At 39.0% G+C, this 72,089-nt stretch overlaps 3 non-coding genes across 3 annotated transcripts; all 3 read left to right on the top strand.

The window, feature by feature from the left end:
• The first annotated feature begins 57,121 nt into the window (after nt 1–57,121).
• Nucleotides 57,122–57,195, top strand: trnat-agu (transfer RNA threonine (anticodon AGU)). Its single transcript has one exon. It is a non-coding gene; the product is annotated as a tRNA-Thr (tRNA).
• A 236-nt stretch (nt 57,196–57,431) lies between these two features.
• Nucleotides 57,432–57,521, top strand: trnar-ucu (transfer RNA arginine (anticodon UCU)). Its single transcript is given in 2 exon segments — nt 57,432–57,468; nt 57,486–57,521. It is a non-coding gene; the product is annotated as a tRNA-Arg (tRNA).
• A 1,707-nt stretch (nt 57,522–59,228) lies between these two features.
• trnar-ucu (transfer RNA arginine (anticodon UCU)) lies at nt 59,229–59,318 on the top strand. The gene is given in 2 exon segments: nt 59,229–59,265; nt 59,283–59,318. It is a non-coding gene; the product is annotated as a tRNA-Arg (tRNA).
• The last annotated feature ends 12,771 nt before the right edge of the window (nt 59,319–72,089 follow it).

The following is a 72,089-nucleotide window of genomic DNA, read 5'->3' as shown; positions in this document are numbered from 1 at the left end:
CTGTAGCATATATACATACGGCGGTGCTGGGTGTATAGAGAGCTTCATTCTGCTAGGGTCTGTTGTGACTTCGGCGACGGTCATCAGACGGTAGGTTACTTCTAAAAGTGGTGCTACGTTGGGTTGCGGTTAAATATTAAGGTGTAATGTCCCTGTGCAGGTGTGTTGGCGTGCCGGTCTATGCAAGCTTCCCCCCCCCCCTTCTTCGGAGTCCGTGGTGCATTAGCACAGAGCTCTCGGAAACAGCTTAAACACTGTAGCCATTTGTTGTGGATTCACTGCGCTTTTAGCGCTCCTGTAAGCAGGTTGTGCTGAGACAGCGTTTAACAGTAGGTGTAATGTGGATTGGTGCAGCAGCTAACTGGGTGTGAGCTTGTGCATAGCAGCAGCTAAAGCGTCCTGTGTGAGCGTCGCCATTGACCAGTCCAGGGGGCGCCGGACTATTGGAACGTGCAGACCTGAAAGCAGCTACTCGTCATCTCTTGTTTTAATAATAAATTGAATTGATATATTGATATAAATATTTGAATTGATTTTGTTATTTTTGCATTTAATGATTTGGTTATCAATTGATGGCTTTATGCTGTGCATTTTTGGTTAATTGATTTACTGTTTCATTTCATTTGGCAGCAGTTCTTGGTTTATCGTGTGGAATATTTTAAAGAACTATTTTTTTTTGTTTATTATTATTATTATTATTATTATTATTATTGGCTATTTGTGGGAGATCATTCTGGCTGTGGGGAGTCCTCTGGTTCCAGTGATCAGAGCCATTGTGGATTCTAATTGTGTCTCTTCTTCTTATAGGACATCTGGATGCTCCTTTCCTGTCTGTTCACTCGTGGTTTGGCACCTTACTTGCGGTGGTGTGAGTTCACGTGCACTGCACTTTTGCTTGTGTGTGTGTGTGTGTGTGTGTGTATTGGAGACTCTAGAATGCAGACAGGGCTAGGCCACCTGTAATTGGACGCCCACAGCCGATATCCCAGTTCTTTGGAGCTCCTGTAATTTTGTTATTATATTCTTTGTTTATTTTTCTTATTGTGTTGGTTGTTAATTTTAAATAATATTAATAAATGAGTGGTTTTATACATGGTGGTGAATAAACCTTTCTAATTACCTCAATCCATGTCTCTGAATATTTTTCAGGCTTACCTGTGTGTCTAGGTGCTTTTTATTACTCAGATTTATAGAATATTTCCTGGGGTGAAATTCCCCAGGTGGCGTAGTCGGGTGTTGCTATACTACCACAGGTCACACAAACATCCCATTACCCTCTCCAGCACCATCTCCACTGTGTCCAGTTTAGCCCCCAGGACTGAGTCGGTCAGTCTAATGATCTTGTTCAGTCTATTTGGGTCTTTTGTTGTAGTACTGCTGCCCAGCACACAATGGCACAGAAAAATGATACTTGGCACCACAGATTTGTAGAAAGTTCATAGCAGCTAGGTTGTCACACCAAAGAACCTCAGTCTTCAAAAAGTAGCTCTGGCTTTGACCCTTCTTGTACAGCTTGTCCATGTTCACTTCCCATTCCAACTTATCCCATAGATGAACACCCAAATATAGTCCAAGACTAAGCTTAATCCCTGTGCAGGAAATCGGCCCCTGTAGTTTCATGGTTCTTTCATAAGAATCTGGAATTTCATCTTCATACTGGATTTATAATCACTGTATGCTTTTTATCATCACCTACATTTGTTTAAAACTAATTATAACTGAAAATGATTCTGATCTGCTATTTTGGGGGTATTTTCATTTCACTTAGGTTCTCACTCTGTGTGGCCAGGCCATCTGATAGCACACCAGCCTGGTCCCTCAAAGCCCTGCAGGTTCTTGTAAGATGGTTCCACTGTTGTCTCATTTCTTCCACAAGTAGAGCCTCTTCCTCGATAAGTCTCTCCAGCTGCATCACCTTGTCAAAAACGTTCTTCTTCATGTCTTCAAGTGTTTCAGAGGATATAGGTAGGGCTAGCTCGTATTGGGTTTCACAGTAAACAGGATGGTGCATCGGTAAGGACACAGGAATAAAGACGAGGCAACATCATTTCTTCTTATTAAACTGTATTGTAATCCAATAGTACTTAGCAGAACAACTTGACATTCAGCATTGCTCACAGTCTGAAATAACAAAAAAAAAAAAAAACATCAAATCATATTCGAACAAATATTCTAAACTGCTGAATCAGATAAGAAATGATCACTTAATAAATAATAAGTATTAACATTCAGTTCTAGCAGGAATAGTATTTAAGGGACATTACGTTCTAGAGAATATGCACACGGTTACATATAGAGCTTCCCTATATGTTTGGCGACGATTAGAAGTGCACTACTATGTCCTCAGGCGGAAGCCATTTTTCGCACAGAACAAGAACTTTACTGCAGCTTGAACGACTTTCTTTCTCTCTTTATTCTTTAACATGGAGTTAATTCTCACAAGGAACAAACTTGAACAGCCAACTAGCTGGCACTTACTTGTCGTCATCAACTCAATGCATGGATATCACCAGCTGAACGGAATTGGTTGTAATTGAACTGAAAGGTGATGCACACAGCATCAGAGCTCCTGCTTCTCTCTCCTACTTCACACGTCATTTCCAGTTCTCCTGCAGTGTGAGTGTTAATAATTTGACATCTGATGTTAGTGCTGCAGCTTTCTGTCCTGACTACACAGGCAACGCGTGACTGGTTTTACATTGTGGAGGAAGAAAAGGAGAAGCACTGTGACAGTTAATCAGAGGAGTCGGGCGTTCAGTCACTTCTCTGGAACATGGTCACTCTGTGAGGTTGAAAGCACAGTTTAGTGCAAGTGGTCAAAAAAGGGGGTAAAAATGTCAGGTCTAATGATCTTCATGGTCAAAATCTGCACATTTCTATGGTCTGAAACAAATGAAAAGCACATAGACCTCTTTCCTTTGAAAGTCTAAGTTTAATGAGTTCAAATGAAGAGTCACGAAAATGGTTCATGTCAAAATTAACATACCAGAATCCCAAGTCATAACGTCAGCGAATACAAAAGTAATCGTAGCATACATCAGAAACAGCAGTGCTGCTAGAGTTTTTAAACGTTGTGTCCACTCACTGTCCACTCGATTAGACACTCCTTCCAAGGTGGTAGGTGTGTACAATTACAAGCAAAAGTCTCCAAAGCAGAATGACAAACTCGGTTTGTCTACAGAGTGAAAGGTGAAAACTCCAACAGCCCTTCTGTGTCTGATTCAGTCACACCAGTGCAATAAACTGGTACTATCTGGGTGGTGGATTATTCTCAGCACTGCAGTAACACTGACAGGGTGGTGGCGTTAGTGTGTGTTGCACCAGTGCGAGTGAGTCAGACACACAGCAGTGCTGCTGGAGTTTTTAAACAGCTCAATGTCACTGAGAATAGTCCACCAATCACAAAGATCCAGCCAACAGCGTCCTGTGACCAACTATCACTCTTGGCTGACATTACAAATCGGACTTGCTCATGCTAGTTTCTTCACTACAACATCTGGAAATGACAGTCTTGTGGAGGTCCTGAATACTAAAGAAAAAGGTAAAGGTGTGCTGGCAAAGTACACAGGGAAAAAGATGGATTACATGTAACTATACAACAAGACCTATATGGTCAGTGGAACTGATCAAATGGAAAACGTGCAGAAACAATGAGGTGGATTTATTGAACATGCTCACTAGAGTATAAACACAGTATAAAGATTATGTAAGGGTTTAAGTGTACGATGTGGAAGGGGCACTTTGCTCCATGTAAAAATGTATTTGAACTGGAAATTACCTAAATTACCTACAACTTAATGTTATTGTTACAGATTTCACATCTAACATATTGAGATGAGGACAAAACAGTAAATGACTAAACAACGTGGGATATAAAATGAAAAGACGACACCCATAAATGTTTTGCCAAGAAAATCTGAGAATCTATCTACAGTTTGCTCTTTCTTAGTTTTATGGTGACTAATAAGTATTCCAACATTTTGATAGAGAAAGTCACATCACTTATGCAATGAGAAAGCAATTATACAAATAATTTTAAGTTTAGTATAAGTATAAGTTTGTTTGCCATGGTCACTCTATCAGTTAAAAGGGCAGGTGTTAAAATATACTTGTAAAAAACAGCAAGATGATCCCCCCTCCTGACATGCAATGTGATCCCTGTAATGATGAAGGAACTGATAAATGTGCTGTTTCACCAGGGTGTAGTCAACAAATATGAATCAATGAAAAGTAGGGTAAAAAAGCACAATACATGAGCACTGTAAGTAAAGGTTCACTTCCCAGCCTTACTCATGTATTTTGTAGTTAGAGCCATTTGTGACAAAAAGCTGTTAAATATGGTAGTGCCTACCCCTGTTTGGTTTCTGCCACCCTGCTGCACCTACAGCATTTATATCAGATGTCAAGAATACAAATTTGAAGTTTAAAAACACCACCAATATGGTAAAATACTTAACTGTGTGTTCGACCACACACAATTACCTCACATTTTGTAGAATGCCCCTTTGCATGCAGAAAAGTGTAAGTCAAGTTTTGTATTTCTGGGAATGTCTGAGCCGGCTTCTGCAGATAGGGCCAATATCCACACATTATATCAGTGCAGAAGAACTTTCCATTTGTTTTTGTGGCCAGTTCTTCTTGCAAAAATGGAGGATTGGCAAATATCTCCCCCAATATATGTTCAGACCTTTAAGCAAACTGCCACCTCCAGGACCTCTTCATTACATATGATGTGTGTCTTTTTAGAGGTCTCTCTGGCTGCAGCCCATGTTGATGTCCCACAGATTCCTTTTCCATGTACCTGTAACACAATGTCACTGTCAAATATATACAAAAAGTAAATCCTGCTTCACTATGTACAGTCTAAAGTGTTTTGATCTTACTGGCTTGGCCTTCTTACGAATGCACTCAACAAATGTTGCTATATCTTTATCACTGGCCAAAAAAATGGCATCAAAAAATGTCTGTTCCTCTAAAGAAAACATTAAAGATAATAGAGATACTCCGTAGAGATTCTGACAGTTTACAGTTATCAAGAATAACATAACTCTTTGTTTTGCTGAAACGATGTAGTTTTCGGTTTCCATCGACAGACACAGCAACTGTATCTAGGATGCAAACTGGGCAAAAGAAGTGGTCAATGCTACAGAATTTTTCTTTTTCATGATGACAATATGTTCATTCAAGGAAAGCTTTTTGGAAGATACACAAATCGCCACAAATGTTCCCATTCTGGAATTAGGAAAATACTGAATAACAGTGGCATGCTAATTACAGACCTGCACAAATAAGGACAAGTGGCTTTTCAACAGCCTCACTCTTCCAAATTGTTGTGAACAACATTTTAGGTGTGAAAAATACATACCAATAACTTGGTGTGCATTACATCCGCAAAGCATTGTTAATTCGCTGAAGCTTCAGATGTTCTTGCTGGAATTTCTGTAATTATTTTTTTTAAATACATTTTCATACATACACAGAACATGCAAATCAACATGACGCATGTTTCCTCATAGAGGATTGGAAGCTGGTCTGCACTGTGTTGTCTGTCCGCACTTGTTGTTTGTGTTGCACTTGTGTCTTGTATGCACTGTCTATGTTGCACCATGGTCCTGGAGGAACGTTGTTTCGTTTCACTGTGTACTCTGTATGTAGTTGAAATGACAATAAAACCCACTTGACTTGACTTGAACCATTTTTTGTTATTGTTCAGCAACTCATGAAAATGTATTTTACAAAATGACCTGTAAAGGAGGGACAAGGCACTGGTGACCCCTGTGTCCATCAGGGGGGTCAATGTGGACACTGTGGAGAACTACAAATATCTAGGAGTTTACATTGACAACTAACTAGACTGGGCTAAGAACACTGACGCCCTCTACAGGAAGGACCAAAGTCGTCTCTATTCTAACTGATCCAAAAGGCCAGTGATGATGTGGGTGTGGAGGTAGACTCACTGAGGCAGTGTCAGAGGGGAGGATTCTGTATAAGCTGCATGCCATTACGGATAATGGCTCCCACCCACAGGAGCACATTCAGTGCAAGGCTCATCACCAAAATGCACCAAAGAGCACCACAGGTCATTCCTACCTCTGACCATCAAACTCTAACTCCTCCCTCAATGTGTGACACTGTGGTTCATCAGAAAAATACTCAAATTATACTGTTCATATGTGCAATAATACTGGTAATGCAATTCATTGAAATATGTGCAATAAATCAGTGGTACAATAATTTCAACACATTACACATTATTTCACACATGGTGATTTAGATCAGAAAGGGCTGATTACCCAGACATGGATTGATCATAATCCCAGACACTAACTAGCTTTTATCCAGTGGTGATCTTCACTGAAAATCTCTTTTAGTCAAGGACCAGATTTAATGCAAGACTTTAAGATTTAAAGTCTTGGAAACCAGCTCAGATAGTTCTAACATTCAGATGATTAACCTCAAATAATCAAATTAGCCCATTTTCACAAAACCCATCATGTAAAATCCTGTAATTCTAAGGTCATATGGTGTGTGTTTCTGTACTGTGCTTACATTTGTTAACTAAGGGAGTATAAAAACTAACCAGAAAACCAGCTAACATAAACTCTACCATTAACTCACCTGTCCCCGTGTCTACCTGGTCCCTGCAAGAGGCAGAGAAAGATAATGAGAATCAATGATGAATAAATGTTCAAAGCTGTAAAAAAGAGAAAGATCATAATTACACACAATTAGATCCAGTATGAAATCAGTTAGTACAGCATACGAGATCTCTAGCCAGCACATCGTGACAACCACAGTGAAAACACCAGCTGCTTTATCTAGCAAGCGCTCCTCATTAGCCACCTAGCGCTAGCTAGCTAATGTACGAGCTCAGCTGACACCTCACTCTACGCTAATGAATGAGCAGACAGTGTCTCCCGTTCCCTTATCTTCATATAAGCTTTTGGTAAAAGATATGTTAGAAGAACCTCTGATTTAACCACCAAACTATATGAGAATGGCCACAACTACAGCTCGCTGTGTACCTGATGCTATGTTAGAGGCTGCATTAGCCTAGCCACCTAGCTAGCTGTTACCTACTAGCTAGATAAATCACCCTTAATCAGCAGAAAGGACCCAGTTCCCCTATATCTTAAACCTAAAAAGTGGTCAGAGGTACGTATATCCCATGAGACCAGGCTGATTATTTCACTAATCAATTAAAAACAATAAAGATAGATATATACAGGCAGACAGATATATAGATCTATAGATAGATATATTGGCATAACATAAAATCATGAAATGTAATATATAGCAACAGTAAATTACTATTAGGCCCATATTTGAAGACAGATTTTGGATTACTGAAAGAACCCTGTTGATGACAGGAGTGATTTTAATGTGTTCAGGTGTTGGTGCAGGTGTGTATACATGAGTAAACTCAGGTGAGCACCAGTTCACAAATGCATCTTTCAAAAGTCAGAGAAACAGCTGCTGCTGGAACTTTAGAACTGTGTCTTTATGATGTAAGAATGTTCTATTATCAATCATTCCATTAAACTCCCAGTCGCTCCTCTGATCCTCCAGCTGCAGACATGTAACCAGCACCCTCTCCACACATCAGGACAGCAAATGTAGGACAAACAGTCTTTTCATTATTCCTGCCCACCGTGGCAGTGTGCTTTAGCCTTGAGGTTGCTGAACTGACTGGGTTTTTAAAGTCTGCTGCTGATGTGTGTTTTAATTTTAACTGGGTAAAAGTTGTAATGTTGAGAAGCTGATGATGTTTTTGGGATGGTGGACAGACTATTAAGGTTTGCAAGTGGTGAAGAATTTAATCTATTGATCTATGTAGGATTAGACAGGTAGAAAAATGGATAAGTAAGAAACAGTTACAAATAAAGATAAGACAGACAGAAGAAGTAAACATAAAGATTAAAATGTACATAGATAGATAAAGAGAGAGAGAGAGAGAGAGAGACAGCTGAACTACAGATGGACTAAAGATGCTTGAAATAAAAAAAGAGAAACATCCTGACTGTTCTACAATTCATTTAATACAGTAATTTATCTAACTGTCCTAAAAATTCTCCAAATGGATAAAAAAAAATGACGGGTTAACAGATACATAGCTAGCTAGAGAGATAAATAGACAGATAAATAGTTAGAAAGATGAGTTTTCTACTCTCAGTATAAGAGGTAAGGGCTAATTTAATTTTAAAAGTTCTTGATATTTTTTTATTTACATGATAAACAGCATTATCTGATTATCTGATCTGACTTTTTTTCATTACAGGAACCTGTGTTTGAAATGAAACAAAGACAAACACCCTGAATGTCCTAGTATTTCACCAACTGGATAAAAAAACTGAAAGGTTAAAATACACATAGCTCTCTATCTAGATAAATTAACAGATACATAGTTAGATAAATGAATTTCTCCGAATTTTGTGCTCTCAGTATAAGAGGTAAGGGGTCATTTAATTAAAGTTATTCTTTATATTTTTCTATTTACATGATAAACAGCATTGTGATTTTTTTTTTCATTACAGGAACCTGTGTTTGAAATGAAACAAAGACAAACACCCTGACTGTCCTACAAATTCTCCAAATGAATAAAAAAAAATGATGGGTTATAGACACATAGCTAGCTGGCTAAACAGACAGATAAATAGTTAGACAGATGAATTTCTCTGAATTTTGTGCTCTCAGTATAAGAGGTAAGAGATCATTCAATTTAAATAATCCTTAATATTTTTCTATTTACATGATAAACAGCATTAACCGATTCCCTCTTTTTTATTACAGGAACCTGTGTTTGAAATGAAACAAAGACAAACACCCTAATTGTCCTACAAAATCTCCAACTGGATAAAAAAACTGACGGGTTAAAAGACACATAGCTAGCTAGCTAGATAAGTTGACAGATAAACAGTTAGATAGATGAATTTCTCCGAGTGTTCTGCTCTCAGTATAAGAGGTAAGAGGTAATTCAATTTAAATAATTCTTAATATTTTTCTATTTACATGATAAACAGCATTATCTGATTTCTGTTTGTCATTGTGTTTGAAATGAAACAAAGACAAACACCCTGACTGTCCAATACTTTCACCAACTAGATAAAAACAATGACGGGTTAATTGAAACATAGCTAGCTAGCTAGATAAGTTGACAGATAAACAGTCAGATAGATGAATTTCTCCGAGTTTTGTGCTCTCAGTATAAGAGGTAAGGGGTCATTTAATTATATTCATTCTTTATATTTTTCAATTTGCATAATAAACAGCATTATCTGATTTCTTTTTTTCATTACAGGAACCTGTGTTTGAAATGAAACAAAGACAAACACCCTGACTATCCGACTATTTCATCAATTGGATTAAAACACTGACGGGTTAAATGAGACCTTGCTAGCAAGCTAGAAAACTAGACAGATAAATAGTTAGTTTTGTGCCCTCAATATTTTTTATTTTGCATAATAAAAAGCATTATCAGATTTTTTTCATTACAGGAACCTGTGTTTGAAATGAAAGAAAGACAAACAACCTGACTGTTCTACAAATTCTCCAAATGGATAAAAAAAATAATAAAATGACAGGTTTATAGACACATAGCTAGCTAGCTAGATAAATTGACAGATAAATAGTTAGATAGATGAATTTCGCCAGATTTTGTGCTCTCAGTATAAGAGGTAAGGGGTCATTTAATTCAAGTTATTCTTTATATTTTTCTATTTACATGATAAACAGCATTGTGATTTTTTTTTTCATTACAGGAACCTGTGTTTGAAATGAAACAAAGACAAACACCCTGACTGTCCTACAAATTCTCCAAATGAATAAAAAAAAATGATGGGTTATAGACACATAGCTAGCTGGCTAAACAGACAGATAAATAGTTAGACAGATGAATTTCTCTGAATTTTGTGCTCTCAGTATAAGAGGTAAGAGATCATTCAATTTAAATAATCCTTAATATTTTTCTATTTACATGATAAACAGCATTAACCGATTCCCTCTTTTTTATTACAGGAACCTGTGTTTGAAATGAAACAAAGACAAACACCCTAACTGTCCTACAATTTTACCAACTAGATAAAAAAATTGACAGGTTAAAAGACACATAGCTAGCTATCTAGATAAATAGACAGATAAATAGTTGGATAGATGAATTTCTCCGAGTGTTCTGCTCTCAGTGTAAGAGGTAAGAGGTAATTCAATTAAAATCATTCTTAATATTTTTCTATTTACATGATTAACAGCATTAACCGATTCCCTCTTTTTTATTACAGGAACCTGTGTTTGAAATAAAACAAAGACAAACACCCTGACTGTCCTACAATTTTACCAACTGGATAAAAAAATTGAGAGGGTTAAAAGACACATAGCTAGCTATCTAGACAAATTGACAGATAAATAGTTAGATAGATGAATTTCTCTGAGTTTTCTACTCTCAGTATAAGAGGTAAGGGCTAATTTAATTTAAAAAATTCGTAATATTTTTCCATTTACATGATAAACAGCATTATCTGATTCCCTCTTTTTTATTACAGGAACCTGTGTTTGAAATGAAACAAACACCCTAACTGTCCTACAAATTCACCAACTGGATAAAAACAATGACGGGTTATTTGACACATAGCTAGCTACCTAGATAAATAGACAGATAAATAGTTAGATAGATGAATTTCTCCGAATATAGTGCTCTCAGTATAAGAGGTAAGGGGTCATTTAATTATATTCATTCTTTATATTTTTCTATTTCCATGATAAACAGCATTATCTGAATTCTGTTTTTCATTACAGGAACCTGTGTTTGAAATGAAACAAAGAAAAACACCCTGACTATCCGACTATTTCATCAATTGGATTAAAACACTGACGGGTTAAATGAGACCTTGCTAGCAAGCTAGAAAAATAGACAGATAAATAGTTAGATAGATGAATCTCAGAATTTTGTGCCCTCAATACAAGAGGTAAGAGGTAATTCAATTAAGATAATTCTTAATATTTTTCTATTTACATGATAAACAGCATTACCTGATTCCCTCTTTTTTATTACAGGAACCTGTGTTTGAAATGAAACAAAGACAAACACCCTAATTGTCCTACAAATTCTCCAACTGGATAAAAAAACTGACGGGTTAAAAGACACATAGCTAGCTAGCTAGATAAATTGACAGATAAATAGTTAGATAGATGAATTTCTCCAGATTTTGTGCTCTCAGTATAAGAGGTAAGGGGTCATTTAATTCAAGTTATTCTTTATATTTTTCAATTTGCATAATAAACAACATTATCTCATCTCCTTTTTTCATTACAGGAACCTGTGTTTGAAATGAAACAAAGACAAACACCCTAATTGTCCTACAAATTCTCCAACTGGATAAAAAAACTGACGGGTTAAAAGACACATAGCTAGCTAGCTAGATAAATTGACAGATAAATAGTTAGATAGATGAATTTCTCCGAATGTAGTGCTCTCAGTATAAGAGGTAAGGGGTCATTTAATTATATTCATTCTTTATATTTTTCTATTTCCATGATAAACAGCATTATCGGAATTCTGTTTTTCATTACAGGAACCTGTGTTTGAAATGAAACAAAGAAAAACACCCTGACTATCCGACTATTTCATCAATTGGATTAAAACACTGACGGGTTAAATGAGACCTTGCTAGCAAGCTAGAAAAATAGACAGATAAATAGTTAGATAGATGAATCTCAGAATTTTGTGCCCTCAATACAAGAGGTAAGAGGTAATTCAATTAAGATAATTCTTAATATTTTTCTATTTACATGATAAACAGCATTACCTGATTCCCTCTTTTTTATTACAGGAACCTGTGTTTGAAATGAAACAAAGACAAACACCCTAATTGTCCTACAAATTCTCCAACTGGATAAAAAAACTGACGGGTTAAAAGACACATAGCTAGCTAGCTAGATAAATTGACAGATAAATAGTTAGATAGATGAATTTCTCTGAATTTTGTGCTCTCAGTATAAGAGGTAAGGGGTCATTTAATTCAAGTTATTCTTTATATTTTTCAATTTGCATAATAAACAACATTATCTCATCTCCTTTTTTCATTACAGGAACCTGTGTTTGAAATGAAACAAAGACAAACACCCTAATTGTCCTACAAAATCTCCAACTGGATAAAAAAACTGACGGGTTAAAAGACACATAGCTAGCTAGCTAGATAAGTTGACAGATAAACAGTTAGATAGATGAATTTCTCCGAGTGTTCTGCTCTCAGTATAAGAGGTAAGAGGTAATTCAATTTAAATAATTCTTAATATTTTTCTATTTACATGATAAACAGCATTATCTGATTTCTGTTTGTCATTGTGTTTGAAATGAAACAAAGACAAACACCCTGACTGTCCAATACTTTCACCAACTAGATAAAAACAATGACGGGTTAATTGAAACATAGCTAGCTAGCTAGATAAGTTGACAGATAAACAGTCAGATAGATGAATTTCTCCGAGTTTTGTGCTCTCAGTATAAGAGGTAAGGGGTCATTTAATTATATTCATTCTTTATATTTTTCAATTTGCATAATAAACAGCATTATCTGATTTCTTTTTTTCATTACAGGAACCTGTGTTTGAAATGAAACAAAGACAAACACCCTGACTATCCGACTATTTCATCAATTGGATTAAAACACTGACGGGTTAAATGAGACCTTGCTAGCAAGCTAGAAAATTAGACAGATAAATAGTTAGTTTTGTGCCCTCAATATTTTTTATTTTGCATAATAAAAAGCATTATCAGATTTTTTTCATTACAGGAACCTGTGTTTGAAATGAAAGAAAGACAAACAACCTGACTGTTCTACAAATTCTCCAAATGGATAAAAAAAATAATAAAATGACAGGTTTATAGACACATAGCTAGCTAGCTAGATAAATTGACAGATAAATAGTTAGATAGATGAATTTCGCCAGATTTTGTGCTCTCAGTATAAGAGGTAAGGGGTCATTTAATTCAAGTTATTCTTTATATTTTTCTATTTACATGATAAACAGCATTGTGATTTTTTTTTTCATTACAGGAACCTGTGTTTGAAATGAAACAAAGACAAACACCCTGACTGTCCTACAAATTCTCCAAATGAATAAAAAAAAATGATGGGTTATAGACACATAGCTAGCTGGCTAAACAGACAGATAAATAGTTAGACAGATGAATTTCTCTGAATTTTGTGCTCTCAGTATAAGAGGTAAGAGATCATTCAATTTAAATAATCCTTAATATTTTTCTATTTACATGATAAACAGCATTAACCGATTCCCTCTTTTTTATTACAGGAACCTGTGTTTGAAATGAAACAAAGACAAACACCCTAACTGTCCTACAATTTTACCAACTAGATAAAAAAATTGACAGGTTAAAAGACACATAGCTAGCTATCTAGATAAATAGACAGATAAATAGTTGGATAGATGAATTTCTCCGAGTGTTCTGCTCTCAGTGTAAGAGGTAAGAGGTAATTCAATTAAAATCATTCTTAATATTTTTCTATTTACATGATTAACAGCATTAACCGATTCCCTCTTTTTTATTACAGGAACCTGTGTTTGAAATAAAACAAAGACAAACACCCTGACTGTCCTACAATTTTACCAACTGGATAAAAAAATTGAGAGGGTTAAAAGACACATAGCTAGCTATCTAGACAAATTGACAGATAAATAGTTAGATAGATGAATTTCTCTGAGTTTTCTACTCTCAGTATAAGAGGTAAGGGCTAATTTAATTTAAAAAATTCGTAATATTTTTCCATTTACATGATAAACAGCATTATCTGATTCCCTCTTTTTTATTACAGGAACCTGTGTTTGAAATGAAACAAACACCCTAACTGTCCTACAAATTCACCAACTGGATAAAAACAATGACGGGTTATTTGACACATAGCTAGCTACCTAGATAAATAGACAGATAAATAGTTAGATAGATGAATTTCTCCGAATATAGTGCTCTCAGTATAAGAGGTAAGGGGTCATTTAATTATATTCATTCTTTATATTTTTCTATTTCCATGATAAACAGCATTATCTGAATTCTGTTTTTCATTACAGGAACCTGTGTTTGAAATGAAACAAAGAAAAACACCCTGACTATCCGACTATTTCATCAATTGGATTAAAACACTGACGGGTTAAATGAGACCTTGCTAGCAAGCTAGAAAAATAGACAGATAAATAGTTAGATAGATGAATCTCAGAATTTTGTGCCCTCAATACAAGAGGTAAGAGGTAATTCAATTAAGATAATTCTTAATATTTTTCTATTTACATGATAAACAGCATTACCTGATTCCCTCTTTTTTATTACAGGAACCTGTGTTTGAAATGAAACAAAGACAAACACCCTAATTGTCCTACAAATTCTCCAACTGGATAAAAAAACTGACGGGTTAAAAGACACATAGCTAGCTAGCTAGATAAATTGACAGATAAATAGTTAGATAGATGAATTTCTCCAGATTTTGTGCTCTCAGTATAAGAGGTAAGGGGTCATTTAATTCAAGTTATTCTTTATATTTTTCAATTTGCATAATAAACAACATTATCTCATCTCCTTTTTTCATTACAGGAACCTGTGTTTGAAATGAAACAAAGACAAACACCCTAATTGTCCTACAAAATCTCCAACTGGATAAAAAAACTGACGGGTTAAAAGACACATAGCTAGCTAGCTAGATAAGTTGACAGATAAACAGTTAGATAGATGAATTTCTCCGAGTGTTCTGCTCTCAGTATAAGAGGTAAGAGGTAATTCAATTTAAATAATTCTTAATATTTTTCTATTTACATGATAAACAGCATTATCTGATTTCTGTTTGTCATTGTGTTTGAAATGAAACAAAGACAAACACCCTGACTGTCCAATACTTTCACCAACTAGATAAAAACAATGACGGGTTAATTGAAACATAGCTAGCTAGCTAGATAAGTTGACAGATAAACAGTCAGATAGATGAATTTCTCCGAGTTTTGTGCTCTCAGTATAAGAGGTAAGGGGTCATTTAATTATATTCATTCTTTATATTTTTCAATTTGCATAATAAACAGCATTATCTGATTTCTTTTTTTCATTACAGGAACCTGTGTTTGAAATGAAACAAAGACAAACACCCTGACTATCCGACTATTTCATCAATTGGATTAAAACACTGACGGGTTAAATGAGACCTTGCTAGCAAGCTAGAAAATTAGACAGATAAATAGTTAGTTTTGTGCCCTCAATATTTTTTATTTTGCATAATAAAAAGCATTATCAGATTTTTTTCATTACAGGAACCTGTGTTTGAAATGAAAGAAAGACAAACAACCTGACTGTTCTACAAATTCTCCAAATGGATAAAAAAAATAATAAAATGACAGGTTTATAGACACATAGCTAGCTAGCTAGATAAATTGACAGATAAATAGTTAGATAGATGAATTTCGCCAGATTTTGTGCTCTCAGTATAAGAGGTAAGGGGTCATTTAATTCAAGTTATTCTTTATATTTTTCAATTTGCATAATAAACAACATTATCTCATCTCCTTTTTTCATTACAGGAACCTGTGTTTGAAATGAAACAAAGACAAACATCCTAATTGTCCTACAAATTCTCCAACTGGATAAAAAAACTGACGGGTTAAAAGACAAATAGCTAGCTAGCTAGACAAATTATCAGATAAATAGTTCGATAGATTAATTTCTCAGAGTTTTGTGCCCTCAGTATAAGAGGTAAGAGGTAATTCAATTAAGATAATTCTTAATATTTTTCTATTTACATGATAAACAGCATTATCTGATTTTTTTTCATTACAGGAACCTTTTGAAATGAAACAAAGACAAACAACCTGACTGTTCTACAAATTCTCCAAATGGATAAAAAAAATAATAAATGATGGGTTAATAGACACATAGCTAGCTAGCTAGATAAATACACAGACAAATAGTTAGATAGATGAAATTCTCTAAATTCTGATTCCTGTATTCTGAATTCCCGAATTCTGATTCTGATCCCTGAATTTCTCTGAATTCTGATTGTCCAATATCTGATTCCTTTATTTTTCATTACAGGAACCGGTGTTTGAAATTAAACAAAGATAAACACCCTGACTGCCCAATAATTTCACCAACTAGATAAAAACAATGACAGGTTAATTGAAATATAGCTAGCTAGCTTGATAAATACACAGATAAATAGTTAAAATAGATGAGTTTTCTGCTCTCAGTATAAGAGGTAAGGGGTAACTGAATTAAATAAATTCTCAATTTTTTTCTATTTACATGATAAACAGCATTATCCGATTTCTTTTTTTCATTATAGGAACCTGTGTTTGAAATGAAACAAAGACAAACACCCTAATTGTCCTACAAATTCTCCAAATGGATAAACATTGACGTGTTAAAAGACACACAGCTAGCTAGCTTGATAAATACACAGATAAATAGTTAAAATAGATGAAATTCTCTGAGTTTTCTGCTCTCAGTATAAGAGGTAAGGGGTAATTTAATTAAAATAATTCTTAATATCTTTCTATTTACATGACAAACAGCATTACCTGATTTCTTTTTTTCATTACAGGAACCTGTGTTTGAAATGAAACAAAGACAAACATAAATAGACAGATAAATAGTTAGATAGATAAAAAATTTTCGTGCTTTGTGCCCTTAGTAAAAGAGGCAAGAGGTAATTGAAATAAATACATTCTTAATATTTTTCTATTTACATGATCAACAGCACTATCTGATTTCTTTTTCATTACAGGAACCTGTGTTTGAAATTAAACAAAGACAAACACCCTGACTGTCCTACAAATTCTCCAACTGGATAAAAACAATGACCGGTTAACAGACACATAGCTAGCTACCCAGATAAATAGAAAGATAGAAAGAAAGATAGCTAGATAGATGGATTCCTTCGTGTTTTCCGCTCTCAGTATAAGAGGTAAGAGGTACTCTTTTTTTCATTACAGAAACCTGTGTTTGAAATGAAATAAAAAGAAACACCCTGACTGACCTACAATTTTACCAACATAAGCAGCAATATGGCCTACAAGCGATAATACAGTAATACATGTAGTCCCGCTGCTAGAGGGAAAAGCTAGAGCTGCGTATGTTGCCATGGATAACTATCGTGAACTGTATAACAGATTGAAAACACTGTCTGAAAAGTGGATGACTCCCAGAGAAAAAAAAGAAAGAGGACATCGAGAACACCATAATTTTCAAACAGTACCTTAGAATTGTAAGTCCAGACCTCAGACGTTGGATAACTGAACACAGCCCGGCGTCCATAACACAAGCAGTGGAAGCAGCTGAAGCTTTCGTGGCAGCAAGGCAAGCTGAGAAGGAGTTCCTGCTCTGTGATTCCAGCATCAGAGTGTACCAATACGCGCAGACAAGTAAGTCTGGGGCCGGGGTCAGTTGTGGTCCTAAGCCGCTAGTGAATTTATCACCAAACAGGGGCGCTGGAGTACTAGCAAAAGAAGCAAAGATAGTCAGGCAACAGATAATCGCCAAACTGTTTAAACACAGCTAGCTAAAATCAGGTTGGCCAAAAGATTTAAGATTGTCCTAAGCTTGTTACCAGCACAAATCATCTTTGATATGTTCCAAGACCCGAAATAAGCTTTCAGGAACAGGACAGTAGTGAGATAACCATACCTGTAAAAATAGGACACAAAACATTTAAAGCCCTTATTGACACTGGAGCTAGTCACATCCTGATAACACCACAGTGTCTTCCAGAATCCCAGTTTGAGAGTACAGGTAAACTTGGGGTCAGGTGTATACATAGAGATGAACAGGTATACCCCACAACTAAACTCACGGTTAACATCAATAACCAAAGCTACATATTAAAGCTAGACATAATGCAAAAATCTGCTCATGCTGTCGTTTTAGGTAGAAATATCCCGATTCTGGTAGATCTTTTAAACACTGAGCAGAGAACTGCAGAGGTTATGGCTGTAACAAGGTTGTAGGCTAGAAAGGTTTAAACTGCAAACAAAACAGTGGAGTTTTAAAAGAATTACCATATGCTGTCAAACCAAAATGCAAGAAAACAAAAAGGACAGGAAAAAATTAGAGGCACAACAATAGTGGAACAATTGGATGCACCCATAAGTGAAACATTTGCCTTACCTGGTGACATAGCAACGTTGCAAAGGCAGGATGAAACACTCAAAGCCTTGTTTTTAGACTGTGCTAAGGAAAGAGAATAAGCTCAGAGAAGTCAACTCATTCTGAAAGACAACAAGCTCTAGGTCAAAAATGGTGTTGAGCGATTAGTGGTTCCCAAATGTCTCAGAGATGTTTTAAAGCTGGGTCATTCGGACCCGTGGCCAGGTCAATTGGGTCAGACTAAAACACAGCAGATTTGCAAGTCGATTTTACTGGCCAAGTCAGCTGCTAGATATAGCTGAATTTTGTAATGTCTGTCCAGAGTGTCAGTTAACAGCATCTGAGAAAAAGTCAGACAGGGTGCCATTAATAAGTCTGACAGTTATTGACATGCCATTTTCACGGATTGCCATGGATATAATATGCCCTTTACCAAGAGGCCGGGGAGGAAATTGCCATATTTTAGTAATCTGGGTCTATGCTACCCGGAAGCATTTGCTCTGAGAAAAACTGAAAAGCTAAACATCCTGTCCTACGTTCTCAAGATGAGGGACAAGCTGAGGGAGCTGAAGGAAAGGATACCAGCTGGGCTGTTTAAAGAACAACCAGGACAGACAAGCCTCATGCAGCACATTATCTGGTACTGGTATCTGGTATCTGTTACTGGTAGCTGACTCATCACCAGCCCATCCACAGTAGAGACTTGTGACTATGTGACATGTTAACTACCTGATGATTCTGGGGGAATGAGGGCGCTGCAATTTCACCAACTGGATAAAAACAATGACGGGTGGATAGACACATAGCTAGCTAGCTAGATAAATAGATAGATAGTTGGATAGATGAATTCCTCTGAATTTTCTGCTCTTAGTATAAGAGGCAAGGGGTCATTTAATTCAAATAATTCTTTACATTTTTCTATTTAAACAATAAACAGCATTTTCTGCTTTTCTCTTTCATTACAGAAACCTGTTTCTGAAATAAAACAAAGAGAAATGTCCTGACTGTCCTACAATTTCTTCAATTGGATCAAATCTGTCTAGTTAGGTAGATAGACAGATACGTAGCACGCGTAAATGTAACACAGGAGCTACGTTAGCTAACTCAGTGTCTACACCAACCGTTACACCACAACAGGCATTTCTATTGAGGGACAGATCCACCATAGGTTGGGATTCTTCTTGGGATTTTTAACAACAAAATCCAATACACATAAGACCCTCAACAAAAGTTTAAATGGTAGTAAAATAATAAACTTCAGAGGCAAGAATTCGTGAGATATTTTACTCAACTTTAACAATATAACAGTCCTTTAAGTCTGAAATGTGAACCAACAGTTTTTTCCTTTTGTTATAATCAAAGTTCCTTTCTGGAGTAATATCGTCTCAAAGTGTCAGAAAAGTGTGTTTAAATCTTCACTACCCGGATAGACTAAGATTGTGTGTGTGTGTGTGTGTGTGTGTGTGTGTGTGTGCTCCCGCTTCTGACGTCACTCGCGCAGTACTCTGGGAAGTGTAGTCTCGGGTTGGCTCGCCATCTTGGACAAATTCGCTCGCTTTTCCCGTCAACAAAACAACCTGTACGATACAGCACTAAGTTCAGCAAGACTGTACGACAAGCATATTCATCTCAGCATGTCTCTGAGTCCGTAAACAGCAGGATTTAACACTTAACATCGTAGATTTACACTTAAACAAGATGCTAATCCCGCTAGCCTCTGCCTGTTAGCCTACAGCTTAGCAGCTGAAACGAACTAGCCGAGGTCTGTCTCCCACATTTATACTCCGGCTGTTTAATAATCTTTTAACTCCCTTATCAACACTTTCAACATTTTATCACTTGGAAATCTACACTTACTAACTCATAATCCCTCCTTAAACAGCCCTGTCTGAACTCACCGGTGTTTCTCTTCACAACTGAACACAAACTGATGAGAGTTTATCAAACTCAGGACTAAAGAACACTGAAAAAACGAGGAATGGGGGATTTTATATCCCCTCTGGACCCTTAATCAGCTTTTAACTTCAATAACTGCTCACAAAAAATAGCACCACAGCATCAGCTCTGGACACAACACACACTCACACTTGAAGAGAGCAAGAAGTGAAGAGGGGGAGAGAAGGTGGGGGGCAAATGAACAGCCTCTGTAGAAGAGCTCAGAAAGAGGCTCCTAATTTTAACAGGGTTACAGACAGACAGACAGACAGACAGAGAGACAGACAGACAGAGAGACAGACAGATAGATAGACAGATAAACAGACAGACAGATAGACAGACAGACAGAGAGACAGACAGACAGATAGACAGATAAACAGACAGACAGACAGAGAGATAGATTCATTTTTATCAGAGGTTTCTGCTCTCAGTATAAGAAGTTAGAGGTAATTTACTTATTTATATTTTTATATTTACATGATAAACAGTAGTGTTGTCACGATACCAAACTTATGACTTTAGATACGATACCTGCCTAAATATCTCAATACCGATACTGAAACGATACCACAGCAAAAACTAAAACATTAGGAAAAGTAATGAAATAATAGATGATCAAAAATAGTTTTATTAATAAACAGAAAGGTCTGTGTGTGTGTGTGTGTGTGTGTGTGTGTGTGTGTGTGTGTGTGTCTGGTAGAGGGGAGAACAGAAAAGCTCGCCTGGTTAAAGGTCTTAAAAACACACAAATAAACAAAACTTCATTATCGATTCCTCCAAAATGATGGAGGTCATAATCATTGATCATACGATCAGTTTCTAACGTAATTACTGCGACAGGTCTGTTTATAACTGCTGCTGATCTACTTGTGAACGCCTGATATTTAGCAGCATGGAGGTTCAGGTAAACATAACGCTACCAGTTCTCCACATTGGTAGTTATCAATAAAGAAAAGCCAGTTCACTTCAACAGCTCTCACTGCCCTAAACTCCTCCTGAAAAACTCCCCCTCCTCTGACTGGAGCTCGGTGTGACTGTTAGAGCTGTATCACTCTTCACTGATCTGACCTTCTCTGACCTCTTTAAACTCTGCAGGTCTGTCAGAAAGAGGCTGTGCTCAGTTGGAGGTGTTGGCTCCTTTGGTCTGTACAGGTTTAAAGCATCTAAACAGCATGATCTGATTTACCCTTTCATTACAGGAACCTCTGTGTGAAATACGAGTGTAAATGCAAGCTATATTAATGTGACGTATCTCTTATAGCAATCTGGCAGCTGGAGTGCGGGAATCCATGTAAAAATGTTTGAATGTTTTTTCTGGTCTTTCAGGCAGGAATCATCTTTAATCTTTAATAACTAAAGCAGAAGAAATCCTTACATAAATTAATAAGAAAAAAATGTAACAGCACACACGTCCTGCCCTACAGGAAACAGATGTAGAGCAGAAACCGCTCCCATTCTGGCTGCTGAGTGCTGATTGACTGGTGAACTGAACTGCTTATTGGCTGGTCAGACTCACTGATGTCTTAAATGATGTCTTATAATTGATTAAAATGTGTGTTGAGTTGTTTTATGATGTATTGTGTGGAGAATGTGAGCAGTTATCTATATCAAAATCATTATTACTTTTGCACAAAAGCTCTGTATGGACCCATTCATTTTGGACTTGTGGTTGAGCGCCCTCTAGGGTCCGAACAAAACGGAAGGCATAATCAAGTGGTTCATCCATTTAGAATAATGTCTAATAGTATAGGTCATATAATGTCCTCAGTAGGGGGGTCTCTGATATTTCTCGTCACTACAAGTTCTCTTGGATTGTATTAGCTAGCATGCTACTGCTTAGCCAGCCGAGTTGCCCCCCTTCACAGTGTGTTTTATCTAGTGGTAGTTGTTTTTTATTGCTTTATTATTTTATTTAGATCCCAATTATCTGATGATCTTGCAAAAGGTTAGCTCGATAGCGGATAGCAAGTGCACGATAACTAGTGTAAAATTATTGCACATAAAAATGAGTAAAAATAAGACAGTGTCGTATTACAACCTCAAGTACCAATTATCCATTTAACTGGATATATAGGAAGTCAGGAGCACAACCATGAAACAAACACAATGAGATACAAGAACTTAAAGAGCACAACAAAAATAAAATAAAATAAATTAATTCAATAAATAAGTGAACACTACAAACTTCACTACAAAACCACCAAATTATAAATACATGTGAATTATACATTCCACAATGACCCAAAGCTTGTTACTCACTTCGATGTACGATGTTACAGTAAAGAAAAAAAGGAGTTACTACTTTTCATTTACTAATTGTTGTACATTGAAACAACTAATCTAAAGAGAACACTGGTCTAAAATATTGTCTCAATAAAACAATGAGATTAAGACTCTTATTTATAAAAGCATGTAAAGGGGAAGGAAAGAGCAGTGATTCATTTAAACTAGCAGGGGATTCGACTCCTGTAAGGGGAAACACACTACATTAATGCTCTGCAGCTTCCACCAAAACCCCCAGTCAATTACATACATTTACACACCTGTAACCAAAGCTTTAGTGCATCTGACTTAGAGCTCTGCTCTCTGCTCACTAACCCAGACTCAGTCCCAAACCCCAGGCACTGCTACACGCTGCAGTCAGTAAGAGTTTGCTTTAAAGACAAGTGCATTAGCGAGCAGACTCTACATTTGCTACATGCTAACTTGGACACAAACAGTAGGGACCTGTATCTAGGCCTCACTGTTGCAGACCGGGTTCAATGCCACAAACCACATCCATTTTAAATGAAGCCCTCAAAGCCTCACTAAAACTGCAGTCCAAGCTGCTGCACACTAGAACCAACAGACACCTGCTTTCACACAAGCTGAACAGCAGCAGATACTGTGACTCCGTTACAGCATCAACTACTAAAACCAACACACAGCAAATACCTGCATCTGGCTTCAATGCTGCATACCGGACTCCCTGACCTGTACAGCAGTTCACTCCTCCACATCCTCCAAACCGTCCGAATGAAGAATTCCAAGCTGTGCTAAACTTTAAGGAGAGCTCTCCTCCTGCTACCTGCACATGTCTCTGGCAATGAACCAAATGATAATTGGAGCAAACAATTAGAAAGGTGTACTTGCTCTTCTCTTACTGTAATACCCTTAGTATGGGTCACACTAGCTTTACCTGTTAGTATCAGTTTTAAATGCCAGAGTAGCAACAGTATTAAATCAGTTTAACATGCTAGTGTTTAACATTTGATTAATAAAGATAAATTTATATTAAGATAAAAGCAAAACTTTATTCAGAGAAAAACATCTCAGTAATGATCAATAAATATCTTTCCATAAATTTTAATCTGGCATATAAGTATGACAGCTGTGTGAAGATGGGCAATTAATCATGTGTGTGTGTGGGGGGGGGGGGTAGGTAAAGGTGTCACGGCACCGGCCCGTCTGACCTACTTACACCTAGAGTCTTTATACAAGGAAACTGTTACTGACATAATAATCACTACATGGCGCTTCTTCCACCTGTCATTCAGTTGGGTGTAGAGACTCTCGATATGTCAGGTAAGTATAGACTGTGCTTATAAAAATAATATTATAATTATGTTATATTACATAATGAAAATATATATTAGAATAATCCATTTATAATATAATACCAAAATAATATTTAAATAATTGTTTACTGTTGACTACAGAATATTGGTTCCTCAAAATACCACTTCCCTTCTACTACCATAAAGGTAACACTAACAAGTGATTGTCATTGTGGTTCATTTAGACTTTCATTTATTGTATTTATTAATTATTATTGTATTTGGTGTATTAGAATGTACTTCTTGTTTTCTACAAAGAATTCATAATCCTGTGTGAATAATTCATAAGAGTATTTTATGGACAATCAATTCTTTAATAGGCTTATTTACTATTTAAGTGGTGAAAAATGCACACAGACACATCAGTGGAATGCACCTTGCACCAGCAGGTGTTACAGTATAAGAGCATCACAAAGACTATAAACCTTTGAGAAACTGCCCTTCTAGAAAAACACCAGCAAACCAGACCAGCATAAACCAGTTTAAACCATTTTAGATGAAGATGTAATCCTCAGTTTGGAAAAGTAGAGATTTTTTAACAGGTTTTGGGAGGCATCGTTGGCTGCTGATGATTAATAGCCTTTTATAAAAAGATGAATGAAGTTGACCTAGGCCCAAATATGTGATGTCCTCATACTTTATTAAAACTACTGTAATAAAAGAAGTGGGAATGTTACTTTTTACCTCTGGAAATAGATGAAAACAGACCACTTTACACAGTAAACCCCAAATCTCAGAATCTCTTTATTCTGCCAACTATTTTACAATTTTACTTGGTGAGAGCAACACAACTATGACATGTAACACAAAAACAGACTGTTAACAAGTTTTATACTAAAAGAGAAAAATACACGAAACAATAAGTAGAATAAATAATAAGTTAAAAAGTAACAAAGAGCTGTAAAAAAATCTGTAATCAGAAATCTGTACTTGTACAGGTATGAATACTGTACATCAATATGTAGCCCGAGTAGACATCTATATACAAACTATTATGTACAGATATGATATAAATATCTACAGAAACTTAACATCTGTACTGCTGTGCAAATAATCATAGTGCAAATGGTAAGCATGTTATGTATCCATACTTTGTTGAAGTTAAATCCAGTTTGGTTCAGTGAAATTTAGAAGCTCAGTTCTAAAGAACTTTTCTTTAGAATAGGTTTATAGATTAGGGTGTGAACCCTAATGTAAAATTTACAGTTCTATTATTAAGCTTATATTTCACAATTGCACATTTCTGTGCCAAAGTTCATGACGGTACATCAGTTATGAGAGAAAAAAAAGTACATTTTAATAACAATAATAAGAAGAAAAAGAAGGAAAAGAAGAAGAAAAGTAGTTAAAATAGTAAAAAGGAGTTAAAAGTCATGTTTGCTGCTTTTCCTAATCTCAGTGTCTTCGCCTCCTCCTCTTGGGTTGCTTAGGCAGTGGCTCTCTGCTTGTGTCCAGTTCAAAGTGAGGGGCGAAGCTTGTCCCAGTTGGTGAGCTGAAGACCTCTGCGATCTGGACCTCCATACTCCGAGCGGGACAGCGGCACTCCTCCCACAGGCGCTGCTTAATTTCATGGCCTAGCTGCAGCCTGTAGGGATAGAGATGTCCTGATGGAGTTCTGAGCAGAGGGTCCACCACAGAACCAAAAGTGAGGTCTCTCTACCAGTGGAGCTCATCACTGGGACTGAGTCAGGAGCAGTGGGTGGACTGACAACAGTCTGAATCAAGAAGCACAAAAAGAAGATTCAGATGGACAGAACCTTGTTGCCCGGATCCACCATTTCGGGGGGGACAATACATATATAGAAACTTTATGATCACCTATGTGTTACACAGAATCAGACCGATATAAAGCAAAAAACACACAGTTGCAGAAGGACAGACCCTTGTTGGCCACATCTACCATCACGATGGGGTCCTGAAAACCTATAAGACAAAAAAAGGAAAGCCGACAAGTTTTGAAATGGAATGGTCACTAACCTTTCACACTTGCAGAAAGATAGATAGCGAGTCACACACACAGTTGCACATGGACAGACCCTTGTCCACCAGATCCACCATCAGAACCTGTAGGACAAAAAAAGAAAGTCAATACATGTATAGAAACTGAATGATCACCTACCTGTTAGACAGTTGCAGACAGATAGACAGTGAGCCATACACAGATGCAGATGGACAGACTGTGGTGACTGGATGCATGGTCAGGGAGGGAGGGGCTCATGGGGTCATGAACCGGTAAGACAAAAAAAGAAAATACATGTATAGAAACTGAATGATCATCTACCTCTTACACACTTGCAGACAGATAGATAGCGAGCCACACACAGGTGACTTGAAGGAAAGATCCACCATCAAGAATGGGGGGAGCATTGGGTCCTGAAAGCATGTAAGACAACAAAAAGGCATTACATGTGAAGAAACTGAACAATCACTTACCTGTCACAGAGTTGCAGAATGATGGACAGCGAATCACACAGTTGCAGATGAAAATATATTTGTTAGAAGGATACACCTTCAGGGAGAAGAAGAGGTTGATTGACTTGTTGAGAACCTGTAACACAAAAAAAGAAAGTCAATACATGTATAGAAACTGAATGATCATCCACCTGTTACACACTTCCACACGGATAGTCGCGAGTCACACACAGTTGCCGATGCACAGACCCTTGAAGGACAGATCCACCATCAGGAAGGGGGGAGCCATTGATCTTGAAAGCCTGTAAGACAACAAAAAGTCAATACATGTATAGAAACTGAATGATCACCTACCTGTTACACACTTGCAGACAGATAGATAGCGAGCCACACACACAGTTGCAATGGACAGACCCTTGTTGGCTGTATGCACCATCAGAATGAAGGGAGTCATTGGTCCTGAAAGCCTGTAAGACAACAAAAAGGCAATACATTTAATGGGGCCTTTGAGGGCTATGATTAAAGATACTGGAAATGCCAAACTCCACTGTAATCTTTCCTGGACACAAGAGGGTCTTTTAGCATTTGAGACAGTGAAAGAGGTTACAAGAAGCTCCAGCATTGGCGTTTCCAGATTACTCCAAGAATTTCTTACTGTATGTGTCTACTTCTACTGGAGGTGAATATGCATGTGCAGTCCTCTGTCAAGCGACAGGTACAGGAACAAGTCCACAGCCTGTTTCTTATTATTCCACAGCTTATTCAGAAGTTGAGTTGGGACTGCCATTGTGTTATAGAGCTATGGTAGGATTTTATCTAGTAACAATTCTTACCCATCATAGCCTTAGAAACCTCCTGAACCATGGCAAATATACACTGACTATGCCAATGCTTAGAGATTATTATAGGCTTTTAGAGCAGAAAGATGTCACCATAGTAAGGTGTGCCATAGTGAATCCAGCTGAAACTTTGCCAACTCCAGAAGATGGTGAGCCACATGATTGTGTGCAAGAAGCTGAGAAATACTCAAGGCTTAGGTCAGATTTAAAAGCCCTCCCACTGGAGAAGGCAGACCTGGAATATTGGACTGATGGGTCCTGCTATAGGAGAGGAGACAAATTGTGTGCGGGTTATGCAGTAGTAAAAGCCCAAGGAGAAAACTTTGTGGTTGAGAAGGCTGCAGTCATACCACAGCCGGCTTCAGCACAACTTGCTGAACTTGTAGGGTTGACAGAAGCATGTTTATTGGCAGAAGGTAAGCGAGTGACTATCTACACTGATTCTGCCTATGCACATAGTGTGTGTCACCTGTTTGGGGCAGTATGGAAGAACCGAGGGTTTAAGAAAACAGATGGTTCCCCTATACAGCATCATGACCAAATAATGAAATTGTTACATGCCATGATGAAACCCAAAGAAATTGCTATTGCTAAATGTGCAGCACATAAAAGGGATATGTCAAGGGTCACACAGGGGAATAAAGCGGCTGATGAAGCTGCAAAGGCAGTTACAGGAGCAGACAAATGGGGTGAAGTCTTTTTGGTTACACATGAGGTAGACATGGAAGACAGAATAACAATTAAGGATGTGACCTTAATGCAGGAAGCAGTTCCTGAGGTAGATAAACAGTTGTGGCGAGATCGAGGAGCCACTCAAGACTCTACTGGCCTTTGGAGGAATCATGAGGGGCTGGTAGTAGCACCTCCTGACCTGTTGGGTCTGATGATTCAAGAAGCGCATGGTTTAGCCCATGTGGCAAGGGGCGAGGTAAGGAGGAAGATTATTAAGGAGTATGGGTTTTGGGCACCATATTTGCTTGAGCAGATAGACTATGTCATTGGTAGATGCACAATTTGCTTGAAAAACAATGTTCGAAGGGGTGTAATGGTTCCACCTGGTCACATTCCAACTCCAAGGGGTCCTATGCGTGAGTTAGTAGTGGACTTTGTTGACATGATAAAACCAATAGGAGGGAAGAGATACATGTTAGTTGTAGTGGACCGCTTTTCAAGGTGGCCAGAGGCCTGTCCAACCAAACGGAAAGATGCACAGTTTGTTGCCAAGTTTCTGTGCAGAGAGGTCATAAGCAGGTGGGGACTTCCAGATCGGATATCCTCAGATAATAGGAAGGAGTTCGTGGATAAGACAGTGAAATTAATTTGGCAAAAATTGGGGATAAAACAGTGTCTTGGGGCAGTATATCATCCTCAAAGTCAGGGAATTTGTGAGAAAATGAATGGTGTTTTGAAAAAAGGCATTGTGAAAATCTGTCAGCACACAGGTTTGAATTGGGTTGATGCACTTCCATTGGCATTAATGGTGTGTCGCTCAAGTGAGCTGCGAGATTTGCATATGACGCCACATGAGTTGGCGACAGGCATATAAATGGTATATATTATACAATGGTATAACGAACGCTGTGAAGGTCCTTTTGAGGTTGTGCGTAGTACTGGAACTGCAGTCCAGGTTAAAGGGTCTCCAACGTGGTATCATTTGTCACATTGTGTTAAAGCACCTAGGGAAGAGGCAGCCCATTTGCTTGGAAGAGATGTGGAAGGCTCAAGGGAACCAGGACATACAGAAGGAGGAAGGCAGGAAGATCTCCAGGGTCAAATTCCAGAAGAGGAGATTGTCCATGATGTGGACAATGGTGATGACTCTGTGGGCATTGCTGATGATGCCGGAAATGACTCTGCAATTAATCAACAGGAAAGAAGGTTTGAGAACATTGAGGTTAGGGATGTCCCAGAAACAGCAGGAATCATTTCAGGGGAGTGTGAAGCACCAAAGGCTGCTGAGGGCACTGATTCCTCTATAGGGGAAGTCAGAGAGTCAAATAGACATCCAAGACCAGTTCGAAAAAGGGTCAAACCTAAACGTTACGAAGATTGAGGTAAATGTATCAGTGGGAAATTCCACTATTAACATTAAATATTACTAAAAGCATAAATGTGTCACATCCACCAGAATCAGCTGTTCAGGTGATTCCAGTAACAGTAACACCTGTGCAGTTGGTAATTACAGTCAGAGTTCAGCTTTGTACCAGTGCAAAAAGTGTGGAAACAGGAGTATGTAACTCGTAAGATGATAGTTAACAATAAAAACTCAAGCTTAACTGAGAGCTCCACAGGAGATAAAAGGGGACCAGGAACAATTTCCTGTAATAACTATCTCAGGGGTAAAAACTGTGCCAAGGCAGGTTACAACTGTAGCTCCAGAAACAACTAAAAGTGTTAATGTTACAGGTCAGGTTACTACTGTAATCATAAATAATACAGAACCTGTAAAAATCACAATGATGACAAGAACGCCTGTAGGTGTCACTTTAGGGAATATAACTAGTGAAAATACAACAAGCTTAACTGCAGTGAATGGTACAGGGATAACAACACCAGTAATGAAAGTAGCAAAAGTGACCCATCCATCTAATATGACATTAGTAACACTGCAAGATGAAGTAAATACAACTGAGAAATTGTTAGTAACCATAGAACGGGGTGAGAGCAATAATGATGAGAGTGTTGGAGATAGAGTGGGAGAGAGTGAAGTAAGTAGAGATGTAATGATGCATGAGCCTTCTATCAAGGTGACAAATGTATTACAGGATTTAGACTGGATTCCAGGAGATGCGATAGATCAGAATCGAGCACTGAAAAAGAGAGAGGCTAAGTGGAAGGCATATGGATTTGATTCATCTGTGTTGCAAATATCAGACCCTTGGGCAGCCAGGAACTTATGGTTTTAGCAGATAACACATTCTGTAAGAACAAGCAAACAAATTAGTGGTCCATGTGTGGTGAAAGTCCCGACACCAGGCACTTGGCCTTCTATTTTGGAAACAGTTCCTGAACCTTTAAGTACAGAATGTCAGTATTATGCATTATCATGGCTGTTCTACAAATAGCAAGCAGCATATGATATGTGGATGGCTACATCAGTGGGTTTGTTTAGACCTGGAGAGAAGTGTAGTTGGATGAGGCAATTACCATATGTAAACATAATTGATCAGCATGAACATGTACAGACAGCAGTCCCAGATTCAATGGAAGTAAAGGCAGTAAAGGCTAAAGGTTGTTTTTGTTCTAATAATACTCATGGTGGGTCTGGAACGTTTATGGGAATTTCAGATTGTGACAGCTATATGATACATTTGGATGATAAACATAAAAATAGGGATGGTTTGTTTGAAGTGATTTTCCGGCTACCACGTGGCCAGAATAAAATAGTGATGGTGCATCATGAAACATTGCCAGGTAATGTGACCCTAGAAAAAAGATCTTTGGTGGGTTTGTGATAAGACATATATATTGTTGCCATATGGGTGGACAGGATGTTGTTACTTGGCAACATTAAAATTGCCATATGAGGTGTACACCATTGAGAAAGGTGAAGCACCTGATGACACCCATACCAAGGTAATTCCTGGATATAGACAGAAAAGTGAAATGGCACAATTTCAAATTTAGAGGCCTATCACTGGAGGATAAGTATAGGAGAAAAATGGGGAATATGCTTATTTCCATGGTATGGTGTGACCTTCCTAGCAGACCATATTGATAACATCACTTACACCTTACAGGGATTTGCTAATGAGACTATTAGAGGGTTTGAATATTTATCAAATACTCACAGATTGACATTGTTGAAACATGATATGGCTCTTGATTACATTCTGGCTAAGCAAGGGGGGTTATGTGTAGCTCTGAATTTAACACGAGATGCTTGTTATACTTTAATTCCTGATAATTCTGATAATATGACTGATGTAATAGGGGCACTAAAAAAAGATAAGAGAGGCATTTGGCCCATCCCAAAGAGCAGGATGGTCTGTGAATGCATGGTTGCTGGAGAGATTAGGACCAATGGGAACATTGTTGGCTCAGTTGTTCGGTGCTGTGCTTTTGTCGCTATGTGTGATGTTCTTTTGTTGCACATTTATATTGACTTTTGCTAAGGCGATGATTTTAAGATGGGTTGGAGTTGTAATGCTGGGGGAACAAGTTCAACTGCCATTATTACCTAGGACAGATTCGGAAGAAGATGAGGGATTAGTGTTAGAAGGTGATTTGGTGGATAAATATCCATTCTGAGTATCTACTCTGATTATTACTTCCATTTAAAGTATCAGGTCTTTTTATCATAAGTTATAACACCTATGTTACATTATCATATGTTATGTAAAGGGGATTGTAGTATTTTGTAATATGGCTGAAAAGGGTGGCTTAAAACATGATTTAATGAGCAGTAATAGTTTGACAGTATAATACTGTTGTTGTGTAATGTGCATTTCATGTTTTGAAGAAAAGATATTGGCTGTTGTGTGGTGGGGAGTACCACTGTGGGGTGACTGGTATTCTGAGATCCCGAGAGGCAGAAAAGGGGTCAGACGTTGATAGACATTACTAATTGGGAGATCTGAAGACCTTTTGAACAAGGACATTGTAAAGGCATCTATCCAGGAACACCAAGGAACACCAATGTTGATGAATTGCAATGTGCCACATTTAAACTTGTCATTTATTATTATCTGTATTCTAAATACACTACATGTACAAATAGTAGTTCTGATATGTATAACCTATTGTTATTATATTGTAAACAAGTTGTAAGATGATGTATTTTGTTGTGAGTAACAGTGTGTTGTGAGCACAGGGGTTTTGATCTTTTCTCGATACTAGGGATAGTAATGGTAGGCAGGGACAGGTGTATTGGAAGGTTCGATGGGTCGACCAGCCTGAAAGTACACATTATTTTTGGTTTAATGGGGTTCCACATGTATTTACTCACACTTGCAGGATTCCATATTCAATATCTATATTGGCAAGACATTCCTTCATTTTTACATTGGCCTGGAGTACAGTATGTGGTCGCCTGGGGCAGAGGGACCGTGAGAGAGTTTTTCCTGTCTTGGGTGACTGAGAGATATTAAAGGTGAGATAGCTGCCTGGCAGGTTTTCGCTCTCACACTCTGTGAAATTAGTGCTAAAGAAGGCACTCATAGAAGGAATAGCTCTTTAGAAGCACATGTAACCATGTGTGCCATGCTCTTTTATTTTATTGAGCTGTTGATTAGGCTCAAAGGGGGGCAAATGTAGTGTATTTATTGGCTATACAGATGTCCTTAGGCCTGAAGGAATGGTATGGAGTTGAGGAATGATATGGTAAGCCACACGGGGTAGATGTGGAAAAGAAAGGGAGTCCTGTTTCCTGACCAAATGTGAAACCTATACATGAATCAACGAACAAAAGATGCTGTTTAGATTTGGACATCCCTTTGGGTGTACATGACATAGATTTAAACGTGGTCCAGATGTGTCTGTGGACCACGTATGTAATGGTGGGGGCTGATGAGTGTTCCTTATGGATGAAATGCAAACATTCTGCATATGGGAACAATCCAACAGAATATGACATGTAGTAGGGTATAAAAACTCAAGATATTCCTATGTCGAGGAGAGAGATTGAGGGGCACTCAAAATAGGCAGACTCTCTTCACACAGTACTTTTGATTGGAATAAAATATTTCATTGTTAAAACTAAAGATGGTGGTTACAGACTCTCCTTTTTAAATAATCTCCAGAGGAAGACGAACAGAGACGAAAAAGGCAATACACGTATAGAAACTGAATGATCACCTACCTGTTACAGAGTTGCAGAATGATGGACAGCGAACCACACACAGTTGCAGATGAAAATATATTTGTTAGAAGGATACACCTTCAGGGAGAAGAAAAGGTTGATGGACTTCTTGAGAACCTGTAACACAAAAAAGAAAGACAATACATGTATAGAAACTGAATGATCACCTACCTGTTACACACTGGCAGACAGATTGATAGCGAGCCACACACACAGTGACAATGGAAAGACCCTTGGTTCATGCAGTCCGAAAAACCTGTAAGACAAAAAAAGGTCAAAACATGTATATAAATTGAATGATCACTTACCTGTTACACACTTGCAGACAGATAGTAGCGAGTCACACACAGTTGCAGATGCACAGACCCTTGGTTCATGTGGTCCGAAAAACCTGTAAGACAAAAAAAGAGGGTCAATACATGTATAGAAACTAAATGATCACCTACCTGTTACACACTTGCAGACAGATTGATAGCGAGCCACACACACAGTGGCAATGGAAAGATCCTTGTTGGCTGTATACACTATCAGGAAGGGGGAGCATTTGGTCCTGAAAGCCTGTAAGACAACAAAAAGTCAATACATGTATACAAACTGAATGATCACCTACCTGTTACACACTTGCAAACAGATAGTAGCGAGACACACACAGTTGCAGATGCACAGACCCTTGGTTCATGAGGTCCGAAAAACCTGTGAGACAAAAAAAGAAAGTCAATACATGTATAGAAACTGAATGATCACCAACCTGTTACCCACTTGTAGAGAGATAGTAGCGAGTCACAAACAGTTGCAGATGCACAGACCCTTGGTTCATGTGGTCCGAAAAACCTGTAAGACAAAAAAAAAAAGTCAATACATGTATAGAAACTGAATGATCACCTACCTGTTACACACTTGCAGACAGATTGATAGCGAGCCACACACACAGTGGCAATGGAAAGACCCATGTTGGCTGTATGCACTATCAATAAGGGGGGAGCCCTTGGTCCTGAAAGCGTGTAAGACAACAAAAAGGCAATACATGTATAGAAACTGAATGATCACCTACCTGTTACACACTTGCAAACAGATGGTAGCGAGTCACGAACAGTTGCACTTGCACAGACCCTTGGTTCATGCGGTCCGAAAAACCTTGAAGACAAAAAAAGAAAGTCAATACATGTGTAGAAACTGAATGATCACCTACCTGTTACACACTTGCAGAAAGATTGATAGCGAGCCACACACACAATGGCAATGGAAAGACCGTTGGTTCATGCGGTCCGAAAAACCTGTAAGACAAAAAAAAAAAAGAAAGTCGATACACGTATAGAAACTGAATGACCACCTACCTGTTACACACTTGCAGACAGATAGTATGCGAGTCACACACAGTTGCAGATGCACAGACCCTTGGTTTATGTGGTCCGAAAAACCTGTAAGACAAAAAAAAGAAAGTCAATACAAGTATAGAAACTGAATGATGACCTACCTGTTACACACTTGCAGACAGATAGTAGCGAGTCACACACAGTTGCAGATGCACAGACCCTTGGTTCATGAGGTCCGAAAGACCTTTAAGACAAAAAAGGAAAGTCAATACAAGTATAGAAACTGAATGATCACCTACCTGTTACACACTTGCAGACAGATAGTATGCGAGTCACACACAGTTGCAGATGCACAGACCCTTGGTTTATGTGGTCCGAAAAACCTGTAAGACAAAAAAAAGAAAGTCAATACATGTATAGAAACTGAATGATCACCTACCTCTTACACACTTGCAGAAAGATTGATAGAGAGCCAGACACACAGTGGCAATGGAAAGACCCTTGGTTCATGTGGTCCGAAAGACCTTTAAGACAAAAAAAGAAAGTCAATACATGTATCGAAACTGAATGATCACCTACCTGTTACACACTTGCAGACAGATAGTAGCGAGTCACACACACAGTGGCAATGGAAAGACCCTTGGTTCATGCGGTCCGAAAAACCTGCAAGACAAAAAAAATGAGGTCAATACATGTATAGAAACTGAATGATCACTTACCTGTTACACACTTGCAGACAGATAGTAGCAACTCACTCACAGTGGCAATGGAAAGACCCTTGGTTCATGCGGTCCGAAAAACCTGTAAGACAAAAAAAGAAAGTCAATACATGTATAGAAACTGAATGATCACTTACCTGTTACACACTTGTAGACAGATAGCAGCGAGTCACACACAGTTGCAGATGCACAGACCCTTGGTTCATGCGGTCCGAAAAACCTGTAAGACAAAAAAAGAAAGTCAATACATGTATAGAAACTGAATGATCACCTACCTGTTACACACTTGCAGACAGATAGCGAGTCACACACAGTTGCAGACGCACAGACCCTTGGTTCATGTGGTCCGAAAAACCTGTAAGACAAAAAAAGAAAGTCAATACATGTATAGAAACTGAATGATCACCAACCTGTTACCCACTTGTAGAGAGATAGTAGCGAGTCACACACAGTTGCAGATGCACAGACCCTTGGTTCATGAGGTGCGAAAAACCTGTTAGATCTAAAAAGAAAGTCAATACATGTATAGAAACTGAATGATCACCATCCTGTTACACACTTGCAGACAGATTGATAGCGAGCCACACACACAGTGGCAATGGAAAGACCCATGTTGGCTGTATGCACTATCAGTAAGGGGGGAGCCCTTGGTCCTGAAAGCGTGTAAGACAACAAAAAGGCAATACATGTATAGAAACTGAAGGATCACCTACCTGTTACACACTTGCAGACAGATAGTAGCGAGTCACACACAGTTGCAGATGCACAGACCCTTGGTTCATGTGGTCCGAAAGACCTTTAAGGCAAAAAAAGAAAGTCAATACATGTATAAAAACTGAATGACCACCTACCTGTTACACACTTGCAGACAGAGATTAGCGAGTCACACACAGTTGCAGATGCACAGAACCTTGGTTCATGTGGTTCGAAAGACCGTTAAGACAAAAAAAGAAAGTCGATACACGTATAGAAACTGAATGACCACCTACCTGTTACACACTTGCAGACAGATTGATAGCGAGCCACACACACAGTGGCAATGGAAAGACCCTTGGTTCATGTGGTCCGAAAGACCTTTAAGGCAAAAAAAGAAAGTCAATACATGTATAAAAACTGAATGACCACCTACCTGTTACACACTTGCAGACAGAGATTAGCGAGTCACACACAGTTGCAGATGCACAGAACCTTGGTTCATGTGGTTCGAAAGACCGTTAAGACAAAAAAAGAAAGTCAATACATGTATAGAAACTGAATGATCACTTACCTGTCACACACTTGCAGACAGATAGTAGCAAGTCACACAGTTGCAGATATACAGACCCTTGGTTCATGTGGTCCGAAAAACCTGTAAGACGAAAAAAGAAAGTCAAAACATGCATAGAAACTGAATGATCACCTACCTGTTACACACTTGCAGACAGATAGCGAGTCACACACAGTTGCAGATATACAGACCCTTGGTTCATGCGGTCCGAAAAACCTGCAAGACAAAAAAAGAAAGTCAATACATGCATAGAAACTGAATGATCACCTACCTGTTACACACTTGCAGACAGATAGTAGCAACTCACACACAGTGGCAATGGAAAGACCCTTGGTTCATGCAGTCCGAAAAACCTGTAAGACAAAAAAAGAAGGTCAATACATGTATAGAAACTGATTGATCACCTATCTGTTACACACTTGCAGACAGATTGATAGCGAGCAACACACACAGTGGCAATGGAAAGACCCTTAGTTCATGCGGTCCGAAAGACCATTAAGACAAAAAAAGAAAGTCAATACATGTATAGAAAAGGAATGATCACTTACCTGTTACACACTTGCAGGCAGATAGTAACGAGATGCAGATGCACAGACCCTTGGTTCATGAGGTCCGAAAGACCTTTAAGACAAAAAAAGAAAGTCAATACATGTATAGAAACTAAATGATCACCTACCTATTACACACTTGACGACAGATAGTAGCGAGGCACACACACCGTGGCAATGGACAGACCCTTGGTTCATGTGGTCCAAAAAACCTGTAAGACAAAAAAAGAAAGTCAATACATGTATAGAAACTAATTGATCACCTACCTGTTACACAATTGCAGAAAGATTGATAGCGAGCCACACACACAATGGCAATGGAAAGACTCTTGGTTCATGCGGTCCGAAAAACCTGTAAGACAAAAAAGGTCAATACATGTATAGAAACTGAATGATCACCTACCTGTAACACACTTGCAAACAGATAGTAGCGAGTCACAAACAGTTGCAGATGCACAGACCCTTGGTTTATGTGGTCCGAAAGACCTTTAAGACGAAAAAAGAAAGTCGATACACGTATAGAAACTGAATGACCACCTACCTGTTACACACTTGCAGACAGAGAGTAGCGAGTCACACACAGTTGCAGATGCACAGAACTGTGGTTTATGCGGTCCGAAAAACCTGTAAGACCAAAAAAGAAAGTGAATACATGTATAGAAACTGAATGATCACCGACCTGTTACACACTTGCATACAGATTGATAGCGAGCCACACACACAGTGGCAATGGAAGGACCCTTGGTTCATGTGGTCCGAAAAACCTGTAAGACAAAAAAAGAAAGTCAATAGATGTATAGAAACTGAATGATCACCAACCTGTTACACACTTGCAGACACAGAGTAGCGAGTCACACACAGTTTCAGATGCACAGACCCTTGGTTCATGTGGCCCGAAAGACCTTTAAGACAAAAAAATGAAAGTCAATAGATGTATAGAAACTGAATGATCACCAACCTGTTATACACTTGCAGACAGATAGTAGCGAGTCACACACAGTTGCAGATGCACAGACCCTTGGTTCATGCGGTCCGAAAAAACCTGTAAGACAAAAAACGAAAGTCAATACATGTATAGAAACTGAATGATCACCTACCTGTTACACACTTGCAGAGAAATTGATAGCGAGCCACACACACCGTGGCAATGGACAGACCCTTGGTTCATGTGGTCCGAAAAACCTGTAAGACAAAAAAAGAAAGTCAATACATGTATAGAAACTGAATGATCACCTACCTGTTACACACTTGACGACAGATAGTAGCGAGTCACACACACAGTGGCAATGGAAAGACCCTTGGTTCATGTGGTCCGAAAAACCTGTAAGACAAAAAATGAAAGTCAATAGATGTATAGAAACTGAATGATCACCAACCTGTTACACACTTGCAGACAAAGAGTAGCGAGTCACACACAGTTGCAGATTCACAGACCCTTGGTTCATGCGGTCCGAAAAACCTGCAAGACAAAAAAATGAGGTCAATACATGTATAGAAACTGAATGATCACTTATCTGTTACACACTTGCAGACAGATAGTAGCGAGACACACACAGTTGCAGATGCACAGACCCTTGGTTCATGCTGTCCGAAAAACCAGTAAGACAAAAAAAAGGTCAATACATGTATAGAAACTGAATGATCACCTACCTGTAACACACATGCAAACAGATAGTAGCGAGTCACAAACAGTTGCAGATGCACAGACCCTTGGTTTATGTGGTCCGAAAAACCAGTAAGACAAAAAAAGAAAGTCAATACATGTATAGAAACTAATTGATCACCTACCTGTTACACACTTGCAGAAAGATTGATAGCGAGCCACACACACAATGGCAATGGAAAGACCCTTGGTTCATGCGGTCCGAAAAACCTGTAAGACAAAAAAGGTCAATACATGTATAGAAACTGAATGATCACCTACCTGTTACACACTTGCAGACAGATAGTAGCAACTCACTCACAGTGGCAATGGAAAGACCCTTGGTTCATGCGGTCCGAAAAACCTGTAAGACAAAAAAAGAAAGTCAATACATGTATAGAAACTGAATGATCACCTACCTGTTACACACTTGCAGACAGATAGTAGCGAGTCAGACACAGTTGCAGATGCACAGACCCTTGGTTCATGCAGTCCGAAAAACCTGTAAGACAAAAAAAGAAAGTCAATACATGTATAGAAAGTGAATGATCACTTACCTGTTACACACTTGCAGACAGACAGTAGCGAGACACAAACAGTTGCAGATGCACAGACCCTTGGTTCATGCGGTCCGAAAAACCTGTAAGACAAAAAAAGAAAGTCAATACATGTATAGAAACTGAATGATCCCTTACCTTTCACACACTTACCTTACCTGTTACCACACTTACCTGAGCCACACACAGTTGCAATGGATAGACTATTGTTGGCTGTATACACCATCAGAAAGGGGGGAGCCATTGGTCCAGAAAGCGTGTAAGACAAAAAAAAAGGCAATACATGTATAGAAACTGAATGATCACCTACCTGTTACACACTTGCAGACAGATAGCGAGTCACACACAGTTGCAGATGCACAGACCCTTGGTTCATGCGGTTCGAAAAACCTGTAAGACAAAAAAAGAAAGTCAATACATGTATAGAAACTGAATAATCACCTACCTGTTACACACTTGCAGACAGATAGTAGCAACTCACTAACACTGGCAATGGAAAGACCCTTGGTTCATACGGTCCGAAAAACCTGTAAGAAAAAAAAAAGAAGGTCAACACATGTATAGAAACTGAATGATCACCTACCTGTTACACACTTGCAGACAGATAGCGAGTCACACACAGTTGCAGATGCACAGACCCTTGGTTCATGTGGTCCGAAAGACCATTAAAACAAAAAAAGAAATTCAATACATGTATAGAAACGGAATGATCACTTACCTGTTACACACTTGCAGACAGATAGTAGCAACTCACTCACAGTGGCAATGGAAAGACCCTTGGTTCATGCGGTCCGAAAAACCTGCAAGACAAAAAAAGAAAGTCAATACATGTATAGAAACTGAATGATCACCTACCTGTTACACACTTGCAGACAGATAGTAGCAACTCACTCACAGTGGCAATGGAAAGACCCTTGGTTCATGCGGTCCGAAAAACCTGCAAGACAAAAAAAGAAAGTCAATACATGTATAGAAACTGAATGATCACTTACCTGTTACACACTTGCAGACAGATAGTAGCGAGTCAGACACAGTTGCAGATGCACAGACCCTTGGTTCATGTGGTCCAAAAGACCTTTAAGACAAAAAAAGAAAGTCAATACATGTATAGAAACGGAATGATCACCTACCTGTTACACACTTGCAGACAGATAGCGAGTCACACATAGATGCAGATGCACAGACCCTTGGTTAATGCGGTCCGAAAAACCTGTAAGACAAAAAAAGAAAGTCAATACATGTATAGAAACTGAATGATCACCTACCTGTTACACACTTGCAGACAGATTGATAGCGAGCCACACACACAGTGGCAATGGAAAGACCCTTGGTTCATGTGGTCCAAAAAACCTGTAAGACAAAAAAAGAAAGTCAATACATGTATAGAATCTGAATGATCACCTACCTGTTACACACTTGCAGACAGAAAGCGAGTCACACACAGTTGGAGGTGCACAGACCCTTAGTTCATGCGGTCCGAAAAACCTGTAAGACAAAAAAAGAAAGTCAATACATGTATAGAAAATGAATGATCACTTACCTGTTACACACTTGCAGACAGATAGTAGCGAGTCAGACACAGTTGCAGATGCACAGACCCTTGGTTCATGCGGTCCGAAAAACTTGTAAGACAAAAAAAGAAAGTCAATACATGTATAGAAACTGAATGATCACTTACCTGTTACACACTTACAGACAGATAGCAGCGAGTTGCAGATGCACAGACCCTTGGTTCATGAGGTCCGAAAGACCTTTAAGACAAAAAAAGAAAGTCAATACATGTATAGAAACTGAATGATCACCAACCTGTTACACACTTGCAGACAGATAGTAGCGAGACACAAATAGTTGCAGATGCACAGACCCTTGGTACATGCAGTCCGAAAAACCTGTAAGACAAAAAAAATACATGTATAGAAACTGAATGATCCCTTACCTGTTACCACACTTACCTGAGCCACACACAGTTGCAATGGACAGACTATTGTTGGCTGTATACACCATCAGGAAGGGGGGAGCCATTGGTCCAGAAAGCCTGTAAGACAATAAAGAAAGTCAATACATGTATGGAAATGACTGATCACTCATATGTTACAGAGTTGCAGAACACACAGTTCAGACAGTGAGCCACACAGTTGCCGATGAAAATACATTTGTTGGGTTGATGGGGTACCTGAGAACCTGTAACACAAAAAAGAAAGTCAATACATGTATAGAAACTGAATATAGTGAGGCCCATGTGGTAGTCTTGGAAAGGAGAGTGGAATCTGTTCCCAGACCTAATGTGAGAAACTGTACATGAACTGAACAAACATAACGTAAAAGAGATGTTAAGGGGTCCAGCTGTGTCTGCATTTCATCCATAAGGAATCATCATTAGCCCCCACCATTACTTACATGGTCTACGTGCTGCAGACATCCTGCATATGAGAACAGTCTAACAACATATGACGTATAGTAGGGTATAAAACATAAGGTATTCCTTTGTCTGGGAAAGAGAGAAGAAGGGCACCCAGAATTGGCAGACTCTCTCCACATTGTACTTTTGATTGGAATAAAATGTTTCATTGTTACAATTGAAAGACGGTGGTCACGAGTCTCCTTTCAAAAGAAGTCCTCTGAAGAAGAAGTAGAAGAACCCCGACAAAGTTTATTGAGGTACCTGCTCGAACAGCCTGACAAAAGTGTGTTGCAATAATCTAACCGTGAGGTTAAGTGTGTACTAGCTTTTCTGCATCCTGTAGAAAAGGAATTTCTTAGTTTGGCAATGTAGGCTGTCCTAGTTATTTAGCTATATGTTGCTGAAATGATAGATCCTAATCAAATAAGACACCAAGATTTTTAGCTGCTGGACCCAGAATAATGCAAAACAACAGCCAAGTCTAACATTTAGTCTGAGTTTACTTCTAGTGTTTTTCAGACCTAAAAAGAGAACCTATGTTTTGTTACTGTTAAGGAGAACGAAGTCATGTGGCATCCAGAGTACATCCTTCACACAGTAACTCAGTAATTAAAGAAAATTGAGGACTATCAGGTTTGGCTGATATATAGAGCAGTGTCATCTGCATCTGTAAGTTAACATCCTGTCTGCTTATAACTGCCCTGTGGTAACATCTATAATGTAAATAACAGATGCCCTTAAATAGAGCATTGTGGAACTCCATATCGGACATCTGTGTAATTTAGAAATACGGACTGATAGGGTTCGTTTAGATATGATTTGAACCACAATAGGGCTGTTTCTCTGATTTCAACCATGTTCTCTAATCTTTCAAAGAGAATAGTGTTATCTATAGTGTCAAAGGCTAAACTGAGGGCGAGTAGGGCTACGTAGCCTTGATCAGAGGCAAGAAGAGATCGTTTGTAATCTTTACTTGGGCTGTCTGAATCCAGATTGGAATTTCTCATACATTTCATTTTTACTCTGGTATAAGCAGAGTTGTTGAGCCACAGCATTTTCTAATATCTTGGACAGAAATGTCAGGCTTAAGATGGGTCTGTAATTGACAGTACACCAGGACCAAGATGTAGTTTCTTAATTAAAGGTTTTAAAACTGCAAATTAAAGGGATTTGGGTACATGGCCTTAGGTAAGGGATGAATTTACTATTGTTAAAAGAGGTCTGATTATAATTGGGAGTAATTCTGTCAGTATTTTAAAGGGAATCGGGTCGAGTGTACAGGTTGTAAAATTTACTGAGGAAATAGTTTTTTGTTAGTTCTGGCTGTGGAAGTGAGTAGAAGACTTCCAGTCTTTGTTCTACAACTAACATTTTAACTCATGTTCTAAATCAGCTACACCAGGTGACAACAAATCCAACACTCCTTAATAGCAAATACGTAGGTTTCCTTTTTTTCCCCCTAAGATTGTTAAAACCAATTTTCTGTTCTCAATATATGCTCGATACTGCAGGGTTTGTTTAAATGTGAGCAAATGATACTAATATTACTTTTTTAATACAAGCAGAGAAAGGGAAGAACAAATGGTTTGAATATAGTAAATCATCACTTACCTGACAGATCTCAGGCAGCACAGGTGTAGCCTTTCTCGGTGGTAGAGGACAGAACGTCAAACCTGCAGTCAGCAGTGGAGCGCGAAGAGTCAGCTGAATGGCTTGCTTCCTCGATCCTGCCGTCTGTTTTCTTCCAAACGGTGTCTGGAATTTAGTGTACTAGAGGTCTTCCAGGCCACAGGTACCGCAGCATTACTCTTTGGGCACAATATTTAATAGGGTCTTACAATAAAATCTCCAACAATGAGAACACCATCTGGAGTAGTTGCCCTCTCTGCTGGAGCATGCAGAGCCATAGACAAAGTTGATAAAGACCCAGTCGCTTCAGCGTTGAACAATATCTCTCTCAGCAAATCGCTCAAAGAAAAAAATAAATATACATCAGCTCCCACCTTAGGCCTTCCACTTTTTTTTTGTTTTTCTTTTTTCTGGCCCAGAGAGAAAAAGGAAATTGCGCAATATGCAGAGTTAGGGGACCTGTCAATAATAGGTGCCTTTCTCACACTTTTCTACATCTGTTGAAGAAAAAATTAAGAAAATTAACTCATTAACTTGTTTACTGTAAATGCAGTGTCTTGTCTGCTAATGATACTGAACATGTATACATCACTCTGTATTTAAAAGTGAAAATTAATTAGAACATTTTTGTGTTTGATGTAAGCTAATTACAAATAATGCTAATGGGTACGATACTCACACAGTGCAGCATACGGAATGATGAAGCATCTGGTGCTTGTCAGCCCTGCGGCGCTGCGCCCCCCCCAGGGGCGGCTTCGGGCCGCGGTCCACAGGCTCCTCGGAACTTTTCAGTCAACGTTGGGTTAATTTCTATGTTCACATACTTTCTGTTCCTCCCGTGGGTTTTCTCACTAAGGACTTTTATGTTGACAGCGGTCGCAGTAAGACGCCATGTTTTCTGTTTATGTCTGATTTGTTTCACCTGAGTGCTGGGGTACAAAGGGAGCAAACGCAGATGCCTCGGCGCCGAGAATTACTCTTGCGATGCCAAGCTGTAAGGTTGGCTTCATGGTCTGGAGACTTCTAGGGAATTCTACGAGTTCAAGTAGTATATGCTCTATCGGAGCGGTTTCACGTTCAGGAGTTCACTGTCTGGTTCACCGGTTGGTCGCCAGGGTGATTTGGCGTCGGTTCCCTTGCACCTGAGTCGAGTAAGTTCATCAGCGCCTGACGAGCGCGGGGTTTGATTTGTCCCCTCTCGCTTTGCTCCCGGGCTGCTTTCCAGCCTCAGGTGGTTTTCCAGGTTTATCCCCTTTCAGTTGTCACCTGTTTGTTTTCTGTTTCTGTTTATTGGACCCTGTACTTTGCTGCCTCGTTTTGTTTGTGTTTGTTCATTTTGGTTTGGTCATTAAAGACTTTCTCTGCATTGCTCTGTCCCTGCGAGTGTTCCCTTGTCTCGCCTAGCCAGCATGACGGTGCTAAGGTAGTGGTATGGGGGCCCCATAAAGTCTTGGGCTGGCCCTGGTCAGGCTAATGCTCCCAGTGCCTCTCCATGGCCACCATATTCCTCGAAAGTAAACACAGAAGTTAGTTAGTAAAGCAAAATAATGTAAGGTAAGACACATAGCAGACAGCACAAGGATTAAAACTATGATAAACAAGCCAAAGCTAATATAAAAGAAATGACTAGGAGGGAGTCACGTGAGATCGACAAGCAGTAAGGTTGTCCTAAGCCACATTAACTTAAATCCTAACTAATCTGCATATTTCTCATTTTCAGCTATTTGTCTGTTACGTATTTCATTACCAAAAATCCATAAGAACATGTCTTCATCTTCAAAATATTTTAAGCCTTCATGAGGGAAGGGGCAGCTGCTACCGAACCAGGTGATGCTAGCCTGAAACGGGACAGAATGCTAATTTGGAACACATCCTAGCCGAAGTGAGTAGAATGAGCTTGACGCTGCAAACAGTTGCTTATGATGCGTCAATGATTAAGGAGACTACAGAAGAAATGAAAAACGGCATGCAGGTGCTACTAGCAGAGGAGGAAAGGCAATCTCCAACTTGGAAGACGCCACTCAACAACTGGTGAATGGCCATGAGCTGCATGGCAAGCGCATAGATACTTTGGAGAGGCGTGTGGAAGATCTGGAAAATAGGAGCCGCCACAATAATGTCAGATTGATTAAAAGAGGGCATTGAAGGGGAGAACTTGATTGTATGCATTGAAAAGATCCTGTCAGAGGGCCTGCACATGCACATTAACAACAAATTCGAAATTGAAAGAGCCCTGATCTCCAGATCTCGTCTGCATGAAGACCAGCCTCAGAGATTGATCCTCTCTGCGTTCAACCACAAGAGATAATGTCTTAAAAGCTGCGAGGGAGAAAGGAGGTGTAGTGTGGAGCGGAAGCAACATTTCCTTGTTTCCATACATGTCGAAGAAGCTGGTTGAGAGGAGGAAAACGTTCTGATTGGCGAAACAGCTGCTGCGTGACAAGAAAGTGAGGTTTCCTTTAGTCTTTCCTGCAGCGCTCCAGTTTGTGTGGAAGAGGAGAAACAAAGTTTGACGTCACAACAGAAGCTGTCAAGTTCATCAAGAAGCAAGTTACTGATGGAGAATAAACTATAAAACATCCACTAGCACAAGGAGACTGAGAGGTATGATTGGTCTGGATAGCTTTGAGTAGCTGTTTAGGCTATAACCTAGTAGACATCTCAGACATTCCACTGACCTAAGTTAAGTTCTCTTCTGTTTTTTCTCTTTGTTGTTAGTTTTGTGGACATGAATTTAACAAGAAGAGAATCCTCAGCTGGCTAATGGAGACATTTTTCTGTTCTGTTCAAGATTTTTGTTGGCCTGTTTGGCTATGTTGGTTCTATTTAGAATTACAGGTATCCTAATAATGTTCACTGGTACAAAAGCAGTAGCCTATATTTTGAAATTAGGAAGGTCAGATGGCATGGAACGATTGCTATGCCAATCTTTTATTTCAGTTTTGTTATCTTATCATATGAATGGCAAATAGTGCTTATGTTAAGGTAGTTTCCTGGAATATTAATGGTTCTTATGGAGTTCTTATTTTGGTCCATAGGAGGTTGAACTTTGCTGAGAGAGTATAAGGATAGTAATGGTAGAGTTATTTATATAGAAGCCAATATAAATGGGGGGGGGGGGTGTAAATAACACTGTGTAATATCTATGCTCCTAACATGGAGGATCCATCTTTCTTTCATGGAGTTAATAAATTGGGAAATGCCCAAGGACAAATGCTTTTGGCAGGACTTCAATTAGGTCTTAAATGGGATATTAGATAAAAGTAAATAATCAGGTACCTCAACGCCGAAGGATAGAGCTGCCATTCACATGCTGATGGTGGACAATGACCTGATTCAATCCTAGAAACCAGGAATGCACATTTTACTACCACTGCCATAATTCCTACCCAAGACTTGACCTTGATTTTGATCTCCCAGAGTCTAACCAATAATATCACTGATAGCACTATCAACGCTATTTCCCTGTCGGACCATGCACCTGTTTAGCTTTGTGTGAATATACATTCAGACAAGCTTAGAAGAGGAAGATGGAGAATGAACACATCTCTACTACAGATGTCTGAAAACCTGTATTAGACCTGATCAATATTCAGCACTAAATGAAGCCACCCCCGCAGGTTATAAATATGTACATAGCCCTAGATTATCAGGCAGAGGAGGTGGAGTATGCATAATCTACCAGAAAACGCTTGATATTCAAAAACACTATCAAATTCACTTTGTTTGAGATTCTTTACATTAATATATCAAATCCAGCCACAAATAAAAATACATTCACACTATTATTTGTAGGCCTCCAGCATCACACTCTGAATTTTTAAAAGAATTGAGTGGTTTTGCTGGCAGTGTGCAACAAGTTATAATAGTAGGAGACTTTAATATTCATTTTGAAAAAGCAGACGATCCATTAACAAAGGCCCTTGCATCGATCTTAGATAACTGTAACTGGACCCACACATTACTGTAATCATACCCTAGATTTAGTCCTGACCCTGGGTGTTAGCATTGATAATCTAAATATTCTACCTCAAGCTTAGTAACATCAGACCATTATCTAATCTCCTATGAGCTACATCTTAGGCAAAATGTTAATTTGGCCCCTTGCCACTTTCTAAAGCATGCAATAACCCAATGACCGCTGTACAGTTTACTAAAAACCTCCCAGACCTACCGACCTTAGCTTACACTCCGTCAGATTAAACATAGCTAGATAGATTAACAAACGGTCTTTAAAATACCCTTCAATTAACCTTAGACAAAGTGGCTCCGCTCGCACAGTGGTACAGTGATCAAACTCGTACCTTAAAACAAACAGCGCAGAAACTAGAGCGAAAATGGTGGACAACCCAACTAGAGTGTTCCACTCTGCCTGGAAGGACAGCCTTAGTCAATATAGAAAGGAACTCATTAAATCTCTCTCAGCGTATTTGGCCTCACTGATCGATAATTACAAAAACAATCCCAGAGTATTTTTAGTGAGATCTCTAAAGCCAGGCAGATACTCAACTCCAGATTCCAGCTTCTTTAACCAGTAATGTTTTTATGGACTATTTTAATAATAAAATAGAAAGCATTAAACAACAAATTCAACACTCCTTATTAAATCAAACATTTGACTTTAAATCAAAATTGCCTGGTGTAGCTCCTTTAGAACATAACTTGGTTATAGAATAAAGGCTGGAAGCCTTCTACCCACTTCCACAGCCAGAACTAGAAAAAATGATTTCCTCAGCAAATTGCACAACCTGTACACTTGACCCAATTCCCTCTAAAATACTAAAATAAATACTCCCAATTATAATCAGACCTCTTTTAACAATAGTAAATTCATCCCTTAGCTTAGGGCATGTACCCAAAACCCTTAAATTAGCAGTCATGAAACCTTTAATTAAGAAACCAAATCTCCTAGTCCATCCATGAATAAGAAATTCCTATCTGGATTCAGACCCCATCGTAGCACAGAGACAGCCCTAGTGAAGATTACAAAGATCTCTTTCTTCCTCTGATCAAGGCTACGTATTCTTTATTAGCCCTACTAGACCGCAGTGCAGCCTTTGATACAATAGTTCACACTATTCTACTAGAAAGATTAGAGAAAATGGTTGGAATCACAGGAACAGCCCTACCGTGGTTCAAATCATATTTAAGGGAACACTATCAGTTTATAAAGATAAAAGATTTATCATCAAATTACACAAGTAAGATATGGAGTTCCACAATACTCTATTTTAGGACTGCTATTATTTACATTATACATGTTACCACTGGGCAGTTATAATTTCCATTGCCATTGCAGATGACACACAGCTGTATATATCAGCCCAACATGTTGATAAATTTAGATTAAAGAAAATGGAGAACTGTGTAAAGATTATAAAACTCTGGATGTCACATAACTTCTTTCTTCTTAACAGTAACAAAACAGAAGTTCTCCTTTTAGGTCCAAAAGACACTAGAAATAAACTATTTTTATTCCTGGTCCAGCAACTAAAAATCATTTGACTGAATAAAGATTTTAATAAAGTAAACCATCACTTACCTGACTGGTGTGACTGGGTAAGGTCTTGGTGTAGCACCTTCTCAATGTTTCCGGAGAGCACAACAGATTCCAGGCAGCAGAGGTGAAGCCTTTCTCGGTGATCGAGGACCGGACGTCATACCCAATTTCATCACTTTAACTGGTGGTACTATTTCCACATATTTCTCAGACTAAGAGAAGCTGCATTTGCAAACACTAGTAAATGAAACTTCACATGAATCGGGCTGTCTTACTATTGAGCTAAAAACACAGTCACTTGTTTGTACATCCAAGCACATTTGAGTTTGAGAACCTTGAGTTTGGAAAGCTCAGTCAACTTAGTTTGATATTGGATCATTAGATATTCACTTTGCCCCTCCTCTCACTCACAAACAAATCCCCTAAAACCTCAAACATGACTAAAAAAAAAAACGATGGAGAACAGAGAAACTACACTCATTATATTTCCTCAACATTTCCAGACTTTCCATTTGGACAAGGATATTTAATCAGAATAGCCAGAATTCCTGCAACAGGTGCTGTTGATGGTAAAAGACAAAATGTGCGGAAATCAAAAACTCTCAGAGATAAAGAGCTGCAGGTGTTACTTAAAGACAAACAAACCTACTGAAGAACAGAGAAGAAATTAAAATCAATGACAAACCTTAACTTCTTCAACAAACAGATTTTTTTTCCACTTTAGAGGTTCTAAACATGCATGTAGCGCATTTTCATAATGAATAAATCACTACTGTGACACTGCCTATTTTAACCATTTTTAATGTAATATAGTTCCAGTTAAACATCCATAAAGCATATAAATCCAAAATCAGCTGTAGTGTAGAGAGACATCTGAAATATACTACTACCCTTAGAATAGCCAGATCACAATTTACAAAACAAGTACTTAAGAGAGCCTGCAGATTTCTTGTGGACTGCTCACTAGTGCTTGAAGGTGGGTAAAATTTTGTCTGTACTCACCCTCTTATTAACGGTACTTACTTGAAGTCCATAGAACCAACCCAAAACATAGGAGTTGGAAAGCTCTCACAAAGTGGTTTGTATTTCAGACATCCTTCTTTCTGATAACAGTTTATAATCCTGGGTGTTTCCTTGTGAAAGGAAAGTCTGAACCATGGAAATCCCTGGTTTGAGTTGCTGAGAGTCAATTCAGGAGTGATACATTTGTCTTCTGTGTGTAAAGTTTATCCCAATGTCCATAAGAAGAGCAAGTTAGTTGTAAGGACTGCAAATAGAGAAACAAACAAACAGAAAACAAGACAAAAGTGAAGCTTTCTGCAAAAGCACAACAGCACAAAACCTCATGAAGCCACATCTAAACCACCTTGCTGCTTCATAGTTCCCTCCCTTTTGGCTTGTAACCTGGCCTACTTCTAATATACTGCCACATAGTGGATGGAGTAGGAATTACCATGAAAAAAAAACAGTCACAACACTGGAGTCACACGAGAGTCAGCTATGGCTTCAAGTAGGCCTAAGTTTTAGGATTTTTTTATGCCAATATAGAAAATAGACAATAGGCAAGTGGCTTAAAGTTCCAACCACAACAGGCCCAATGAGACCTAAAGAACCAGCACAACAGGCCCAATGATAATGATAATTACAAATCAATACACATAACCAATCATCAAAATGACTGCATTTTCAACTAAAAAAAACATTCTGTTAAAAGTCATATCTCATATGAAGACTTTTGTATCCTTTGAAAAGAACTAAATCTGGCATGTGTAACTGTCTCCTATAAATACTTATAAATAAATGAATACATTGTAAGGTGAATGCTGTGCCAAGGTCCTGCACAATTGTTTCTTATTTTAGTGACAAATAAATAGAAATGTAATACATTTATAACTATTTTACAAAGTTAGTGAGATAATGTTTACATCAATCCTGATGCGTTAAATCTCTCCCACATGGTGAGGTATACGGTTTATTTATTTAACAATGGTATCGGATCGGTACTGTGTATCGATCAATAAGTTTATGTATTGGTATCGATTATGTATGGTGTATCTGTAAATGTAACATATAGGAAACAGCATATGACAGCATTATTGTAAGGCATTTCTGGCAACTTCACTGGTTAATAGAATATGCCTACATTGATAAATCCCCTTAAGTTGCACCCTGATTGGTGAATGTTTAGCATGTCAAATGTATGCTTGAATGTGATTGGCTAATACCAACCACAATAATTGACATATCAAGTCCTCTGGTCAGACTATTATAGAATAGGCTAAAGATGCAGCATGTAAAATTGTAGGTTGACTGGATGAATGGTTTCTAAGAGTTATGTACTATTGGCCTCGCTTTCTTGTGACAAATGTCCACCAAACTTGACATACCCCCTCAAAATAATGTGCTGAACATTTTGTTAAAATGGGCTTGTTCAAAGTCAAAGTGTTCAAAAGGTACAAGTTATTCCTTATAATTATTATTAATTATAAATATTGCAGGTATTTTGCTACCAGATGTGTGAGGATTGGCAAAAAAATTCTTGAAGTAGAAAGGATCAAGAAATTACCCCCCCCCCAAAAAAAAAAAAAAAAAGAAGAATTTTGTGTGTAGGACACAGAAGCTACAGACCAGATGCTATTGAATAAAAACGCTTAATGCTTTGTTGTAACGCCACCATCAGGCCAGTGAATGTCATTTTTCTTGAAGCTGCTGTAACTTTGTTGTGTCCATATGCAATGTGTTTAATGCATATATTAAACAAATTCGTTGTTACGGATTTAGGACACTGGGGGCACTAGTGGACTGTTTGAGGTAAGAGAAAGAAGAGAGGAAAGGAGGAGAAGAATAAACAAAATAGTAAGCTCTCTGTTCCATAATCGTGTGTGGTTAATGTCTGACTCTGAACGACAAGCAACACAACAAAGTGGCGACGAGAGAAGGAGTGAAGATACAGACATGGCTCTGCTCTCCTTGCAACCTCCTGCTGTGTTCCTGGACTGCCCAGGCAACCCGACAATTCCATTTGCTACTTGGAAAATGCTATTCGATAACTGCTTGCTGTCGGGGGAGGCGAGTTTCCTGCCGAGAGGAAGAGAGCCTTGCTTATTCACTGCTTGGGAACGGAGGGTAACCGAATCTACAGCACCTTACCACTCGAAAAAGATAACTATGAGGGCTCAGTAAAGGCTTTGGAGAAGCACTTCAGTCCAAAACTAAACATTGTCGCAGAAAGATACCGCTTTAGGCAAAGAGCACAAGCTGTAGGTGAGTCAATTGATCACTATGTCGCAGCATTGCGTGAACTGGTAAAAAAATGTCAGTTTGGAGCTATGGAGGATGAGATGCTTCGGGATCAAATTGTAGAGAAAACAAACAGTTCCCGCATCCGTGAAAGACTTTTAATGGAAGAAGGTTTGACACTGGATAAAACTCTGGATGTAGCCAGGCGTACTGAAGCCGCTATAGCTGTTAGCGATTTCTGTGACTGATACAAAGCCCGTTGCTGCTGTGCAAGTGCAAAAGAAGGCACGTAACCCAAAAAAAACCTGCTCGTAAAACTGATGGTGCTACGTCATGCTACCGGTGTGGTGCTGCTGAGCACAAAGCAAATGACAAGTCGTGCCCTGCAACAAACTCTAAATGCAAGTCATGTGGAAAATTGGGACACTTCTCAAGAGTATGCAAGTCCTCTCGAAAGCCAGTTAATGAAGTGACTGTGCCTGAAATGTGTGTTTTAAGTGTTGAAAATAATTTCACTGTTGATGCAATTAAACTAATGTGCCCTGTTACCATCACTCTACCAAATACTACTGCTGCATGTAAAGTAAAATTTCTAGTTGATACAGGATCTGGCGTTTCTATACTGCCTAATAGTATTTACAATGCTAATTTTAGCTCAGTTAAACTGCATAATCCAAAAGTGCAGCTTGTGACGTATTCTAAGGAAAAACTGAATGTGATAGGATGTCTTAGAGCTGACGTTACTCACAATGGTAGTACTGCCTCTACTGACTTTTACATAGTGAAGACAGGGACACCTGTACTGGGCATGGACCTGGTTACTGCTCTCCAGCTGCAGATTAAAGGAGGACAGTTACTAACACAGGCGTCGGAAATCTGTGCAACGCTCCACCAAGCCAAAGCTCCATCTACTCACTTTGAACATGATGGTGGGTCACCTGCCACGTTCGGATGTGCGAGAAACTTCGTGCACAAAGTGAAGCTCCGGCCTGATGTGAAGCCTGTACGACAGAACCTCCGACACTTACCTCTCTCAGTTCGCGATGCTGTCTCCGAGGAACTCAAGGACCTGGAAAAACACGGCATAATTGAGAAAATTGATGCGTCTGAATGGGTCTCTCCAATTGTGGTCACCAAAAAAGAGAACTGGTGGCATACGCATGTGTGTTGACCTGAGGGAACTTAACAAGGCTGTGATTAGGGATAGCCATCCATTGCCACTGATTGAGGACATTCTGTCAGAACTGCGTGGCGCCGTGATGTTCTCAACTCTGGATTTGAAATCTGCTTACCATCAACTGACGCTGCATGAAGAGAGTAGGGGGCTCACTGCTTTCATTACACATGAAGGACTGTACCGGTACTGCAGAGTCCCATATGGACTGTGTTCAGCCCCAGCAGCTTTCCAAAAGATGATGATGCAGATTCTCAGTGGCATGAAGGGGGTGCAATGCTACCTTGATGACGTCATTACATATGGATCGTCAGAGGCGGAGCATGACGCCAACCTGAGTGCGGTGTTGCGCAAAATCAACGATGCTGGACTGAAGCTCAATGTTAACAAATGCCAACTCCGGCAAACCACACTAAGCTTCCTTGGTCAAAAGATTGGACCAGAGGGTCTGCTGCCAGATGACTCTCACGTTGCTGCTATTCTGAATGCACCGTCCCCTTCCGATCCTGCAACCTTGCGCTCTTTCCTTGGCCTGAGTGCATGGTACAGCAAGTTTGTGCCAAATTACGCAACTGTCGTTGAGCCCATGAGAGCTCTTCTTTGAAAAGATTGTTCATTTCACTGGAACAAGACAGCTCAAGCAGCATTTAAGCAAGTCAAGCAGTTGATTGTGCATAGCACTGCACTGGTGATGTTTGACCCCAGTAAGTCAACCATTGTTTCAACAGATGCCTCAGACTATGGGGTAGGTGCAGTCTTGACTCAGATGGACAGTAACGGGGCAGAGCAGACTGTTGCTTTTGCATCTCGCAGTCTTTCTGAGGCAGAGAGGAAATACTCTATAGTCGAGAAGGAAGCGCTAGCTTGCGTCTGGGCTGCCGAGAAATGGCGGACATGGCTGTGGGGAAGGAGATTCCTGTTACGCACTGATCACCAAGCACTTACCACGCTGCTGACTACCAAAGGCAATAACCGTGCTGGTCTCCGCATTACCCGATGGTCTGCTCGTCTCCTAGAGTTTGACTACGACGTTGAATACAGAACAGGGTCCCTGAACCATGTTGCTGACTGCCTGTCGAGACTCCCACTGCCTGAAACTGACACTGCATACGCAGAAGAGATTGAGTCAGTGGCTGCCATACTCACTGACCTGAGTGCTGTGTCTGAGGAAGACTTCCGTTCAGAATGTAATGACTGTCCAGTGCTCACTAAACTCCGTGCACAGATACAGAGAGGCTGGCCATCACGGAAGTCTACACTCGATCTTAACATACAGCCATACTTTCCAATTCGCCATGAACTTGCTGTCATGAATGAATGCATAGTCAGAGGGTCTCACAGATTACTTGTGCCAGAGTCATTGCAGAAAAGACTCATTGTGCTAGCCCATGAAACCCACCAGGGTATTGTGCGTACCAAACAACGCCTTAGAGAGTTGTACTGGTGGCCCAAAATGGACTCTCAGATAGAAATATGCATTAAGAACTGCTCAACCTGCCAACAGAATGACAAGACAACTGTCACCCATGATGCTCCACTGCAACCAGTTCCCCTACCAGCTGCTGCTTGGGAAAAGGTGTCCGTAGACATCATAGGCCCATTTGAGAAAGCTCTTCCTGATTGTAGATTTGCCATATCACTTGTAGATTACTTTAGTAAATGGCCTGAAGTAGCGTTTGCTCACCGCGTTGACACAGCTACTATTATACAGTTCCTGACTGCCCTTTTCTCTCGAGAAGGAATCCCAAAGACGCTGATAAGTGACAATGGTCCTCAATTTCTCTTGTTTGCTGACTTTCTCAAAGAGAGTGGAATACAACACCTGAGATCTTCAGTGTACTACCCAAGAGCTAATGGAGAAGTTGAGAGATTCAACAGAAGTGTTAAGGACTGCTTACAGACTGCATCCATTCAAGGAGAACCCTGGAAGTCATTCCTGAGAACGTACCTGAGGGACTACAGAGCAACTCCTCATTCAACCACTGGAGTATCCCCATCAGAACTGCTCCATGGCCGGCGAATGAGAACAAAGCTACAGGTGATCGATATGCCTGCCCCACTAACAGAGAAGAAAGCGATGCGAGAAAGAGTGGGGAGTAAACAACAGAAAATGAAAGCGTACACCGATCAGCAAAGACATGCCAAGTCTTCCAACTTCCGGCCTGGTGACAAAGTGAGGGTGAGGAAACCATGGAAAGTGAAGAAAGGAGAACTGAAGTTTTCTAAACCTAGAACTATCGTGACAAAGAAAGGACCGGATACATACTTGTTGGATGATGGAAGAACCTGGAACTCCTCACATCTGTCCGTACTTCCCAACTTGAGCACAGATGTGGATTCTGATAGGGCAATGGACTGTACTGATACAGGGACTGACCAAATAACTAACTCTGACTCGGTTAGCCAGTCCAGACCTGTCAGAATTAGAAATGCACCTAGCTGGACTAAAGATTTTGTTATGGAATGATCATAAAATGTGATTTACAACATTCAGGTTTTAGTTAAAGTGTTACTGTTACATTAATAATACTGTCAGGTTCTTCTGAGTTACAAGAAGGTATTCTTTGTTCAAGAGGGAAGATGTTGTGTCCATATGCAATGTGTTTAATGCATATATTAAACAAATTCGTTGTTACAGATTTAGGACACTGGGGAACACTAGTGGACTGTTTGAGGTAAGAGAAAGAAGAGAGGAAAGGAGGGGAAGAGTGTAATCTTTAATCAGTAACTGCTACAATGAGTAAATCAACCCTTTTTTATTGGCGTCAGACTATGACTAACAGTATGCAGAGCTTTGGTGTGTGCTTAGACTTGCAGATAATCATCAGACCACTGGGATTTACATATGCATAGTAAATTTATTATTTGCCTCAAATATTAGCAGCACTACTGTTATTTTACAAGAAGGTTGGTCAAGGAACCAGTTTCTTCACCTGGGCTCTGTGGAGCAATGGATAGCTCATTGGACTTCTAGATAAATAGCTGGAGCAGTTCAAAGGTTGTGGGTTCGAGTCCCCCCAGAGTCGAGAGTGTTTCCTCTTCTTTATAGCTCTGTCTACTACCTTTTTGTACTTTTATTTGCAAGATTTTCTCTAGTCTTTTTACCTAATTAATAGCAATTTCAAACTTTCAGAAATATTCTGTTTGATGTTGGGGTATTGGAACATATTTGTGCTGCAGAAGATTCTGCATGTATTTGTGAAAAGTGAGATGAAGCAGTTTGAAATGTAGGATTTTAGGCTTTTCTGAATCAGAATGATGTTTACTGATCCATTAAAAGATGTTTAAACGGAACCTGAAGGGTAAACAAAAGATGCTAAGTTTTGTGTGTACATTCTGCGTGACAAGCTTTCAGAGTTGATGTTATTTGTTTCTGGAAAATGCAGAGGTTCCTAATCAGGGAAGTTGTTTTTGCTGTCTGTGTGAAGTTTGTATGCAAGAGAATGTTTTTGAGTTTGCCTGAAGCTATATTGTATTGATATAGAAGACCAGTCAGGTAGGACGCTGTGGCTTAGTTGGTTATAGCGCCTGGCTAGTAAACAGGAGATCCTGGGTTCGAATCCCAGCGGTGCCTCTTCCTTGGGTAATCTTTAATCAGTAACTGCTACAATGAGTAAATCAACCCTTTTTTTATTGGCGTCAGACTATGACTAACAGTATGCAGAGCTTTGGTGTGTGCTTAGACTTGCAGATAATCATCAGACCACTGGGATTTACATATGCATAGTAAATTTATTATTTGCCTCAAATATTAGCAGCACTACTGTTATTTTATAGGAAGGTTGGCCAAGGAACCACTTTCTTCACCTGGGCTCTGTGGCGCAATGGATAGCGCATTGGACTTCTAGATAAATAGCTGGAGCAATTCAAAGGTTGTGGGTTAAGTCCCACCAGAGTCGAGAGTGTTTCCTCTTCTTTATAGCTCTGTCTACTACCTTTTTGTACTTTTATTTGCAAGATTTTCTCTAGTCTTTTTACCTAATTAATAGCAATTTCAAACTTTCAGAAATATTCTGTTTGATGTTGGGGTCTTGGAACATATTTGTGCTGCAGAAGATTCTGCATGTATTTGTGAAAAGTGAGATGAAGCAGTTTGAAATGTAGGATTTTAGCCTTTTCTGAATCAGAATGATGTTTGCTGATCCATTAAAAGATGTTTAAACAGAACCTGAAGGGTAAACAAAAGATGCTAAGTTTTGTGTGTACATTCTGCGTGACAAGGTCTAGTACTCTGTACATGTATATGATAGGTTTAAGCAATTGAGACAAGCTTTCAGAGTTGATGTTATTTGTTTCTGGAAAATGCAGAGGTTCCTAATCAGGGAAGTTGTTTTTGCTGTCTGTGTAAAGTTTGTATGCAAGAGAATGTTTTTGAGTTTGCCTGAAGCTACATTGTATTGATATAGAAAACCAGTCATGTAGGGCGCCGTGGCTTAGTTGGTTATAGCGCCTGTCTAGTAAACAGGAGATCCTGGGTTCGAATCCCAGCGGTGCCTTTTCCTTGGGTAATCTTTAATCAGTAACTGCTACAATGAGTAAATCAACCCTTTTTTTATTGGCGTCAGACTATGACTAACAGTATGCAGAGCTTTGGTGTGTGCTTAGACTTGCAGATAATCATCAGACCACTGGGATTTACATATGCATAGTAAATTTATTATTTGCCTCAAATATTAGCAGCACTACTGTTATTTTATAGGAAGGTTGGCCAAGGAACCCGTTTCTTCACCTGGGCTCTGTGGCGCAATGGATAGCGCATTGGACTTCTAGATAAATAGCTGGAGCAATTCAAAGGTTGTGGGTTCGAGTCCCCCCAGAGTCGAGAGTGTTTCCTCTTCTTTAAAGCTCTGTCTACTACCTTTTTGTACTTTTATTTGCAAGATTTTCTTTAGTCTTTTTACCTAATTAATAGCAATTTCAAACTTTCAGAAATATTCTGTTTGATGTTGGGGTCTTGGAACATATTTGTGCTGCAGAAGATTCTGCATGTATTTGTGAAAAGTGAGATGAAGCAGTTTGAAATGTAGGATTTTAGCCTTTTCTGAATCAGAATGATGTTGACTGATCCATTAAAAGATGTTTAAACGGAACCTGAAGGGTAAACAAAAGATGCTAAGTTTTGTGTGTACATTCTGCGTGACAAGGTCTAGTACTCTGTACATGTATATGATAGGTTTAAGCAATTGAGACAAGCTTTCAGAGTTGATGTTATTTGTTTCTGGAAAATGCAGAGGTTCCTAATCAGGGAAGTTGTTTTTGCTGTCTGTGTGAAGTTTGTATGCAAGAGAATGTTTTTGAGTTTGCCTGAAGCTATATTGTGTTGATATAGAAAAGCAGTCAGGTAGGGTGCCGTGGCTTAGTTGGTTATAGCGCCTGTCTAGTAAACAGGAGATCCTGGGTTCGAATCCCAGCGGTCCCTTTTCCTTGGGTAATCTTTAATCAGTATCTGCTACAATGAGTAAATCAACCCTTTTTTTATTGGCGTCAGACTATGACTAACAGTATGCAGAGCTTTGGTGTGTGCTTAGACTTGCAGATAATCATCAGACCACTGGGATTTACATATGCATAGTAAATTTATTATTTGCCTCAAATATTAGCAGCACTACTGTTATTTTATAGGAAGGTTGGTCAAGGAACCAGTTTCTTCACCTGGGCTCTGTGGAGCAATGGATAGCTCATTGGACTTCTAGATAAATAGCTGGAGCAGTTCAAAGGTTGTGGGTTCGAGTCCCCCCAGAGTCGAGAGTGTTTCCTCTTCTTTATAGCTCTGTCTACTACCTTTTTGTACTTTTATTTGCAAGATTTTCTCTAGTCTTTTTACCTAATTAATAGCAATTTCAAACTTTCAGAAATATTCTGTTTGATGTTGGGGTATTGGAACATATTTGTGCTGCAGAAGATTCTGCATGTATTTGTGAAAAGTGAGATGAAGCAGTTTGAAATGTAGGATTTTAGGCTTTTCTGAATCAGAATGATGTTTACTGATCCATTAAAAGATGTTTAAACGGAACCTGAAGGGTAAACAAAAGATGCTAAGTTTTGTGTGTACATTCTGCGTGACAAGCTTTCAGAGTTGATGTTATTTGTTTCTGGAAAATGCAGAGGTTCCTAATCAGGGAAGTTGTTTTTGCTGTCTATGTGAAGTTTGTATGCAAGAGAATGTTTTTGAGTTTGCCTGAAGCTATATTGTGTTGATATAGAAAAGCAGTCAGGTAGGGTGCTGTGGCTTAGTTGGTTATAGCGCCTGTCTAGTAAACAGGAGATCCTGGCTTGGAATCCCAGCGGTGCCTTTTCCTTGGGTAATCTTTAATCAGTAACTGCTACAATGAGTAAATCAACCCTTTTTTTATTGGCGTCAGACTATGACTAACAGTATGCAGAGCTTTGGTGTGTGCTTAGACTTGCAGATAATCATCAGACCACTGGGATTTACATATGCATAGTAAATTTATTATTTGCCTCAAATATTAGCAGCACTACTGTTATTTTATAGGAAGGTTGGCCAAGGAACCAGTTTCTTCACCTGGGCTCTGTGGCGCAATGGATAGCGCATTGGACTTCTAGATAAATAGCTGGAGCAATTCAAAGGTTGTGGGTTCGAGTCTCACCAGAGTCGGGAGTGTTTCCTCTTCTTTATAGCTCTGTCTACTACCTTTTTGTACTTTTATTTGCAAGATTTTCTCTAGTCTTTTTACCTAATTAATAGCAATTTCAAACTTTCAGAAATATTCTGTTTGATGTTGGGGTCTTGGAACATATTTGTGCTGCAGAAGATTCTGCATGTATTTGTGAAAAGTGAGATGAAGCAGTTTGAAATGTAGGATTTTAGCCTTTTCTGAATCAGAATGATGTTTGCTGATCCATTAAAAGATGTTTAAACGGAACCTGAAGGGTAAACAAAAGATGCTAAGTTTTGTGTGTACATTCTGCGTGACAAGGTCTAGTACTCTGTACATGTGTATGATAGGTTTAAGCAATTGAGACAAGCTTTCAGAGTTGATGTTATTTGTTTCTGGAAAATGCAGAGGTTCCTAATCAGGAAAGTTTTTTTTGCTGTCTGTGTGAAGTTTGTATGCAAGAGAATGTTTTTGAGTTTGCCTGAAGCTATATTGTATTGATATAAAAAAACAGTCATGTAGGGTGCCGTGGCTTAGTTGGTTATAGCGTCTGTCTAGTAAACAGGAGATCCTGGGTTCGAATCCCAACGGTGCCTTTTCTTTGGGTAATCTTTAATTAGTAACTGCTACAATGAGTAAATCAACCCTTTTTTTATTGACGTCAGACTATGACTAACAGTATGCAGAGCATTGGTGTTTGCTTAGACCTGCAGATAATCATCAGACCACTGAGATTTACATATGCATAGTAAATTCATTATTTGCCTCAAATATTAGCAGCACTACTGTTATTTTATAGGAAGGTTGGCCAAGGAACCCATTTCATAAACTGGCCTCTGTGATGCAATGGATAGCACATTGGACTTCTAAATGACTAGCTGGAGCAATTCAAAGGTTGTGGGTTTGAGTCCCACCAGAGTCGAGAGTGTTTCCTCTTCTTTATAGCTCTGTCTACTACCTTTTTGTACTTTTATTTGCAAGATTTGGTCTAGTCTTTTTACCTAATTAATAGCAATTTCAAACTTTCAGAAATATTCTGTTTATTGTTGGGGTATTGGAACATATTTGTGCTGCAGAAGATTCTGCATGTATTTGTGAAAAGTGAGAGGAAGCAGTTTGAAATTTTGGATTTTAGCCTTTTCTGAATCAGAATGATGTTTGCTGATCCATTAAAAGATGTTTAAATGGAACCTGAAGGCTAAACAAAAGATGCTAAGCTTTTGTGTGTACATTCTGTGTGACCAGGTCTCCTACTCTGTACATGTATATGTACATGTGATGTTTTTTGTTTCTGGAAAATGCAGAGGTTCCTATTCAGGGAAGTTGTTTTTTCTGTCTGTGTGAAGTTTGTATGCAAGAGAATGTTTTTGAATTTGTCTGAAGCTATATTGTATTGATATAGATTACCTTTCAGGTAGGGCGCAGTGGCTTAGTTGGTTGTAGTGCCTGTCTAGTACACAGGAGATCCTGGGTTTGAATCCCAGCAGTGCATTTTCCTTGGGTAATCTTTAATCAGTAACTGCTACAATGAGTAAATCAACCCTTTTTTATTGGCGTCAGACTATGACTAACAGTATGCAGAGCTTTGGTGTGTGCTTAGTCTTGCAGATAATCATAGACGTTCAAAAATCAATTTTAACAACCCAATCAGAATCAACAGCGCTTCGTGATGTCCGAGTACTAGCAACTCCTGCGTTAAGTTTGGGCTGTTAAACGTACGGTCTCTAACACGTAAAGCCGTCATTGTCAATGAAATTCTAACTGTAAACCTCCTCAGTTCACTGTGTCTCTGTGAACCGTGGGTTAAACCTAATGAATTATTGCTGTGAATGAATCAACTCCCCCAGGCTTTAACTACTGCAGTTATCCACTCAGGTGTGGTCGTGGTGGCGGCGTTGCCACAATCTATGATTCAGTTCTAGGCATAATCCTAAACTCAGGTTATGAAGCTAAATCGTTTGAAGTGCTTATTCTTAAAGTGGCAGGCTTTTCTCCGGCTTCTAAAAAGCAGCTCTCTTTCCTGCTTATTACAGTCTATCGTCCTCCTGGACCTTATACAGATCTTGTTAGTGAAATTGCTGACTTCTTTTCAGAAGTAGCTGTCTCTACTGTGTCATGAAAAATATTGTAATCATGCTGATTCATAATGTATCCATTTAATCTTGTATCCCCTTAATATTTCGTATTCGTAAATCATGTTCTGTTCTATATAATCTACTGCACAGTTGTACAGTACATTCTGATACTATGTCTGGCGCCAGCCGAGGCCAGATAAGAAATATATGGGTAAGCATTAGCTGAAACAGAGCAGTTAATCATGTTGTCCCCTTACTCACCCTCACACTCAGGGGCACAGTGTCTTAAATCTATCAACAATAGGCAGAAAAGTGTGCCAGAGGTCACACACCACTAGTGTTAATTACATACACTCCTTCTTAGGAGGTGCCAGGTGTCGTAAGTCATGACTTCAGGATGCGTATGCAACATGTGAGGGTGGGTGGGGGATATTCCTATAAGTATGTATGTTGAATACCATTGAGGCAGTCTGTATCGTGGTCACGAGCTGCGTGCAGATTCATTAAACTTGCTACTCAATGCATATTCCCTTGTCTGCTTCATCACTCTCTGACAGATTTCCACCACAACTGATAAGGCTTTTATTGTTTGAGATTTCAGTATTCACTTTGAAAAGAGTCCTTAGGACCCCCTTAGAATTAGGTTTAAATCAATCTTAGATGCTTTGGGATTCATTCAAAATGTTATAGGTCCAACTCCTAGATATAGGTCCAACCATACACTAGACCTAGTTCTGACCCTGCATATTGAAACAGAACATGTAGTAAGCATTTCTCAGCCTGACTCCATTTCTGACCATTACCTAATCATGTTTGTAGTCTTAAACCAGGATATCCACCTGATGCCTCGCTTTATGAGCAAACGTACCATAACAATGTCTACAGCTAGTGTATTCATTAATAACCTTCCAGATTTAACCATCTCCAGCCCATCTCATCATATAGAACTTGAGCATGAACCAGATGATCTGCTGTCTGTGCTCCGCTCTAATCTTGACAATGTTGTGTCAATTAAGATCAAACAAATTAGGGAGAGAAAGCTAGCGCCTTGGTGTAATGACCATATGCGTACTCTCTACGGCTTGAATGGCATCAGTACTGGCCATAGTTAACTCTTCCCTCAACATTGGCTACATACCTAAATCCCTTAATTCAGCAATTATCAAACCTGTTCTCAAAAAACCTAACCTTGACCCCAATGAGCTTGGTAATTATACACCAATCTCAAATCTCCCCTTCATAGCCAAGGTCCTAGAAAAAGCAGTGTTTCTGCTGCTGTGCACAACAGTAGCATTTACAAGGTCTTTCAGTCTGGATTTAGACCCAACCACAGCACTGAAACAGCGTTACTAAGAGCCACAAATGACCTCCTCGTTTCATTTGATAGAGGCTGCACTACTATTCTTGTGCTGCTTGACCTTAGTGCTGCCTTTGACACCGTAGATCATGCCATTCTGCTTGACAGGCTTGAAAATACTGCAGGAATTAAATGATCTGCACTCGCTTATCTTAATCTCATGTGGAATTTGTACAACATACAAAGGAACCCAAAAGGAGATCCTCGAGAGATGGTCAGCTCTGGTCACTGAGAGACAGCTAACCAGTCACACAAGTCAGATGTAAATGTAAATGTCAGATTTACTGTATATATTCTATTCAAGTGTGCTGTATGTAGCTATTATTTAATGTCTGTCCTTGTCTCCTCAGATTAGGACACGGTTAAAAAGAGTCATCAGCACAGACCTTTTCCGCTCTTTTATCAGACTACTTAATGGTCTGGTCCTAAAAACTGCTGAAGGTGAACAAAGCAGCAGCCATGAATGAGGAGAAGCCGGCTCTCATAGGCATTTTGGACTGCCCTGAGAAATATGTCAGTGAATAACTCTGATAATATCCTGTAGAACAACTGCAGCTTAGCTTGGTCTGCCACACTAAGAAGTTCCAGATCTCAAATTTCATCAGGATGTCTGTACCTGTTTTTGTGAGGCTAAACTGTGGTGCATGTATAGATTTGAACATGTACTTGTGATGAAGGTATGCTGTGGGTCCTGTGAATAATGATTTCTTTTTATTAATTATAGAAACTATAGAGGATCATTACTGAGAAGTCCTGGACATGTCCCTGTTCATTAAATAAGGGCTTTGTTCTATAGGTTGTACACTGGCAGTAATGAGTTAACTGAGCTCATCCGTTCAGTGATCAGAAATCCATTCTCTCTCCATTAGCAGAACTGATCAGACTGATCAGCTGCTCCTCAAACCATTGATGAGTTGGATCAGCTGTGCTAAAGCAAAGAGAGCTGGAAAGTAAGCAGGGAGGGTTGCTTCAATGAGTGGAGTTGGGAATCATCAGTCTAGGCTTATGACAAAGTTTTGGCCTCATAGAGTAAAGTCTTGTCCTTCTAGACTAAATGGAAACTCAGTTGTTTCTGATGTGGATATAAATATTCAATATATAAATATTGAATTTGGGGTTTCATTAGTTGTCAGTTATAACCATCAAAATTAAAATAAATAAACACTTGAAATATATCAGTCTGTGTGTAATGAATTAATATAATATACAAGTTTACCTTTTTGAATGGAATTGAAATAAATCATCTTTTTCAAAATATTCTAATTTTATGACCAGCACCTGTACATGACTCAACTGAAGATGTTCAGAAATCAGGTTCTGAATCTTCTTGTTGTGCTTCTTGATTCAGACTGCCTTCAGAACACCCACTGCTCCTGATTCAGTCCCAGAGACGAGCTTCATTGGTGGAGAGACATCCCTGCTGTTCCATGGCCTCAGTATGGATCACTTTCCGGTCCTCTGGTCCTAGGCTGGTAAATCAAGCAGTGTCTATGGGAGGAGATCCGCTGTCCAACAGAGTGTGGAAGTTCTGGTCTGTATCACTGAGGCCACCGGAACAAGCTTCACCCTCCATATTGAACTGGACACCAGTGGAGAGCTGATGCCTGAGGTGAAGAACATTCAACCACTGCACTTTTTTCAGGGTTGTCTGAGAGTAACCTACTTTCAAACCTACCAAGCGTTTCACTTAACTTACACAATAAGTCCAAATATTTGTGGACAACCTTTCTAAACAATGCTTTCAGCTACTTTATGTTGCACCCATTGCTGACACAGATGTGCAAATGCACACACACACAGCTTGTCTAGCCCCTGTAGGTTAGATTGAGCTGTGGAGCAGTGGAACTGTGTTTTCTGAAATGATGGATGGTGCTCCATACAAAATTTTAGAGATGGGTTGGAGAGTTGGGGATGATTAGGTGGGGTGATCAACCAATATACTGACCTCACTAAAGCTGTTGTCGCAGAATGCAATCAAATCCACCAGGTAACCATAATTGGTTCATATCTGGTTTAAAAAATAATTGTTTAAATAACAGGAAAATAGGAACCTTGGCATCGCTGTCCAGACCTTCAGCTCCTTATGGATGATGAGTACCACAATCTGCTCCTCAATGGTTGTTTTACCAACAGCAAGATTTATTTGGGAACATCTCCTACAGAAATGGTACATTTATCTTCTGAGGTATATTTTTATGAAATTTAGATAAATATTTTTAAATGTACATAATGATTAAATATTCATATTTTAGTTTCAGGGTTTGAGAAATCGTTTGTCTGCAGGTCAGGGCGGCCTCATTACTATGCTCCTCCCTCATTGAATACACTTCTCCTTTAGATCAGAGGTAGTAAAGCTCCTCTGTGGATGTAGATTTAGTTCCAAAAACAACCAGTTTAAGAAACAGATCAGCAGCATTCATACATGACTCAACTGAAGATGTTCAGAAATCAGGTTCTGAATCACACTTGATTTAGACTTCCGTTAGTCCACCCACTATTTCTGACTCAGTCCGAGACAAGCTCCACTGGTGGAGGGACCTCTGTGCTGGTCCATGGCCTCTTCAGCCTTTACTGAGAGACAGACAGACAGAGACATTATCAGGCTAACAAATGAGTGCTTCCCTAAAATCTTTTATAGTCTTTTATATTTATATTTAAAAATCTTTTATAGTGACCAAGTATACAATATTCACATTCAAATACAGAATATATAAACATATACACTATTTTACACTATTATGCACGATCTGTTCCAAATAAACATATTTACATATAAGCTCTTATAGTGAGTGAGTCTGTAGTAGAAAATAAGGTTATATTACAGGATATAAACAACATATATTATTGTACAATTCCAAATATACCAATTTTACATATTTTCCCTGATGTTTATATAATTTCCATATAATATTCCACATAATTACCAACTGTTTAGATTCTAATATTAGTAATATTACTGTTTTTATTTCATTACTTTACAGAACAAACCAGACAGAATATCTGCTGTAGGGGTGCAACAGCTAATCGACATAGTCTACAAAAATCGACGACCCAATTAGTTCATTAGTATTTAATAGACGATTAGTTGTTGACGTCACCACGCATATTTCTTGTGCTAACTCGGACCGTTTGTACATGGATCACATGTTCTGGTGAGTTTCACTTACTTGTCAAAGCATGCTACCATAGTGTAGATTTATTGGACCATGTATGTGATACAGATGTTATTAGTCATTGGTAGTTGTGAATACTGATGGAGCAAAATTCATTTTAGTTTGTGTATATGCGATTAACAGTATTGCGATTAACCAAATATTTGAAGCAGACCTTTGTAGGAAGATAAAGTAATGGAAGGTAAAATACTCGACAGATCAGGTTGTTATAGGAGAAGACTTTAATGTAGTTCCAGATGGCTCAGTTGACCGTCTTCCCTCTAGAGGGCAGCATCATCTTTTTGATTATATTTTCAATAACTTAGTCTCCAATACTAATCTGACAGACTGTTGGAGGACAGGAAACCCCAATGCCAGACAGTACACCTGGTTTAATGCTTCCAATAACGGTCAGTGTTCAAGGCTACACTACTGGTTAATCCCTCACAATGTGACGGATAGTATTTTAAGCTGTGAAATTTCAGCATCTCCTTTAACTGATCACTGTTCAGTTACCTTGTTCCTCTCTTGGGAACAAATGTAAATCACCTTTGAATTCAATTTGGAAATTTAATAGTAACCTTTTACTTAATTGAAGATATTTCACTACTGGAAATTTCACCTCTGAACAAATGGGAGTGCTTTAAATGCAATGTTAGGGCAGCAGCAATTAGGATAGCATGCGTCTAAACAGATGAGGGCCCAACAATCCCAACAGACACACACAGACTCGTTTAGCATTGATTAGGAAGTAAATATGGGTTGAATGCAGTCACTCTGACGCCCACTTTCCAGAGTGTGTGAAAGTGTGTAAAAAAAGAAAAAAGAGAGAGACATTTTTAGGTAAAATAAAGTTTATTTTATTATCTTTATCGGTTGTTAATAAGAATGAGAATTATATCAGTGGTATATTAATAATTGCTATGCAGACTATGGCGGTCCGGTCGAGTTGTGCAGCCATGTGTTTCTTTATGAAGGTAAATGTGCCTAAATGAACCAGTAGGTGGGATATTTCTACAGGCTAAAAGCATCATATCAGAGAATGCTCCCAGCAGACGTATATGAGAGATATAGTGTTAGTGACTATATGAGAGTAATAATTATGAGGTAACAGAGGTGATAAGAAATCGTTTTTTATTACTTTTATTTTTTTAATCACAGTTTACACTTTTTCACTCTAGCAAATATTAACGGTAAGCAGAGATTGCATGAAGCAACGAGAAAAACAGAATTATCATGAAAAACACATGAAAACTGTAAAAATAATTGGTCCACGCATGCGCAGAATCGACTCAAACAGAGCTAGTTGTGCACTAATGGCGCCCCCTGTGGAGAGTCTTAAGCTTGCGGGAGCCATTACAGCACAGTGTGTAATAAAAACTGAATAAAAATTTCTAAAGAATTTAATTTTTAAAGCATAAAGAAAAATGATATCACTCTCCAGTGTAAATTAGACCTTCCAGCAGTAAATATTCACTCAGCTTCTAGTTTAAGGAAACAGTGGCGTAGGGTTCAATTAAACTCCTCATACCACTTTATATTTATACAAGGAAGCTGTTACTGACATATAATGATCGCTAGATGGCGTTTCTTCCACACGTCATTCAGTTGGGTGTAGAGATTCTCGATATGCCAGGTGAGTTTAAACTGTTCACTGGATGTTCAAAAATAATATTATTATAATTAAAAGATATTAAATAATAATAGTAATAATAATAAGGACTTCCTGTTCGTTTCTGTTCATTTGTGTTGATTCATTGTTCATGTGTTTCACCTGGGACTGGGAGTACTAAAGGAGCGTAGTTCCCTTTGTTCACTGCCGTGAATTGACTCTACTGGAATCCCTGTGATGCTCTGGGATTCCTCACACGTTACCGCCGTGTTCAGGTCAGCTCTAGTTTTGCGGCCCATGTTTAGGAGAGATTCTCTGTCCGACTCGGAGGCAAGCCAGGTACGTTCGCTTCCTGCTCAGGTTCCATGGTGAACCAAGTTCTAGGCAGTACTCTACAGGTTCAGGTTAGGTCGGCCTTGCTTTCTGGTCTGGCAGCTGGTTCCCCCGCTACCTTTGTTTGTACACAGAGCTCGGCTCTGTCCTTAGTATCTCCCCTCTCTGCCCAAGCGAGGTTTGTGGCTTTGTGTTTATACCCCTTTAGTTTTCCCCCTCGTTTCACTCTCGTTTAGCTCCCTGCTCCTCCCAGTCCCAGGTTTGTTTTGTTTGCCATCTGACTTGTTGCGTTTTGGTTCTGTTCATGGTTTTGCCCATGTTGCTGCACTTTGCTTTTTGGATCCCATTGTTTTGTATTTGGTTAATAAAGTATCTTGCTTCGATTTCCATTTCTGCGAGTGTTCATCCCTTCAGGTCTGGCCGTACACGCCATGACAATAACATTAACAGGTGAACGTCATTCTTTATTTTAGTTCATTTATTTTGATTTTCATTTGTTGTATTTAATAATCATTTATAGTGAGACAAAAAAAAGTATTTAGTCAGCCACTGATTGTGCAAGTTCTCCTACTTAGAACAATAAGAGGTGTGTGAAACTATGAAAGACAAGGGAGGACAATGAGGAAAACAAATCCAGGAAATCAGATGGTAGAATTTTTAAAGAATTTATTTGTAAATTATGTTGGAAAATAAGTATTTGGTCACCCACAAACAAGCAAGATTTCTGGCTCTCACAGGCCTGTAACTTCTTCTTTAGGAAGCTATTCTGTCCTCCACCTGTTACCTGTATTAATGCCACCTGTTTGACCTTGTTATCTGTATAAAAGACACCTGTCCACAGCCTCAAACAGTCAGACTCCAAACCTAACCATGGACAAGACCAACATTAGATAAACATTAGAGCTTAAAATGTTGGGCTGATTTAAATACAATCAGGGTCACAAGTAATTGGACAGTGACTGAATGTGTGTAATTTAGCTTCAGTACACCACCTCAGGGGATCTGAAATCAAGTAGTCACACAAATGAGCTGGGCCTTGGCATCGCCTTCCACACCTTCAGCTTCCTCTGGTTTTTCTGTTCTTTCTGTCATTAGCAGTGCAAGCTGTTGTAGGAACCAGTGTGATGAGTATCACAGATCTGCTCCTCAAGGGTTGTTTTAACAACAGCAAGATTTATTTCCTACAGAAATGGTACATTTATCTTCTGAGGTGTATTTTTATTAAATTAGACTAATTATTGTTACTGTGTGTAATTATTAAATATACATATTTTAGTTTCAGGATTTGAGGAATCGTTCCTCTGCAGGTCAGTACGGCCTCAGGAGGAAACTAGTACCTACTAGACGGCTGAAGTACTTGCAGCTAAAAAGTAGACTTTCTAAGGCCAAAGCTCCAGAGATCTCAATACAGGTGTTGAGCTCCAGGCTGGTCCACACTTACAGCTGCATCTCCAAGTCTGTAAGTACTCCTCAGCAGGTAAATCACACACCAGCACAACCTAGAACCCCTTCAACCATGATCCTCCCTCATTTAATAGACTCCTCCTTCAGATCAGAGGTAGTAAAGCTCCTCTGTAGATGAGGTGAAGAACATTCAACCACTGCACTTTAATGATCACTTCTCTTGTAAATAAATGTACTTTTTCTCTCAGAACAGATGTTTAATCATGAGCTGCATGAAGAATTGTACAATGAAATGCAGATATTGTTAAATTTTATTGTAAAAAGATCTTTTTCAAATTTCTCCTTTTCAGTTGTTTAAAACTAACCTACTTTCAGACCTACCAAAAAAGAAAAAGGTAAAGGTGCATGTATTTGTCACTGCACAGCGAAATGTGTCCTCCGCATTTAACCGATCTGTGGTAGTGAACACACACACACTAGTGATCTAGGGGCAGGGAGTACACACACACCCCGAGCGGTGGGCAGCCAACTCCAGCGACCCAGGGAGCAGAGAGGTTAAAGGGCCTTGCTCAAGGGCCCAACATTGGCAGCTTGCCAAGCCCAGGAATTGAACCCACAACCCTGTTATCGATAGCCAGACGCTCTCATGTTTCTCTCATGTTTAATCATGAGCTGCATGAAGAATTGTTCAATAAACTGCAGATATTGTAACATTTTACTGTAAAAATATTTGTAAAATTTGCGTTGTCTAAAACTACTTGCAAACCCTTTCACTTAACCCACACTATATGCCCAAATGTTTGTGGACACCCCTTCTAATAAATGCATTCAGCTACTTTAAATTGCACCCATTGCACATATATGCAAATGCACACACTTTAGTCTTTGTAGAGAAGTAGTGCCAACAGAATAGGACTCTCTGGAGCATTCATCTATTGGCACCATGCTGCCTAATGCCAGTCGTGGGGCAGAGGGGTATAAAGCCCCCCAGTATTGAGCTGTGGCACAGTGGAACTGTGGAATGTTCCACTGCGCCACAGCTCAAACACATTCTCTGGAGTGATTAATGGTGTTTCATCCAATATTTTTGGAATAAGTTGGGGTGGTGATTATTTAACATCCTGACCTTACCAATGCTCTTCTTGCTGAATGCAGTGGTGGCTCAGCGGTTAGAGCGCCGGGATATCGATAACAGGGTTGTGGGTTCGATTCCCGGGCTCGGCAAGCTGCCACTGTTGGGCCCTTGAGCAAGGCCCTTTACCCTCTCTGCTCCCCGGGCGCTGGAGTTGGCTGCCCACCGCTCTGGGTGTGTGTGTGTACTCACTGCCCCTAACACGTGTGTGTGTGTGAGTGTGTGTTCACTACCAGATGGGTTAAATGCGGAGGACACATTTCGCTGTACAGTCCACACTGTACAGTGACGAATACGTGCACCTTTATCCTTTATCCTTTATCCAATCAAATCCTCACAGCAATGCTCCAAAATCTAGTAAGCTGTCTCCAGCCTTCCCTAGACACTAGAGACAGTCAATCCAATAAAACAGCATCAAGAATGAATGAGCAGGTGTCCCAATACATCTGTCCATGTAGTGCATGAGTCTCACTTATCCTACACCTCAAACACCTATAAAATAAAGCATAACACTACTCATAAACCTAATTCCAATCCAAGACCCTTAACTAACTTTACCCTGTTGAACATACACTGAGATGGTGATGATGGTTCGCTCGATGAAAGCTAGTCTGTGTGTGTACTCACATTTCACTGATCTGTTGACAGGGTCCCTGCATCTTCCCCGCCACTGTGTGTACTGACTGACAGACAGACAGACAGAGACATTATCAGGCTGACAAATGATCTGCATCATCTGCAGAATTATCACCATTAACAATATTATCATGATCCAGATTCAGTGGCTGCTTACCTAAATCAAGTCAAGTGACTTTTATTATATAGTATATGATACACAAATTCAAATCCAGAATCTATACACATAAATACACACTATTTTACACTATTCTGCAAGGTCTGGGTGCAACAACTAAGATTAGTTTTAAATTTAGTTAAATAAAAAAAATTAGTTGATGTCATCACTCATGTTTCTCGCACTAACCAGGAACGGTTTGTGCATGGATCACATTTTCTGTCAATGTTACCATAGTGTATATTTACAGATAAAGCTGCCTAAATACACCAGTAAGTAGGAAATGATGATAGACTAAAATCATTATATGAGAGAACGCTCCCAGCAGGAGAGTGTAAATCACCATGTCAGTGTAAATATGAGCTAATAGAGGTAATAAGAAATCATTTTTATATATTTATATATATTAACACCCAAGTAAATCCTCAGATTCAGAGATATATAGTAATGAAGTAGAACTACTTCAGTACTGTACTTAAGTACTAAAATACTGTATCTGTATCTACTGGAGGATTATTTTATCTCCTACTTCCACTTTTACTTCACTACATATTTTGGATGAGTTTAATACTTTTACTCCGTTAGATGTTTATGTGCTGCAGCTGCAGTGAGGACACTAACGCTAGAGCTCTGTAGTTTATTCCGAGATGGAAGAACCACTAGAAGAAACACCACCTTCCCCACCTTCAAATACTCGTATGTGGCCGAATGGTTCATGTTCATGAACTCCGTCTTCTACAGTTCTGTCCTTCTACTACAGCCAGAGGAACTGTGACAGTCCTTAAGTCTGAGCATTTGAAATAATAGAAACACTGATACTCAGACTTTTGACTGCTTTCTGTAAGAACTACAGAACACAATACAGTACTTTTACTTTCAGTACTTAAGTAACTACATGCAATACTTAAGTAC

The sequence above is a fragment of the Salminus brasiliensis genome, chromosome 4 (genome assembly GCF_030463535.1).
Source record: "Salminus brasiliensis chromosome 4, fSalBra1.hap2, whole genome shotgun sequence".
Lineage (NCBI taxonomy): Eukaryota > Metazoa > Chordata > Actinopteri > Characiformes > Bryconidae > Salminus > Salminus brasiliensis.
Note: the sequence above shows the minus strand (reverse complement) of the source record. Positions and strands in the feature narration are given on the sequence as shown.